Here is a 72,089-nt window from a genome sequence, read left to right as displayed (position 1 = left end):
TTTCAGCTGGAAGTAAGGAAACCATGTTGCTTCTACCACATTCCAAAAGCATGAGCTACACCAAAAGCATATCTAGTATCAGTGTAAGTATTGGCAGTTTTGCCCTTGGCTAAAGTACAGGCCTGGGTAAGAGCTCAAGCCTGTGTAGGCCTATTAGGCTGAATTACCCATAAGTAAAGATGCTGCCTCAACCACCTCAAAGGAAGTTGCAGTAGAATACCCAGCACGATATTTGCCACTGTCACCTTTTAAATAAGAACCATGGGTGAACCATGAGAAACCACTGTTACCCAAAGGAATTTCCTGCAAATCATCAAGTGAAGTCAAGAGGAGGTTCTTCAGGGCTTCCCTGGTGGTGCAGTAGTTAAGAGGCTGCCTGCCAATGCAGGCAACATGGGTTCGAGCCCTGGTCCAGGAAGATCCCACATGCCACAGAGCAGCTAAGCCTGTGTGCCACAACTACTGAGCCTGTGCTTTAGAGCCAGCGAGCCACAACTACTGAGCCCGTGTGCCACAACTACTGAAGCCCATGCTCCTAGAGCCCGTGCTTCACAAGAGAAGCCAGCACAATGATAAGCCCGTGCACCGCATCAAAGAATAGCCCCCGCTCGCCGCAACTAGAGAAAGCCCTTTCACAACAACGAAGACCCAATGCAGCCAAAAATAAATAAATAAATAAAATAAATTTCTAAAAAAAGAGAAAGAGGAGATCCTTCAGCGTTAAGCAGTTGTGAGGGACTTCATTGGTGATGGACGGGAAAAGAGTAGTAGTGATAAGGTTATTACAACATAAAAGAGTTATATGAGGAGCAGTTAACAAAAGGACTTCATAGGAGGTGAGGTGGCTAACTGAGAAATGTTGAGTGTGATGAGAATTCAGGAGGGTTTCTACTGCATGAGGTACAAGGATGATTAAAGGGAATCCCACAATGATTTTCTTGGCGGCCTCAACCAAAAGGGCAGTGGCTGTAATGGCTCTAAGGTGTGCCACAGGGTCCACCTGCTGGCTATAATACCCTATGGGTCAGTGGTATCCCAAGGGCATTCCCTTCCTTTTCATATACAAAAAAGGAAAAGAGGATCTGATAACTGGGATTCCCAAGGGCAGGTGGGTTTCTCAAGCTCTCATTTAAGGCCTGAAAGTTTGTTTATGCTGTTTGGCTCTTCCCATAAAACTGGGTCAGAGTTGTTGTTGTTGAGTAAGACACACAGAGGTTTGTCTTTAAGAGAGAAATTTGACTACTAAGAACCTGCTGTATAAAATAAAGAATTTAATTTAATTTAAAAAATAGAGAAATTTGGAATAGACTTTCAGCAATAACTGACTAGCCTGAGAAAACCTTGCAGTCAATGCTTAGATTGGGGTTTTGGGAAACTCAGGACACCATGAAAGCTATCTGGAACTAGGTATAGCTTTTGTTCTGATATCAGATGCCCTAAATCTCAAACCTGGGTTTGGGCAAATGGCAATATTTCCTTGGCAACCTTGTGTCCCTTTAAGACTAAAAGCTTTAGGAAGTGGGTGCTGTCTTCCTGTGAAGCGGTCTGAGGAGAGCAAAGAAGCAAATCATCCACATGTTGCAACAAAATAGAACTTCTGGGAACTTTACATTATCCAGATCAGCCTTGAGAAGTTTTGAGAAATAAGAGCTCAGTAAAACCCTGAGTCATTACTGTCACGGTGAATTGTTTTTCTTCCAAGTGAAGGCAAAAACGATAGACAATAGTCCATCTTCATCAACTGGAATACTAAAGAATGTACTTCATAAATCAAATGACAATAAAAAATTTACATCCAGTGGGAATGGATGTTAGTGAAATATGAGGATTAGGAGCAACAGGGTGTGGAGGGATGACAATGTTGTTTATTGCTCTGAAGTCCTGAACAAACCTCCACCCTCGGCCCTTGGGTTTCTTCATTAGTAAAATAAGGGTATTGCAGGAACTCTTACAAGAAATAATGAGTCTTTGAGACTTGTAATGTCCTATTATGGGTTTTATGCCATGAAAGGCTTCTTTACTTATAGCATGTTGATTAATTCTGGGAGAGGTTTTGAGGGATCTATTTGAATTGATGCACTGTGAATTTTGCCAATATCAGTTGGAGATTTTGCCTATAAGGGAGGTGGTTGTGGATTCAATAGGGACAAAGGATCAGTGTTCCCAGAATCAGCTCAGAGACAGAGCTGATAAAAGATGTCAGAGTCATTTAATTCATCTGGTTGGCTGCTTTGATAACTACTATCAAATTCCAAAATTATTTTCCCCTTTCAGGGGAGAGAAATTTTAGCATGATGCTTCTGTAAGAAGTCTCAGCCTAATATAAATGGATAGCGGCAGAGGAACTAAGGAGAAAAGAGTGTGTGTTTCTCAAAGGGCCTAAACGAAAGGGAATCAGTCCACAGGCAGGAACCTCTTGAGGTTCATTAAAGATGCCCACTGTTTGAACTGTATTAGTACTCCGAGGCAGGGGCTGCTTTATAGTAGTGGGGTTGAGCACCGAGAGGGTGGCTGCAGTGTCAGTTAGGATGAGAAGAGACCCATCCCAAATCTGAAGGAATGTTTCTCCAAGCTGATTAAGAGGGAGGATTGGGAAGAGCCCCTGTAGTTCCTTGGAGCCCCACAACTGGGAATTGGGAGGAAGTTGGAAAGCCTGGTTAGAGGGCTGATGGTGACTGAAGGGCTTGTATCTGTAACAATCTCTTTTCCAGTGCCCTGGCTCTTTGCTCTAATAGCAGAAACTAGGAGGGTTTTTGTTTCATTTAGGGAACTTTATTTGCTGAAGTTTACGATTAAGAATTTTGGCAGTTTTCCTTTTAGGTGACTCATCTAGAGTGTGAGAGAGCTGGTTTGTAAGATTAACTAAATCTGGAGTGGACATCATTTCCTATTCCATCCTGTTCTTTTTTACTAGAAAGGAAAGACCCTGGTTCAGACCATTAATAAACAGAGTTAAATCTACCTGGGTGGGATCAACATCTGAAGGAAGACCAGAATTTTCTTTAAAATAATCTGAAGTTGATTGTAATAGCTATGAACAGATTCATCAGATTTGTGTGTGTAAGCCTGCATTTTATTCCAATCAATAGGCTTTGGAAAAGCCCTAGGAATTGCCCAATGAAGTCACCTAGAAATTGCCTTGGCCTGAGCATATAAGTTAGCAGGTTGCTCTCCTGCTTTTAATTCTAGAGACCTTTCAGGACTTTCCCAGTCAGCAATTTTCATCCAATGCTGGGCCTGGCCTTCACCAACAAGCATATGACCTAGCTGATGTAAGTCAGAGCACAAGATTGGTAAGATTGTTATATGAAATTCCTCAGCAAATCTGTGAGGATCTTTGGTTACTTTGGGACACTCTTTAACTATGGCTCGCAGTTCAGTTTTAGGCCAAGGAATATTTAAAGTTAAGGGTTTAACCTCTGGATCCTCAGAAAGCTCAATTCTAAAGGGACAGGTTCTGATAGATTCAGAGGAAAATGGGGTGAGGAGATTTTCAGGGGGAAAGGGAAGTTCAGCGAGGGAGTTAGTGTGGAGGACCTGAGGGTACAGAGGAGGAATAGGCAGTATAAAGGGGAAGGAAAAAGATGGCCCTGAAGGCAGGGCCTGAGCACAAGGTCCCAGAGGAGGGAAACAAGATGGCGCTAAAGGCAGAGCCTGAGACAAAGAGGCTGCAGAAGAAGAACGTGAGGCTTCAGAAGCTATTTTTTCCTTCTTTAATCATTTGTTTGCCTCAATTAACCTTAAAATCTTATTTTGCAGAGAGGCAATTTTAGGCTCCTGCTAACATTTGGAAGCCTCAAAATACCAATAAAAATAAGTGTTTTGTTCAGTTTTAGAAGTTTTATAGGTAAGGTTGTTCAGTGGGGTTTTAAGAAAGGTAAGTTTGGGGATTTCAAAGGTTTCCCGTAATTGCCTTTGGTTAGGTTAGTCTAATTTCAGAGTGCAGTGAGCAGCAGCTGGAAGCAAGACCATGATTGAACCCTGATTGCAGCAGTGAGAGTGCCAGATCTTAAGCACTAGATCAGGAGGGCCAGCGGATAACTTCTGAGCCCCATTTCTTGTCTGCCTTGAAAAAAATTTTGACAAGGAGACAGAAGGTAGAGAGGAAAGTAGGCATATATTAGAAAAGCAGAGTACATGCCAACACAGGCAAGGTTGAGTTCAGAGAAAAGTCACGCCTCTGGGAAGTTTAAATCATTTGTAAGGGGGCAGTCTTCCAGGTCTTTGTTTTTCTCTGGCCAATCATCTTGCTTTGTCCTTTGACTCAGGGCCCACCCCTATGTGCACCCCTATGTGCACACGCATACTTTAGCCAAGATGGATTTTAGCACAAGGACCTTTGGGAAGTTAGTAAAAGTTAGTATAGTCTGGTGTCCCCTCCCTTTTTGACCCCCGAGGATCCTATCTGTGCATGTGCAGTCAAGATCTCCCTGACCCCAAGGATGAGAAATATGTGACCTCTTAATCTTTTGCCCAGGCAGTGCTTAGCCTATTCCTGTTGTTATTTCTATCTTGAAGTATAAACAGGAGGCTGGCTGTAAATGTCTAATCTGGAGCCCATCTCTACCCTGCCTCAAGAAATATGTACAGGAGGCTAGTTGTAAATGTGTGGCCTGGGGCCCATCTATCTCCTGCCTCAGGTCCACATAGAAATGCACATGAGGAAGGACCACAGATTTTAAACATAAAATCAGCCAGGGCCCCTGTGGTTGAGGGGTGGGGGGGAATGCTCCTTCAAAATGTTTAGATAACTGGGATCCTATTTCCCAGAGGTCTTTCTCTAGAATAGAAGGATAAATTACACAAAAAAAACCCTAACAGCTCAAACAGCCTGTAGGCCTAACACCAGCCAGTTCCAAGGGCACGGCCTAGCTCTGAAAGACTCAGGCCAACTGCTTAACAGCACAGATCCAACAGAAGAGCCCCTGTTCCAATGGGAATCAGGCTGAAGGCAAGGGAATTCCAGTTGGAGCAGCCTGATTGCAAAAGAGCCGGGTTAATGTGCCAAATAAACAAGGCTTTAATCAGAGAGGACAAAGCCTTAATATAGATCCTGAATAAAACCTGGAGATCCTCAAAGTAAAGAGGGCAGAAGCTCAGATCCAGGAGAAAGACCTACCCTCAAACCCCAGGGTCCCAGCAGGCATCAATGAGGTTAGTGTTGGTATCACACTTGTTTGCTTGCCCACCTTCCAGTTGTCGGGGGTCTTCTCTGGGTCCCTGTGTGGGCCAAAATTGTTGACCTAAAATAGACTGCAAGTTATTTCTCCAGCAAAATTGGGTTTACTCATGATCATCAAAGAACTGCAATTTGGCGTCTGCAACCATGGCAAGTCACATGCAAGTCTTTCACATAAGGAGAGAGGGGGAAAGGAAGTTGGGAGGGTTTTAGTAAACAAAGAGTTCCTTAGAGGAATTGAGAATTCAGAGTCTAGTGGCTTCTCATTTACTGAATTGTGACAATCGTTCGTTGGCTGAGCTCTTGCCAGACAAGAGGAGGAAGTCTTCTTCCTTTGGGGTTCCACTATGGTTGTAGAGTGTGAGAGCTTCCCCTTCTGGCCTCCTGGCTCTATTTTAGTTGAGGTTTCTGTTTATTAATTTTTTTTAAGATTTGTTTATTTTTGGCTACGTCGGGCCTTAGTTGCGGCACGTGGGATCTTTGCTTGGGGCACGCGGGATCTTTCGACGTGGTGTACGGGCTCTTCGTTGTGGTGCGCGGGTTTCTCTCTAGTTGTGGGGTGTGGGTTTTCTCTCTCTAGTTGGGCTCCAGGGAATGTGGGCTCTGTAGTTTGCAGCATGCTGGCTCTAGTTGAGGTGCACGAGCTCAGTAGTTGTGGCATGCGGGCTTAGTTGCCACGCAGTGTCTGGGATCCCAGTTCCTCAAGCAGGGATCAAACCTGTGTCCCCTTCATTGCAAGGGGGATTCTTTACCACTGGACCATTAGGGAATTCCCCTGTTTATTAATTTTTACAGGCATCATCATCCTTTGATTGAGCATTACTGGGCGTCCTGTCCCTCCTGGCAAAGTTGCAGCAGGCGCTTCTTCCTTCAGTTTCTTTGACCATCATAACATAGATATATGTTATTATCTCTGTGTCTCTTTCATTGCTTTCTGCACATGTCCTATGAGATATTTGTCAAAAACAAAACACTTCTCCTCTGTGTCGATCCCACTTTCACAAGTCTTCCTCTTAAACAACTTTTACTGTCATTCACACACACACACACATGCACACACACAAACATGTCACTTGATTTTCACTTTCCTAACAATAAAGAATATAAGGCAAAAAATATATGAGAATTGTATCACTGGTCCAATATTGCTTTTCAGGGGGAGATTATGAGCTTTGTGAGAACTTCACTTGAATGTGTGGCCAACTATAGGGCTCCATTCACTAGTCCTGAAGGCGAAAAATCCTTCGAGGAGGTCGAGACTTTGGGCTTGTTTGGGAAATCCCAGGTGATTGCTGGGGCTCTGCCAGGTCCCTTGGGTGTGTACCAAGGACACGTTGATAGGCCACTTAGGAAGGTGTAGTCACTGGCATACCAGGATGTGGTTGTAGCACTCCAACCTGGGCTCAGTGGCCCTTCCCCATGGGACTAACTCTTGGTGCTTAAGGGAGCCATTGTGCCCTGAGGAAGATTCCCAAGAGCTCCAGATCCCCCAAGGATGCCAAGACCTTCAGTGGCTCTCCTCCAGAGAGCAGACAGAAGAAGCAGACCCAGGCTCACCAAGGGCTCTGGGGGCTGCCACTGGGGTTTTCATCTATGGGCAGGGAGCTTCCTGGGACGGAATGACCCTAACCCTCATCCCCCCTCTCCCTGTTCCCCATCTGCCACAGGATGCTAGCAACCACTTCACACTGTTTGAGGGCATGGAAGTCTCCAGGAGTCTCAGTGGAATACCAAGATGCCCTGTTGGCATGATGACCCAGAAGCCAAGGGCACCTCTTACCCCACATTCCCCCAGAAACCAGTCAGGGGAGTCAAGATGCCCTAGATTCTAGGATGTGTCTCAGGAGCACCTGACTTATGCTCATAATTTCCTCTATCTTGTACAAAGGAAATAGTATATTTATAACTGATATATAAGGCTCTTGTCTAATTTGGTCATCAGTGTCTTCTCTGGATATGCTTCTATTGATTAATTTATTCTTGTTATTGTTGGAACTGAAGGATTTTATTTTTGAACTGGGACAAATGCTGTCGATTTTAATTATTTTTTTAAAATTCATGTATAATAGCTCAGAGGAAGAAGGTTGTCATCATGAACCTTTATATATGGTGAGCCCCCAAAACAACCATTGAACTTGGGGAAATAATTTATTTGTCCATCTTTTAACAGAATTCAGGGAAAAAATAAGACATAACTCTAATTTTTTTAAATCCTCATTGCCCTTTGCCTCTAGGTTTCTTTCTATACATTGAACAGATCATCTTCATACCACTTCAGGACCTAGGCATCACCTGTCCTTGGAATGTTCTCCAACAAGAAACTTTTTTTTGTCCATTTGTTTGTTTTTTTAAATTTTTTATTGGCGTATAGTTGACGTAAAATGTTGTGTTACTTTCTGCTGTACAGCAAAGTGAATCAGTTACACATATATCTGCTCTTTTTTAGATTCTTTTCCCATATAGGTCATAACAGAGTACTGAGTAGAGTTCTCTGTGCTATATAGTAGGCCCTTATTAGTTATCTATTTTATATATAGTACTATGTATGTGTCAATCCCAATTTCCCAATTTGTCCCCTCCCCCATTTCCCCCTGGTAACCATAAGTTTCTTTTCTACATCTGTGACTCTATTTCTGTTTTGTAAATGAGTTCCTTTGTACCATTTTTTAGATCCACATATAAGCACTATCATATGATATTTGTCTTTCTCTCTCTGACTTACTTCACTCAGTATGACAATCTTGAAGTCCATCCATGTTGCTGCAAAAGACATTATTTCATTCTTTTTCATGGCTGAGTAATATTCCATTGTATGTATATATATATATATATATATTTATATATATATATATATATATATATATATATATATATATATACCCTATCTTCTTATGCACTCCTCTGTCGATGGACATTTAGATTGCTTCCATGTCTTGGCTATTGTAAAGAGTGCTACAATGAATATTGGGGTGCATGTAACATTTCAAATTATGGTTTTCTCCAGATATATGCCCAGGGATGGGATTTCTGGATCATATGGTAGTTCTATATTTAGTTTTTTAAAGAACCTCCATACTGTTCTCCATAATGGTTGTACCACTTTACATTCCCACCAACAGTGTAGGAGGGTGCCCTTTTCTCCACAACCTTTCCAGCATTTGTTGTTTGTAGACTTTTTGATGATGGCCATTCTGACTGGTGTGAGAGGACACCCCATTGTAGCTTTCTTTCTCAATTGGGGTATAGTTGTTTTACAATGTTGTGTTAGTTTCTACTGTACACAGTAGAAGTGTAGAGTTCCCTGTGCTTTACTGCAGGTTCTCATTAGTTCCTCATTGTAGTTTTGACTTGCATTTCTCTTAGAATTAGTGACGTTGAACATCTTTTCATGTGGTTTTTGGCCACCTGTATGTCTTCTTTGGAGAAATGTCCATTTACGCCTTCTGCCTATTTTGTGATTGGGTTGTTTGTTTTTTTGACATAGACCTGCATGAGCTGTTTGTATATTTTGGAGATTAATCCCTTGACAGTCACTTCATTAGCAAATATTTTCTCCCATTCTGTGGGTTATCTTTTCATTTTGTTTATGGTTTCCTTTGCTGTGCTAAAGCTTTTCAGTTTAATTAGGTCCCATTTGTTTATTTTTGTTTTTATTTTCACTACTCTAGGAGGTGGATCAAGAAAGATATTGCTGCAATTTATGTCAGAGAGTGTTCTGCCTATGTTTTCCTCTAAGAGTTTGATAGCCTTATATTTAGGTCTCTAATCCATTTTGAGTTTATTTTTGTGCATGGTGTGAGAAAATGTTCTAATTCCATTCTTTTACATGTAGCTGTCCAGTTTCCCCAGCACCACTTATTGAAGAGGAGTCTTTTCTCCATTGTATATTCTTGACTCCTTTATCAAAGTTAAGATGACCATATGCGTGTGAGTTTATCTCTGGGCTTTCTATCCTGTTCCATTGATCTCTATTTCTGTTTTTGTGCCAGTACCATACTGTCTTGATTACTGTAGCTTTGTAGTATAGTCTGAAGTCAGGGAGCCTGATTCCTCCAGCTCCGTTTTTCTTTCTCAAGATTGCTTTGGCTATTCAGGGTCTTTTGTGTTTCCATTAAAAATTGTAAAAGTTTTTGTTCTAATTCTGTAAAAAATGCCATTGATAATTTGATAGGTATTGCATTGAATCTGTAGATTGCGTTGGGTAGTGTAGTCATTTTCACAATGTTGATTCTTCCGACCCAAAAACATGGTATATCTCTCCATCTGTTTGTGTCATCTTTGATTCCTTTCATCTTATAGTTTTCTGAGTGCAGGTCTTTTGCCTCCTGAGGTAGGTTTATTCCTAGGTATTTTATTCTTTTTGATGCAATGGTAAATAGGATTGTTTCTTTAATTTCTCTTTGTGATCTTTCATTGTTAGTGCGTAAGAATGCAAGAGATTTCTGTATGTTAATTTTGTATCCTGCAACTTTACCGAATTCATTGATGAGCTCTAGTAGTTTTCTGCTGCCTTCTTTAGGATTTTCTATGTTTAGTATCATGTCATCTGCAAACAGTGACAGTTTGACTTCTTCCTTTCCAGTTTGTATTCCTTTTATTTCTTTTTCTTCTCTGATTGCTGTGGCTAGGACTTCCAAAACTATGTTGAATAAAGTGGTGAGAGTGGACATCCTTGTCTTATTCCTGACCTTAGAGGAAATGCTTTCAGTTTTTCACCCTTGAGTAGTATGTTATATAATACATAATTTTTAAGTATGGCCTTTATTATGTTGAATTATATTCCCTCTATACCCACTTTGTGGGGAGTTTTTATAATACACAGATTTTGAATTTTGTCAAAAGCTATACCTGCATCTATTGAGATGATCATGAGTTCTTTATTCTTCAGCTTGTTAATGTGGTACATCACATTGATTTGTGGATGTTAAAAACCCTTGTATCCCTGGGATAAATCCCACTTGATTATGGTGTATGATCCATCTGATGTATTGTTGGATTTAGCTTGCTAATATTTTTTGAGTATTTTTGCATCTATGTTTATCAGTGATACTGGCCTCTAATTTTCTTTTTTTGTGTGTGATACCTTTTTCTGTTTTGGTATCAGGGTGATGCTGGCCTCATAGAATAGGTTTGGAAGAATTCCTTTCTCTGCAGTTTTTTGGAATAGTTTGAGAAGGATGGGTGCTAACTCTTCTCTAAATAGTTCATAGAATTCACCTGTGAAGCCGTCTGGTCCTAGAATTTGTTTGTCGGAAGTTTTTTTTAAAAAATAAATTTATTTGTTTATTTATTTATTTATTTTTAGTTGTGTTGGGTCTTCGTTGGTTCACGCGGGCTTTCTCTAGTTGTGACGAGCACGAGCTACTCTTCATTGCAGTGCATGGGCTTCTCATTGCAGTGGCTTCTCTTGTTGCAGAGCATGGGCTCTAGGCACGTGGGCTTCAGTAGTTGTGGTACGTGGGCTCAGTAGTTGTGGTTCCCAGGCTCTAGAGCATAAGCTCAGTAGTTGTGGCACACGGGTTTAGTTGCCCTGCGGCATGTGGGATCTTCCTGGACAAGGGCTCAAACCTGTGTCCCCTGCAATGGCAGGTGGATTCTTAACCACTGCACCACCAGGGAAGTCCCTGTTGGGAGTTTTTTAAATTTTTCTTTATTTTTTCAATTTCATTAATAGTAATTTGTCTGTTCACATTTTCTATTTCTTTGTGTTTCACATTGTACATTTTGGTAATTTGTCCCTTTCTTGTAGGTTTTCCGTTTTATTGGCATATAGTTTTTCATAGCAGTTAATTATGATCCTTCGTATTTCTGTGGTTTCAGTTTTAACTTCTTTTCTATTTCTGATTTTATTAATTTGAATCCTCTCTCTTTTTTTCTTGATGAGTCTGGCTAAAGGTTTATCAGTTTTGCTTATCTTTTTGAAGAACCAGCTCTCATTTCATTGATTTTTTGTTTTGTTTTGTTCTGGTTTTTTAGTCTCTATTTCATTTATTTCTGCTCTGATCTTTATAATATCTTTGTCTCTGATTACAGTCTTTGTTCTAAATTCTATTTTTATTATATAAGTATTGCTACAACAGCTTTCTTTTCATTTCCATTTGCAAGGAATACTCTTTTCCATCCTCTCACTTTTAGTCTATGTGTGACTTTAGATCTGAAGTGAATGTCTTGTAGGAAGCATATTTATGGGTCTTGTTTTTTATCCATTCAAGCCACTCTATGTCTTTTGATTGGAGCAAAAATTCATTTACATTTAAAGGAATTATTGATAGGTATATACTCATTGCCATTTTAATTGTTTGGGGGTTGTTTTGTAGTCCTTTTTCATTTATTTCTTCTTTCCCTCACTTCCCTTGTGATTTGATGACTATCTTTGGTGTTATGTTTGGATTCCTTTCTCTTTTGTGTGTGTGTATCTATTATAGATTCTTGGTTTGTGGTTACCATGAGGTTTATATGTAACAACATATATACATACATATATATATATATATATATATATATATGATTATTTTAAGCTTAAAATCTCTTAAATTCGAACACATTTAACAATGCTGAATTTTTACTCCCCTCGTCCATATGTACTGTTTTCTGCATCATATTTTACATCATTTTGTTTTGTGTATCCCTTAACTACTTATTATAGGTATAGATGATTTTACTACTTTTGTCTTTTAACCTTTCTACTAGCCTTATAAGTGGTTGATCTACACCTTTACTGTATATTGCCTTTACCAATGAGGTTTTTCCTTTTATAATTTTAATATTTCTAGTTGTGATCTTTACTTTTCCACTTAGAGAAATCCCTTTAATAATTGTTATCAATCAGTTTAGTGGTGCTGAATTCTTTGAGCTTTTGCTCATCTGTAATATGCTTTATCTTTCCTTCAAATCTAAATGATAGCCTTGCCAAGTAGAGTATTCTTGGTTACAGGCTTTTTCCTTTCATCACCTTAAATATATCATGCCACTCCTTTCTGCCCTGCAAACTTTCTGCTGAAAAGTCAGCTTGTGGTCTTACAGGAGTTCCCTTGTAGCTATCTAGTTGCTTTTCTTGATTCTCTCTTCATCTTTAATTTTTGCCATGTTAATTACAGTGTCTTGGTGTGGCTCTCTTTGGGTTCATCTTGTTTGCAACTCTGTGCTTCCTGGACCTGGATGTCTGTTGTCTTTCCAAGGTTAGGGAAGTTTTCAACTATTTTGTCTTCAAATATGTTATCAGTCCCTTTCTCTCTCTCTTCTCCTTCTACGACCCCTATGATGTGAATGTTAGTATATGTGACATTGTTTCAGAGGTCTCTTAAACTATCCTTATTTCTTTTAATTCTTTTTTTCTGTTCAGCTTGGGTGATTTCCACTATTCTGACTTCCATTCACTGCTTCATTCTTCTGTATCATCTAATCTATTGTTGCTTCCTTCTAGTGTATTTTTTATTGATTGTTGTATTATTCAGCTCCATTTGGTTCTTTATATTTTCTAACTCTTTGTTAAATTCTCACTGTGTTCTTCCATTCTTCTCCCAAGTTCGTTGAGCATCTTTAGGATTATTTCCTTGAACTCTTTATTGGGTAGACGGCTTATCTCCACCTCACTTAGTTCTTCTTCTGCAGTTTAGCCTTGTTCCTTTGTTTACAACACATTCCTCTATCTCCTCATTTTGCTGAATTCTGTGTGTTTATTTCTGTGTATTAGGCAGTTCAGTTATGTTTCCCAATCTTGAAGAAGTGGCCTTATGTAGGAGATGTCCTATGGGGTCCAGCAGCACCCTCCCCTCTGGACATCAGATCTATATGCTCTAGGGGTGCCCCCTATGTGGGCTGCATGGGCCCTTCTGTTGTAATGGGGCTGACAACTGTGGGCATGCTGGTAGGCAGGGCTAGCCCCTGGGCTTACTTAGCTATTAGGCCCTGCTTTGTGTGTAGGCGCCAGCTTGCTGATGGGTGGCATCAGTTCACAGTGTGCCTGGCTGCATGGCCTAGGGGACCTAGAGTTGTGGTGACCCACTGGTGGAAGGGGCTGGGTCCCAGCAGCTGGCTGTGAGCCTTGGGGGACAAGGCCCAGGACTGGTGCTGGCCCACTGGTGAGCAGGGCTGTGTCCCTTATGGCTGAATTCTGAGCCTGGGGAGTCCTGGGACTGGTGCCAACCAGTTGGTGGACAGGTAAGCTCCCAGCACTATTAGGCCTGAGGGAGGACTCCAAATGGGGTTTGCCTGCACCAGTGTCCTCATGGTAGAACGAACTTCCATAAATGGCTCTAACCTGTGTCTGTGTCCCCCGAGGGAGTCCCAGTTGCCTCTTGCCTCTCCAGGAGGCTCTCAAATATCAACAAGTGGATTTAACCCACTCTCCTTTCAAATTACTGCCTCCACACTTAGTCTTGAAGCATGTGAGATTTTTCATGCGCTGTATAAGAACAGAGTCTCTGTTTCCTACAGCTCTCCAACTCTTCCATACACAAGCCCCACTGGCCTTCCATGTCAGGCATTCTAGGGGCTCATCATCCTGGTGTAGGACCCCTAGGCTAAAGAGCCTAATGTGGGGCTTGGACCCCTCACTCCTTTGAGAGACCCTCTGCAATTATGATTATCCTCCAGTTTGTTGGTTGTGGATCTTGACCATACCTTGTCTCCGCCCCTCCTACCCATCACATCGTGGTTCCTTCTTTATATATTTTGTTATGGAATATCATTTTTGGCTAGTCTTTAGGTCATTCTCATCAATAGATTCTCTGTAAATAGTTGTAATTTGGCCTTTCTGGCAGAATATCTGTCTGGCAGAACATCTTCTGTCCATCTGTCCAAACATCCAGTCATCTGAGGTTTGTCCTTCTGTCTGATCATCCATGTGTCAGAACAGCCATCTGTTAGTATGTCTGTCCACCGTTTGGAACATTCATCTGCCTCAACATAGGTCTCTGTGTCTGAATACAAGCATACTGTGGAGATATTGTAGGTTCAGTTCCAGGCCACCACAATAAAGCAGACAATGCAGGAGAGTCACATGAAGTTTTTGGTTTTCCTGTGCATATAAAATGACATTCACATTGTACTGTAGTATATTAAATGTGTAATAGAATTATGTCTAAAAAATAATGTATATACCTTAATTTAAATGTACTTTCTTGCTAAAAATTGCTAACCATCATCTGAGCCTTCAGCAAGTTAGTTGTAATCTTTGTGCTGGTGGAGGGTCTTGCCTCACTGTTGATGGCTGCTGACTGATCAGCATGGTGGTTGCTGAAGGTGACTGGGGTGGCTGTGGCAATTTCTTAAAATAAGATAATAATGAAGTTTGTGGCATCGATTGACTTCCTTTCACGAATGATTTCTCTGTAACCTACAATGCTCTTCGGTAGCATTTTACCAAGAGTAGAACTTCTTTCAAAATTGTAGTCAATCCTCTAAACCCTGCCACTGCTTTATCAACTAAGTTTATGAAATATTCTTAATCCTTTGTTTTCATGTCAACAATCTTCATAGCATCTTTACTAGGAGTAGATTCTATCTCAAGAAACCACTTTTCTTGCTCATCTGTATGAAACAACTCCTCCACTAAGTTTTATCATGAGATTGCAGCGATTCGATCACATCTTCAGGCTCCACTTCTAGTGCTAGTTTTCTTGCTATTTCCACCACATCCACAGTTACTTCTTCCACTGAGGTCTTGAACCTCTCAAAAAGTCGTCCACGAGGGTTAGAATCAGCTTCTTCCAAATTCCTGTTAATGTTTATATTTTGACCTCTTCCCATGAATCACGAATGTCCTTAAATTTACTTCGCCAAGATCCATCAGAGGAATCACTACCGATGGCATCTATAGCCTTACAAAATGTGTTTCTTTCTTTCCTTTTTTTTTTTTTTTTTTTTTTTTTTTTGCTGTGCTGCATGGCTTGTGGGATTTTAGTTCCCCAAAAAGGGACTGAACCCAGGCCCTTGGCAATGAGAGCATGGAGTCCTAACCACTGACCACCAGGGAATTCCCAAAATGTATTTCTTAAATAAGAAGACTTGAAAGTCAAAATTACTCCTTGGCCCAGAATGGATGCAGCCATGAAAACATTAATCTTGTTGTACATCTCCATCAGAGCTCTTGGGTAATCAGGTGCATTGTCAGTGAGCAGTAATATTTTGAAAGGAGTCTTTTTTTCTGAGTGAAAGATCTGAACAGTGGGCTTAGAATATTCAGTAAACCATTTGAAAACAGATGCGCTGTCATCCAGGCTTTGTTGTTTCATTTATAGAACACAGGCAGAGTAGATATAGCATAATTCCTAAGATCCCTAGGATTTTCAGAATCGTAAATAAGCATTGGCTTCAACGTCAAATCACCAGCTGCATTAACCCCTAATAAGAGAGTCAGCCTGTCATTTGAAGACTTAATGCCAAGCATTGACTTCTTTCTAGCTATGCAAGTCCTAGATGACATCATCTTCCAGTATGAGGCTATATTAAAAATCTGTTGTTTGATATAGCCACCTTCATTAATTATCTTAGCTAGATGTCCTAGATTACTTGCTGTATCTTCTACATCAGCCCCTGCACTTTGATGTTGTAGAGACAGCTACTTTCCGTAAACTCATGAATCAACCTATGCTAGCTTCAAACTTTTCTTCTGTAGCTTCCTCACTACTCAAAGCCCTCATAGAATTGAAGAGAGTTAGGACCTTGCTCTGGACTAGGCTTTGGCTTAAGGCAAAGTTGTGGCTGGCTTAATCTTCTATCCAGACCACTAACACTCTTTTCATATCAGCAATAAGTTTGTTTCACTTTCTTATCATTCATGTGTTCAAAGGAGTAGCACTTTTACTTTCCTTCAAGAACGTTTCTTTGCATTCACTACTTGGCTAATTGTTTGGCATAAGAGGCCTAGATTTTGGCCTATTTGGGCTTTTGATATCCCTTCCTCCCTAAGTTTAATCATTTCTAGCTTTTGATTTAAAGTGAGACACATGTGATTCTTCCTTTCACTCGAATATTTAGAGGTCATTGTAGACCTCTAGATTGACCTAATTTAAATATTGTTGTGTCTTAAGGTAGAGAAAGGCCCAAGGAGAGGGAAAGAGATGGGGGAGCAGCCTGTCAGTGAATCAGTCAGAACACACACATTTATTAATTAAGTTCACCATCTTGTATGGGTGCCATTCTTGGCACCCCAAAACAATTACAATAGTAATATCAAAGATCACTGATGACAGATCACCATAACAAATTAAATGATAATGAAAAAGTTTGAAATATTGCCAGAATTAGCAAAATGTGATACAGAGACACCGAGTGAGCAACTGGTATTGGACAAAATGGCATAGATAGACTCACTTCATGCAGGGTTGCCACAAAACATCTGTCAGCACACCTGTCTGCTGAAATGTCTGTCAGAAGAATTGTTGGTCTGAACTTCCCTCTCTGTGAATAACTGTTCATCTGCCTAACTGTCCATTAGTGGGGACATCCATCCATCTGAACACTGGTCTGTCTGAACACCCATCTGTCCACATGCCCATCTGTCAGAAAGTCTGTCTGCCAGAAAGGTTCTCTGTCAGAATGTGTGTCCATGTGTTTGAATGTCCATCTGTAAAAATGTCTTTCTGAATATTAATCTGTCTAAATATGAATCTATCAGAATATCCATTTTTCAGAAAGTCCATCTCAGAACGTCTGTGTGTCAGAACACCCATCTCTAAGAATGCCCATCTGCCTGAATGTGTATCAATCTGTTCCAATGTCCATCTGTTTGTATGTCCATCTTTCTTAACTTATGTCCATCTGTCTGAACACCCACTGTCCGAACCTCAGTCTGTCTGTGCGAACATCCATCTGTCTGCATGCTTATCTGCAAAAATGGCTCTCTGTCTGAACATCTATCCATCTGTCCAACCAACCATCTGTCTGAACATCTGTTCACTTTTCTGAATGTGAGTCTGTTTAAACGTCAGTCTGAACCCCTGTCCATGTGTCTGATAATCGTGTTTCTGAATGTCCGTGTGTCCAAAACTTGTCTGTCGGAACATCTGTCAATCTGTTGAAATCAGTCTGAACATCTGTCTGTCTGTTATACCAAGCAGGACTCTTTAGGACCCTCTCAGGTATACAAGCCCACCACCCCGTGCTCCGGCTCTCTTAAGTAAAAGGCTTTGCTTCAGGCTCCCCTGAGTCTCAAAAGCTGGCTCAAGAGTTAATGATTAGGAAAATGTGAACATGTAGAAACAAAGAATAGCTGTCAGGCAGGGAAACTGGTAAAAATTTAAACAATAGATCAGCCATATAGCAGAGCCACCAGACCTTCCATTTCTCACTGAAAGACATAGATAATAATGTCTGACGCACATTCCTAAGTTGTTTTTACAGAAACCAGATTCCCACCAGATGGAAACTGCTGACCACAAGTACACAGACTCTGAACTCATTGGGACCAGAGGTTGATGATTCAGATTCTTGAAACTTCACCCTGTTACCTCACCACCAACCAGTCAGAAGAGTGTCCATGAGCTGATCAGACACCCTGAAACCCACACCCCTAATGTTGCCTTTAAAAACACTTCCCTGAATGCCATTAGGGAGTTCTGGTCTTTTGAGCAAGAACTGTCCTTTGTCTTTGCTTGGTGCCTTGCAATAAGCACTTTACTTTCCTTCACTACAACCAGTGTCAGTAGATTGTCTTTGCTACATGAAGGGCATGTAGATCCAAGATTGCCAGTAACATCTGGACATCTGTGTGCCTGAACACCCATCTGTTGGCACACCCACCTGCCAGAAAGTCTGCCAAGGGAGGCATGCCTCATTGGAAGGCCATCTTTGGAGAAGAGCCTCCACACACCTTTATTAACCATTCTGGAGGCAGAATTGTGTGGTCTGCCATTTATTTGGGGCTGTGGACTACTTTCCTATTCTCATACACCAGGCCGCTCCAGGTTTTCAGTTTTTGCCTTAATTTGTAGTATGTGGCCTCATGGCCAAGAGATGGTACTCAAGTACCCTTTAGATTTAAGGTTTGTTTTACATTTCATGAATCATTACCGTTCTGATTTAAGGTTCTGTTTTACTGGATTCCTTATGCCACTTACAGAGGCTGGCCACTGACAAACAGTTCTGGTTGACAAATCAGCTGAAATATGTCATTACCAGAATTCAAAGCCATGCCTAATGCTGGTCTCTGTGGGCTAAAGTACAGAGATTAGTGCATGGGGAAGCCAACTTTGCTCAGAACCAAGGGTCCAGTTAAAATGCTCATGTGCTGTTCTCCTCAGATTTTTGCCAGCAGACACATAAGAGATTAGGAAAAACAGAAAAATATAGAAGACAACACAAGCAAAACATTCTCTGACATAAATCATAGCAATGTTTTCTTAGATCAGTCTCTCAAGACAATAAAAATAAAAGCAAAAATAAACAAAAGGAACCTGATCAAACTGAAAGCTTTTGCACAGCAAAGGAAACCATAAAACTGGGAGAAAATATTTGCCAGTGATGTGACCAACAAGGGCTTAATTTTCAAAATAGACAAACAGCTCATACAACTCAATAACAAAAAACCAAACAACCCAATCAAAAAATGGGCCTAAATAGACCTAAATAGACATTTCTCCAAAGAAGACATCCAGATGGCCAACAGGCACACAAAAAGATGCTCAATGTTGCTAATTATTAGAGAAATGCAAATCAAAGCATCAGTGAGGTATAACCTCACACCAGTCAGAATGGCCATTATTAAAAAGTCTACAAATAATAAATACTGGAGAGGACTTCTCTGGTGGTGCAGTGGTTAAGAATCTGCCTGCAAATGCATGGGACACAGGTTCAAGCCCTGGTCTGGGAAGATCCCACATGCCACAGAGCAATTAAGCCCACATGCCACAACTACTGAGCCTGTGCTCTAGAGCATGCAAGACACAACTACTGAGCCCACGTGCCACAACTACTGAATCCCGCGCACCTAGAACCCATGCTCTGCAACAAGAGAGGCCACTACAATGAGAAGCCTGTGCACCAAAACAAAGAGTAGCACCCACTCACCACAGCTCGAGAAAGCCCGCATGCAGCAACAAAGAACCAACGCAGCCAAAAGGTAAATAAATAAAACAATAAAATAAATCAAAAAAATAATTAATTCTTTAAATAAACAAATAAATAAATACTAGAGAAGGTGTAGAGAAAAGCAAACCCTCCTACACTGTTGTTGGGAATGTAGATTGGTACAGCCACTATGGTAAACAGTATGGATGTTCCTTTAAAAACTAAAAATAGAGTTACCATATAGAGTTACCAGCTATCCCAGTCCTGGGCATATATCTGGAGAAAACTATAATTCAAAAAGATACATGCATCCCAATGTTCATAGCAGCACTATTTACAATAGCCAAGACAAAGAAGTAACCTAAATGTCCACCAACAGATGAATGGATAAAGAAGAAAAGAATATGTGAGATATATATATATATATATATATATATATATATATATATATATATATATATAATGTGGACTATTACTCAGCCATTAAAAAGAATGAAATATTGCTATTTGCAACAACATGGACGGACCTAGAGATGATCATACTAAGTGAAGTAAGTCAGTCAGAGAAAGACATATATCATATGATATCACTTATATGTGGAATCCAAAATATGATACAAAATGAACTTATTTACAAAACAGAAACAGAATCACAAACATAGAAAGCAAACTTGTGGTTACCAAAGGGGAAAGGGGAGGTGGGGGATAAATTAGGAGTCTGGGTTTAGCAGATACAAACTACTGTACATAAATTAGGTAAACAACAAGGTCCTACTGTATTGCACAGGGAATTATATTCAATATCTTATAATAAACCATAATGGAAAAGAATATATATATATATATATATATATATATATATATACACACACACACACACACACACACACACACACACACACACATATACAACTGAATCACTTTGCTCTACACCAGAAACTAGCACAACATTATAAAGCAACTATACTTCAATTTTTTCAATTAAATTTTTAAAAAAGAAAAGAAAAAGAGTAGACTGGAAATGTAAGGCATTTTTGACTCTAAATTAGGGGATGTTCAAGGATTTATTGTATTTCTTATTGGTGCATATTTGAAGAAAGTTTGTTTTGCTTTTCTCCTAAACAGTACTCCTATAATGACATAAAATTAGTATATATGTAAAGGTTATCATCAAAACACTAAATGCTGCGGTACAGAGGCCCTTACAGTCAGCTCTTACTTTAATAGTATTAATGTTGATGATTTATGTACTTTCAGCCAATTCTTCTCTGTGTAAAGCTCACATTTTTGTATCAGTTGTTCCCCCAGGTTCATCACTGTCAGCAAACACGTTGATGTATTGTCATGAAAACAACCGTGCCAACGATAATAATACGTACATAAGTGTAGGGTCCTGCGAATAAGAGCAGAGGATTTAGGAGACTGGAAGGTGATGAGAATTATGGCACATGTCAACAGACACAGAGAAGATGAACTTCATTTAGGAGATGAAAACCAAAGGAGACATTTACAGACAGCAGGAATTACATGTTCTGATGTCTCTAAAAGAGCTCTCATGAGTAACAGAGATTGGATGAAGCCAAGCAAGGGAGTGGGAATTCCGCCAGGCACAAGAAGCTTCCTTCATCTCTCATAAGGTTTTGATCTCCTTTCCCTAGCATCTCTCCTCCACACACAGACATTCATAACTGTTCTCAAGAATGACTATGTGTGTTCACCATCTCAACAGATACAAGGAAATGGCACACTACTAAAACACCAGTTAATAAACAAAAGTTTGAACATATCCTGTCTTTAAGAAGAAAGGTACCATTGAGGGTGCCTGGGAGGGGATATATTGTCAAGCAACTGTGAGGACACATATACATATGCATATGTTTGTATGCATACATACAAATCTGTTGCGTGTGCATGTGTGCATTATTCCAGAGAAATAAATTTTTGTCAGAAATTTCATTACCAGAGTTGAGGAATACCCTCTAGAACCTTGTTATATAAAGTGTGGTCCTTGAGCAAGCACCATCATCACCTGGGAGCCTTTTAGAAACTCTCAGGCTCTAACTCAGACCCACTGAATCAGAATCTGCATTAACAAGATCCCTTATGATTCATGTACAGATTAAATGTTGAAAATGCTGATCTACAATACTTTTTTCAAAGAGCCTAATAATCACTCATGAAATCAGTTTAGGCTGTTGGAACCAGCCCTTGAAAGAAAAATCAGGACAGGGGGATGGAAGAAGAGATGGCAGGAGACGGAAAGAGAAATGGAGAGAAGGCGAATCAAAACAAATAGGAGATATGAGAGCATACTGCAGTTAATATGGATAAGTATTATTTCATGAGCATGTGGTTTCCAAGGTCACCATAGCAGAGGAGCAGATATGGAGGCTGCACACTGGCTTTATACAGCCTAAACCAGAAATCTATGAATGCCCACAGTCCATTGGCCAGATTTAGTCACATGGTTCCAACCTCACTGCAAGGAATGCTGGGAAAAAGAGAGGAGCACATGAATATTCAGTGAACAGTGTCTCCTCCACAACCCATGCACTGTTTTACCCCACAAACTTGAATGTGACTTCTATGAGAGATTTATCTGTTAGGCCTCCCTGCTGGATCCCCAGCCATGAGCTCTGTACCTGGCACAGAGTATGCCCTTGTTAAATGTGTAGAGAATGAATAAATGTGCCTTTACCATTAAGTTAACTAGATACTGAGATTACAAAAATAAATCTGATGCCGTTCCTCTTTTCAATGAGCTCCCAGGATTCTTCTCTCACATTTTGGAAAAAAACAGGTTTCAGAAAGTTCACCTTGCCATCTCTATATCTCCTAAGAACTTCCTTTGGCCTTAACTACATCAATCATCACTTCTCTCCCTTGGTCATTACTCTTACTCTACACTTACAGGATTCTCCTGCTGCTCTCCAAGTGGCTTCACATCGTCCCAAACCTAAAATAACCTTCTCTCAAAACTGCTTCCCCTACATGGCTCCACACCTCCCATTCACATGCCACAGTCTTCTATCCTCACCTATTTATACTCTATTTAAAATGCTTCCTCAAAAGCTATTGGTGACATCCTAATTTTTAAAGCAGATTTATTGATATATAGTTCACATACCATACAATTCACCAACTTAAAGCTCAAGATTCAGTCATTTTTAGCATATTCACAGATATGTGCACTCATCACCACTCAATTTTAGAGCATTTTCATCACCTCAAAAAGAAACCCCATACCCTTTAGCAATCACTCCACATCTTCCCACCATCCCCTACCAGCCCTGAGCCATCATTAATATATTTTCTGTCACTCCCTTTTCTTTCATATGAATGGAATCTTATAATATATGGCCTTTTGTGACTGGCTACTTTCCTTAGCATAATGTTTTCAAGGTTCACCCATGTTGCAGTGTGTATTAGTACTTCAATGCTTTGTTTTTGTTTTTTTTTTTTTGGTGTACATGGCCCTCTCACTGTTGTGGCCTCTCCCGTTGTGGAGCACAGGCTCTGGACCCGCAGGCTCAGCGGCCATGGCTCACGGGCCTAGCCGCTCCGCGGCATGTGGGATCTTCCCGGACCGGGGCACGAACCCATGTCCCCTACATCGGCAGGCGGAGTCACAACCACTGCGCCACCAGGGATGCCCCCTTCAATGCTTTTTATTGCCAGATAATATTCCATTGTATGGATATGCCACATTTTGTTCATTATTCATCAGCTGATGGACATCTGGATTATTTCCACCTTCTGGGTATTATGAATAACACTGGTGAGAACATTCATGAACAAGTTCTTATGTGAACATGTGTTCATTTCTCTTGGATATATACCTAGAAGTAGAATTACTAGGTCATATGGTCATGTGGTAACTCCATATTTAACATTTAGATGCTATCAGACTGTACCATTTTAATTCTCTCAGCAGTGGACAAGGGTTCCAGTTTGTACATGTCTCACTAGACTAGTTATTCTCTAACTTTTTGACTTTAGCCATCCTAGGGGCTGTGATATCATACCTTATTATGGTTTTAATTTGCATTTCCTTGAAAATGAAAGACTTCCTAACTTTTTAATTCATTTTTTTCCTCATTCTTTATCCAATGTGTCCTTTCTTTAGCTTTTAACACAATTCTTGACACAACTCAGTTCTCTCCCCTTATATGGTACCTGAGATCTGCTGCTCACCCCAGGTTCTGTTCCTGAATCTCTGGCCTCTTTTTCTCAGTCTCTGTCACTGTCTCTTACACTCACCCCATAAACTCTGCTGCCCCCCAGGACTCCATCCTCACCCATGCCCATGTCCCTCCATTGTCCGTCCACTGACCCTGTCCCTGCCTGTGCCTCCAACCATCACCCAGATGGAACTTTGGAATGTATATACTTCCCAGGTCTTAATACCAAATTTACTTTTAAATTAGTTTTAATAAGAAACCCAATTAAAAGTTCAATCAAATATTAATAAAACGTTCATGGCTAAGATGCACAGAAAATATTATAAACTATAATTAGTGATATGATCCCTTCATCAAGCTATCAGTTAAAAATAGGTACATAGATAACATTATATATTAAAAGAAATCCCCAGATAAAAGAACATTAAGTTGTATCGTACTGTTTTCTCAGTGTCTTTGTGGTCCAAGAAGGCAATTCATGCTCTAGCCCAGGAGTCAGTAAACTTTGCTTAAAGAGCCAGATATTCGATATTTTAGGCTTTGCTGGCTATATGGTCTCTGTCATAACTTATCACTCCATCTTTGTAATACAAAAGCAGTTATACACAATATGTAAATAAATAAGCAAGGCTGATTTCCAATAAAACCTTGTTTCTAGAACAGCCAGCCAGCCCACGGGTTGTGGATTCCTGCTGTAGCGGGTGTGATGACATCTGCATCACAGCCAGCAGGAGGAGGAAGGAGAATAGAAATGTATACCTTCAACATTTAGGAACATTTCTACTTACTTATCATTGCCTGAAATTTGTTCACAAGGCCTTACCAATCTGCAACAGAGTTGGCGAAATAGAGTCTTTAGTCTGACTATCAGCTGCTAAATATTGGGGAGGAGAACTATTACTGAGGAAGTAGGAAAGAGTAGATTTAGGGACAATTAGCATTCCCTGCATCAGTAAGCTATTTTTATGGGAGAAAGACACGTACTATATGACCTCACATGTAGAATGTTTAAAAAAAAACAACAGAGTTCATCGATACAGAGAACAGATTGGAGGTTGCCAGAGGTGAAGGTGGGGTGAGAGGTGGGGAGGGGGAAACACAGTGTGGGGGGAAGGCCAACATAGGTGAAGAAGTCAAAAGGCACAAACTTCCAATTATAAAATAGATAGGTCATGGAGATGTAACATACAGCATGGTGACTCTAGTTATTAATACTGTATTGCATATTTGAAAGTTGCTAAGAAAATAGATCTTAAAAGTTTTATGACACAAACACAAATGTGTAACAACATATGGTGATGGATGTTAACTAGACTTCTTGTGATCATTTTGCAATATATACAAATATCAAATCATTACATTGTGCACCTGAAACTAATATAATATTATATGTCAATTATACCTCAATAACTTAAAAAATGAATATCAGGTAAAAGGGAAAATGAACCCCTACCATCAGAACATTCCACTATAGCTCCTGAAAATTAATATAATATTACTATTCCTAGGTTCATTTTACATTGGAATAAAATGAGAACATGTATCTTTAATAAAAAAAATCATTATTCTTATGTTGATCTAATTTTTCTGAAAAGTCTTTCTGGTAAACTTTCCCCAGCTTGGGATTGGCTTAAGAAAACAGAAGTTATGGAAACATATGGTCACTGAAGACAACTAATCCCAATCTACATGGCACATGAAGACATGAACAAAAGAATCAGCATTAACAGAATTCTTGGCCAAAAGCAGCCACATTTCTTATTTAAGAAAAATAATATGAAAGTGACATAATGCAACTTCACATTAAGGATGTTAACCAAGAATGGGACCCATCCCTTCACTAGATGCAGATATGGCTCCTAATATTCTAGTTGGGAAGCCTACACCTCATTCTTGCGGTTATATTTTGCAGTTCTATCATCTATTTTTCTCCACAAAATACTCTCTACCCTATAAGAAAGAGAACAAAAATAAGGAAAAGTGAGCTGTTGGCTCAAAAAGGTAGCTTCAACCTGATTGAGACCAAGAAGACCTAAAGTTGTCACCAGCCAGCTCAAAAGCTTCTCTCAGGAGCTTCCATTCACTGAATTCCTTAACTCCCCGTCTGAAATATCCTATCCCTAAATCTCTCAGAATGCCACCGCTTCCATAGGTACCTAAGAGCCTGAGTTCCCTGTGATTCAGCTCAAAATATGACACTACCCTCACCCTCCTTCTCAGCTGTTTAAAAAGGCAATACTTATAACAAAGCAGGGAAGGGGGAAGAGGAGCAGGGAGAAAAAAAGAATATAGATCTACCACAGCAAAAAGGATGCAAAAACAGGCCAGTTTTCCCATCACCCTTGTAAAATATCTTCATGCATTACCATGACATATCCCTCCCCGTTCATTAAACACACACACACACACACACACACACACACACACACACACACGGAAGAGGGGGCTGTAGCTACCACCTCTTTATCGTTCCCCAAAGAATCCACCCCTGTATTAGACACATAACCAGAATTGTGTGTTAGTGAATATGTTCATGCACAAACCTATTCAATCTTCTCATGTCTAGGTAAAGATCTCCAGTGACCCATCTGCTCTTTTACATGCCTACACTCCCATGTTAAAAAGGTATTATGCCCCCGAATGGTAAACACATATCACCTTTCCCTTGAACAAGTCACCTCTGGTAACTCTCCCCAGTGTTGCCCTATTCCCAAGGTCATGTCTCAGATACAGAAAAGAACTTTTCAGATCACTTTTGATGGCCCTCAGACAGCTATCTTGTGGTGCTCCTTGGACTGATGAATTAGCCTGCAACAATGTGAAAGGGGGTAAGACAGTGAGACAAGATTTATGAGTTCCAGGTTTCTCTAGTATGACTCAAGTAATTCCCAAGACCAAATTATAGGCTATTGTGTGATGTCTCCACCATGAAAGGCATTTGTAAATATTTAGGCTGGTTTTATACAACAAAGAATTATTAACATGAAAGCATAATAATGGCATGTAATATATACATTCTCAGATTATGTAGATAACGGAAAGGTTTTTTTTTTTCATTTTAAATTGTGAGATATAATGCATGCACAGAAAAGAATATATTGAAAAGTAGAAGCAAGGTTTTTGAAATATTTGGGGTTTTTAAGTTGTAAGAGATATGTTCATTTAAAAGCAAGGTATATTTTTTTGCCTATTGACTTGGAAAACATAAAAAAATATCATCTTGTGATATAAAGTTTTTGGGCTATGTATCAGAAAGTCTTAAAAAATGTGTACACACTTCTAGTGGAATTCCACTTCCAGGAAGTTATCCCAAGGAAATAATCTGACCAATGTATAATTATTTAGTTACAGGGATTATTGCTGTGTTTTTAAAAAATCATATTCCCAAATTGGAAAAAAAATGTATCACAGAATCAATGAAATAAGTATAAAAGCAAATGTAAGATCTGGGAAGGAAAAAAAAAGAAATGTATAAGCAGGGTTGACAAACTTTTTCAGTATAGGGCTAGATAGTAACTATTTTAGTCTTTGTGGATCATTCAGCCTGTCACAGCTTTTCAACTCTGCAGTTATAGTGCAAAAGCCACTCCAGAAAATATGTAAGTGAACAAGCATGGCACTGTTCCAATAATACTTTATTTACAAAAAACAGGCTGGATTTGGCCACGCTGGCCATAGTTTGCCCATACCCAGGGTAAAGAAAACTCACAAGGCAAATACATAAGCAATCACTAAGTCCAGAAAGAGTGCATAGCCAACATTCACAGGACTTAATTATAAGAGTAGTAGAAATTCAGAGGTTGACTTCTCAACCCCAGTAAGTCTTCTATGCCGTGGTCAGGACCCTATGTGGGAAGGGGTAGGACCTGACACTTGGAATAAGGCTATCTGAGTTGATGCACTCAAGTATCTTGAATTCTTAGAATGCTCTGAGCCTTCTGGGCATGCAGAAGTAGCCTACTCTTCCCTGTAAAAGGCCAGTGCTGCCCCCCATGCTTGAAGATACTGAGACTTCTGCTTCACAAGTCAGCATGCGCCTTACTCAGGGTCCTCCCACACCTCCCCTCAGGTGACCAACAACTAAGCTGGCCAGGGAAGTCCTAGGCCTGTTAAGTGAAGAAAGGGACTGTGGGAAAAATAAGCTCCAGGGCCTTGCCAACAAATACTGGTGGGAGCTGAAAGAGTATATATGGACCTGGATCCTCCAGGTACTAGATAAAGAGGCCAGGGTGAGCAGGTCGGTGAAACAGAAGCTTGGAAGAGGGAGAGTTTATCAATATGGGAGAACTCACCTGTGACACAGGATTTTAATATCCTGGCAAGGACCCTGAGAGACAAATCTAGTATGCTTCTAGAATTGCTCTTAGAAGCTTAGAAAAAGTGCCATTCACACTATGTAAAGTACAAGTGCTGGAAATGCTGTGGAAAATGGTAGAGGAAGGAATCAAAAGACCCAGAAGTGGGCATGCTAGAGGGAACATATTCTATAAGACCAGAAAACTCATCAGCTGACTACGTGTTGTAGGAGGGCCTGGAGGATGCTGCATTTCCTAAAGTGATAAGAGAAGTGCTGTTGAGAGGGTCACCAGCATCACCAAGAAGCTCAGTGGTGAATATCCTCCAGTGACAGCACTGCCATAGAAGAAGTTATTCAGAAATGGAGCTCAGAGCAGGAAATGGCTATGTAGTAGGTCTAGGCTTCGGTGTACACAGCCCTGCCACTTGGGCTATAGAAGCTGGCTGACCTATTGGTATTAGAGGTATCTGTGGTGGGGAAAAATATGCTATGAGGGGAATTTGTGCTCTATTTCCCCACAACTCTATGCTCCGTTGTTCCAGAGGTCTTCATTCTCAGAGGGAGAGTGCTCCCACATGGACACAGAAAGAGTCCCATAAAACTTTAAGCTACGACTGCTGCCCATTCCCTTTGTGCTGCTTGTGCCAAGAGGGAAAGGAGTGAGTCAGAATACTGACACCGACCATTAGGAGGAGGCAGGATTGCTGTTACATAATGGAGACAGGACGAACATGTTAGACACTGAGATGATCCACTTGGTGCTCCTGGGACTCTATTTTCCAGTCTTGACAGTAAATGGACAAGTATAGCAGCGATGACCTGAGAAGGACACAGTGACTAGGGGCTCAGACCACACAGGGTTGAAGGTCTGACTTACTTCACCAGGTGAGTCACCAAGATCAGTAAAGGAGCTAGCCAAAGACGAAGAGAATCTTTCTTTTCCCCTTGGTGAAATCTCTATTTTCCTACCTGGTATGTGAACAATGTGAACATGAGTCATAAAAGTCAGCTGCACTGAAACACTTCAGCCAGTTGTGGAAGAAGGAGAACATGGTTACCAGCTGTGACCTGGGAACCAGCTGTAGTGGAAGGTGCTATATATACTTCATCCCACTAGCCTACCTCTATTCCTCAGGAGAAGAGAACAACCAGAATCCTGGAAGAGTTGTTCTGGATGGAGTGGATTTATATGAAGGAGGTGGATCTGAGTAGTAGAAGAGGATAGAGTGCTACCCAGATCCCACTTCAGGACCAAGGCACTCGTTCCTCCAGCTGCTAGAAAGTCTGGGCTTTGCTGGCTTATAACTCATTCACTCTCCAGAAAATGCCTTCAGCCAAAAGAAGCTTCTTATCTGAAGTAACATGCTTTCCCTGGTGTCAGCCTACTTCTAATGGCTAGTCAATGTGTGAACATAAATATCTGGACTCAACTGGGACAACTGTGAAAGGTGACTTCAGAACTAGATTTCCTAAGAGGATCAGCTGGAGATCACCTCCACCCAACCCTGCTTCTCTTACATTTTTAGAGGTGTTATGCCCCAAAACATTCCTTAATAAACTTCTTGCCACAAATCTCAGAGTCTCAGGGTCTGTTTCCTGGGGGACCCAACGTATAGATTTCTGTTTCTGGGCTCTCTATTCTGTTCCATTTGTTTACCTACCTTTGTGCCAATACCATACTCTGTTAATGACTATAGACTTACTATAATATTAGAACATGTCCCCTACCTTATTCTTCTTCAAGTCACTTGGCTATTTGGGCCCTTTGTAGTTTCATAGATCTTTTAGAGTCAGCTTGTCAGTGTACAAAAAAAGTCTCATTCTGATTTTGCTTGTGACTGCTTTGAACCTAATGGGTCAATGTTTAAAGAACTGGCAGTTTTTTAAAAAAAATATTGAGTCCTTCACCCAGTGAATTTGGTATATCTTTATTTAGGTCTTTCAAAGGTATCTTAGTAAAGTTTTTATCATTTTTGCCATAGAGGTTTTATGCATATTGTGTTAAGTTTACTCTCAGCTATCTGACTTTTTAAAAATATTTACTTATTTTATTTATTTAGGCTGCACCGGGTCTTGGTTGCGGCATGCAGGATCTTTAGTTGTGGCATTCAGACTTCTTAGTTGTGGCAGCATGCGATTTGTAGTTGCAGCATGTGGACTCAGTTGCAGCAGGCATGTGTAATCTAGTTCCCCAACCAGGGATCAAACCCGGGCCCCCTGCATTGGGAGCACGGGGTCTTACCCACTGGACCACCAGGAAGTCCCTCAGCTACCTGATTTTTTATGTTAATGAAAATGGCATCCTTCAAATTTAACTTTCCAACAATTCGTTGCTTGCATATAGAAATATTTGATTTTTTTACATGATTTTACATCCATCAGACTTGTTCATAATTTATAGGTTATATTGCATTTTCTACCTATATACACTAACATCCACAATTATGATAGTTTGTTTCTTCCTTTGAAATTCATTTATTTCTTTTTCTTGCTTTGATGTGCTAGGATCTCCAGAAAAATACTGAGTAGTGTTGGAAAAAGCTTAAGGCAATGGAGAATAGCATAAGATGCAGCCAGATTTTGTAAAGCCTTATAGGTCATAGTAATGAATTTGGATTTGTTTTTAATTAAGATTTAAAATTATTGATAGCCTTATATAGAGTAATCAGTTTAATATTTTTCAAAGATTACTAGAACTTCTGTGTGGATAATGAATTAAAGGAGAGTAGAGAGAGAGACCCAATTTATTTCATGGACACAGATACACAAATCCTTTTAAAAAAAGTTTGCAAACAACAACAATGACCAAAATGTATAGATATGAAAGTTTTATCAGAAATGCAAAGGTAGCTTAAGTTAGAGAATATCTAAATATAATTTTTATGTTACTATAAAAAGCATATGACCATGTCAAAAGAAGCATAAAGAGCAAATTAAATGCCTACCAAGAATGTGTGTGTGTGTTTGTAAATTAAGCAAATTAGAAATAGAAGGCAACCACCTTAATCTAGTGAAAAGTTGCTACCAAAAACCTGTTATACATATCTATCTTAATGGCAGAATCTTAGAAATATTTCCTGTAAAATCAGACAGGACAGTGTTGCCCACTATTGCTGCTTTTATTTATAACTGTCTTAGACATCACAGGAACAGAAGAAAAATAAGTGGTGTAATGGTTGGAACAGGTGAAACAAGTCCATTATTATTTGCAGATGATATGGTCTTATATATAGAAACTCTAAAAGAATCCAAAGACAGAAATTTAGACATAACAAGAGAGTTTAACAAAGTGACCAGACATAAGATTGATATTAAAAATCAATTGCTTTTCTCTACTCTAACAAATGTTAGAGCTGCATGCTCAGTATAGTAGCCCCTAGCCAATATGCTAAATTGTGACTAATCCAAATTAAGATGAGCTGTAAGTGTAAAATATATATCAGATTGCAAAGACAGTATTTTAAAAAATGTAATGTATTTTATTAATAATATTTATATAACCAAGTCAACATACAAAAACCAGTTGCATTTCTATACACTAGCAATAAACTAGCTAAAAATAATCAAATAAAACACTCCCATTTACAATAGCATCAAAAACAATAAAATATTGGGAATTCCCTGGTGGTCCAGTGGTTAGCACTCTGTGCTTTCACTGCCGAGGGTGCGAGTTCAATCCCTGGTTTGGGAGCTAAGATCCCACAAGCCACGAGGCACAGCCAAAATAAATAAATAAATAAATAAGTAAATACTTAGAAATAAATTTAACCAAGGAGGTGAAAGATCTCTACACTGAAAACTATAAGACAGTGATGAAAGAAATTGAAGAGAACACAAATAAATGTAAGAATATCCCATGTTCATGGATCAGAAGAATTAATATTGTTAAAATGTCCATACTACCTAAAGCCATATAGATTTGATGCAATTTCTATCAAAATTTCAATAGCATTTTTCACAGAAATAGATAAAAACAATCCTAAAATTCATAGGGAACCACAAAAGACCCCAAATAGCGAAAGCAATCCTGAGAAAGAAGAACAAAGCTGGAGACATCACACTTCCTGATTTCAAACTATACTAATAAAGCTATAGTAATTATGACAGTATGGTACTGGCACAAAAACAGACACAGAGACTCATGGGAACAGAATCAAGAGCCCAGAAATAAACCCACATGTATATGATCAACTAATATTAGACAAGAGAGCCAAGAACACTCATGGGGAAAGGATAGTCTCCTCAATATAGGGTGTTGTGAAAACTGGATATTCACGTGCAAAATAATAACATCGGACCCCCCTCTTACACTTCTCACAAAACTTAACACAGAATGAATTAGAGACTTAAGTGTAAGATCTGAAATCATAGGACTTCTAAACGAAATTACAGGAAAAATCTTCCTGGCATGGCTTGGCAATGAGTTTTTGTATTGGATACCAAAGCACCAAGCAACAGAAGCAAAAGTAAACCCATAAGACTATATCAAGCTAAAAAGCTTCTGCACCAGACACACAAAATTTAACAAAATAAAAAGGCAACCTACTGAATGGTAGAAAATGTTTGAAGCCATATATCTGATGAGGGGTTAATGTCCAAAATGCATAAGAAGTCATACAATGCAATAGCAAAAAAAACAAAAACAAATAATCCACTTTAAAAATTGGAAAAGGGCCTGAATAGACATTTTTTTTTTTCCAAAGAAGATATACATGGTCAACAGGTACACGAAAAGGTACTCAACATCACTAATCATGGAAGTGCAAATCAAAACTACAATGAGATATCACCTTACACTTGTTAGAATGGTTGTTATCAAAAAAAGAGAGAGTGAGAGAGATAAGTGTTGGCAAGGATATAGAGAAAAGGGAATCCTTGTGCCCTGTTGGTGGGAATGTAAGTTGGTGCAGCCACTATGGAAAACACTATGGATGTTCCTCAAAAAATTAAACACAGAATTACCATATAATCCAGAAATCCAACTTCTGTGTATACATCTGGAGAAAATGAATTCACTGTCTCAAAGAGATATCTGCACCTCCATGTTCATTGCAGCATTATTCAAAATAGCCAAGACATAGAAACAACCTAAGTGTCCTTCAAAATTTAAATGAATAAGGAAAATTTGATATATGTACAGTGGAATATTATTTGGCTGTAATAAAGGAGAAAATCCTGCCATTTGCAACATGGATGAATCTTGAGGGCATTAACTAAGTAAAATAAGTCAGACAGAGAAAAACAAACACTATATGATCTCACTTATATGGACTGTACAAAAGCCAAATTCACAGGAAAAAAAAAGGTAGCTTGGTGGTTGCCAGGGGCTGGGAAGTAGGGGAAATGGGGAGATGTTTGTCAAATGATACAAGCTTCTAGTTATAAGGTACATAAGTTCTCTGGACCTAATGTACAGCATGGTGACTGTAGTTAACAATACCATATTGTATACATGAAAGTTGCTAAGAGAGTAGATCTTAGATGTTCTCACTGCACAAAAAATAATGGTAACTATATGAGGTGATGAAAGTGTTAACTAACCTTATTGTGGCAATCATTTCACAATATATACTTGTAGCAATCATCACACTGTACAACGTAAACTTACATGATGTTATATGTCAATTATATCTCAATAAAGCTGGAAAAACTATATAAGTTACATGTTTAAATGATAATTTGATATATTGGATTAAATAAAACAATTTAATATTAATTTTAGCTGTTCTTTTTATGTTTTAACCATAAATATTAGAAAAATTTTAATTATACTCATGAAGAGTTTCCAGAAGAACAGATAGAAGACCTTGACACATCTTTTCTCCAAAAGAAGCAACTAAAAAACTGATGAATTACTAGAAACAACCATTTCAGAACTCTGGAAATTAACTAAAGGTATACAAGTTGAGAAACATTTATTCAAGAAAAACTACTGAGCCTCGGTAAGAACAATAGGGTCTGTGACATTTTAACTTGGAACTTGTTCCATCCTCACTTTCCCCGACTCAGCAACATGGTATTATAGACCTTGCTGGTGCCAGAAGGGATTGATATGATTTGGAGTTCCAAGGAAAAGCCCCATGTCCACAGCTCTGTTAGAAACAATAGTGCTTGGTAGCAAACAGTCAAAGGCCAACACGGAAGCTGCCTAAGGCTGTAATAACAATACGGGCAAGCAAGAGACCAGCCAAAAGTTTAAAATGAAGGGAATAAGACAGTTCAAATAAGGATATGAAAACTCTGACTTTTTCCTGCTGATTTGGAACGCTGTGCACACGGGTAGGCCTACATTCACACACAGGAAACACCAGAGAGGACCCCAGTCTACTGTTCATATCTGACTGACATTTAGACACTGTGCAAGCAAGAAGTGAAAGCCCAGGCAGACTTGTTAACTCCCTGAATTTTGAATGCTTTCCCTAACGCATACATAGATCACCTTTGCACTGAATGGAAGCCTAACCAACTCAAAGTGATAGAGTAGGGTAATTAAATGGTTAATTTGAATATCCCACTGGAGGATTGAAGACAGAGAGAGAATTTTAAGGGAGTCTGCAAGACTGTTGTAAGCTAATGACCATGCAAGAAAAGAATCCAGTAACCTAGCAACAATCTACACTACTTGAAGGAAGACCAGGCACATTCAAGCACCAGGCACACTCAAGCCACAAGTCCTGTTAATTAAAATGCAAGACAGTAGATATGGGTTCTGAATCTTGTTACATGAATTCAGGGAGTTAATGGTTCTTGAAGAGTAGCATTTCTGCATGTGGCCAAGGCAGGAATATAGGTGAAAGGGGAAAAAAAACTAGGTGAAAGGGGACATTATACTGAAACCTGATATGAAGTACCATATTTTAGTATATGTTACCACCCCTCTGCTAATATACGTATGTTTAACTAGTACCATGACAGTCCCATTTAGACCATATAGGGCCAAATGAGGAACTAATGATGTAAGCCTTGATATCTACCACAAAATGAGGAAGAAGGTGGTCTTCTCCCCTCCCCACTTTTTCTTTGATTATAAAAACATAGGCTGCTTTGTTCTTGGGGCTGCTGTGCTCCCTTGCCTGCCCATTTGTATCTCTCACAAGCATCCTATGCTAATAAGCTCACTCTTTGCCAATCACTTTGCCTCACACTGAATTCTTTCTGCATTGAGAAAAAAGAACCTGAGCTTCAATAAGTCCTGACACCAGGTGAGCAGTTTCAATTAAAAGACAGTGGGTGTGAGTCGTCTCCTAAGTCAGGGATCATGGGTTCAAGTCCCAATCTGAGTTTTGGCTGAGTTTGAGTCACATTCAAGAAGGAGTGCGGTTTCAGCAGCATTCAATCTGACTGACTACTAAACTATGCTGACCCAAGGTAATCCCTAGGAAGCCAGAAATGACAACAACCCCAGGAGGTGGTATCAGAACAATATATTATCTAAAATGTCCAGTTTTCAACAACAACAAAAATAAGACGTGCAGATAAACTGGAAAGTGTGGCTATACACAGGATAAAAAGGCAGTCAATAGAAACTGTCCCTAAGGAAGCCCAGATATTGGGTGCAATTCATAGAGACATCAAATAGGTATTAGAAATATGTTTAAAGAACTAAGTGAACTAAGTGAAACCATATTTAAAGAGTTAAATGAAAGTTTGACAAAAATTCACACACACACACACACACAACCAAATAGAAATTCTGGAGTTGAGAAGTAAAATAACTGAAATGAAAATTTTACTAGAGGGTCTCAACAGCACAATTGAGGCTTCAGAAGAAAGGATCAGCTGAATTTGGTGTAGATCAATGTAGATTATTCAGTCTAAAGAACAGAAAGTTAAGGGATGAAAAAAAAATAATGAATGGAGTCTCAGAGACTTGTAGGATACCATTCAGCATATCAACCAACGTGTAATGAAAGTCCCAGAGGAGAAGCAAGAGAAAAAAGGGCAGAAAAAATATTTGAAGAAATAATGGTTGAAATTTCTCAATCTGATGAAAAACATGAATCTACACACCCAAGAAGTCAATGAAATTCAAATAAGATATAATCAATGTTACAACACTTTGACACATCACAGTCAGACTGCCAAAGGACAAAGAGAGAATCTTGAAAGTATGTGGAGTATCTTTTGATGTGCTTCTCAGTCATTTGTATATCTTCCTCGGAAAAAATGTCTATTCAGATCCTTCACCCATTTTTAAATTGGGTTCTTTGCCTTTTTATTCTTGAGTTGTAAGAGTTCTTTACATATTCTATATACAATGCCCTTATCAGATATATGATCTACCAATATTTTCTTCCATTCTGAGATTGCCTTTTCACTTTCTTGATAGTGTCCTTTGAAGCACAAATGCTTTTAGTTTTGATGAAGCCCAATTTATTTTCTTTTATTGCTTATTCTTTTGATGTCATGTCTAAGGATATATTGCCAAATCTGAGATCCTGAAGCTATACCCCCATGTTTTCTTTTAAGAGTGTTATAGATTTAGCTCTTAGCATTTAGGTCTTTGATACATTTTGTGTTAATTTTTGTATAAGTTATGAGGTAAAGGTCCAATTTTATTCTTTTACATGTGGTAATCTAGTTGTTCCAACATCACTTATTGAAAAAATTACTCTTTCTCTATTGAATGGCCTTGATGCCCTTGTCAAAAATCAGTTGAGTATGGACCTATGAGTTTCTGAATGCTCAGTTCTATTCTACTGTTTTAGATATCTACCTGTATGCCTTTACCCTTCCCCCATCTTCATTACCATTGCTTTGTAGTAAGCTTTTATATGGAGAAATATGGATCCTCCAACTTTTTTTTCAGGCTTGTTTTGACTATTCAAGGTCCCTTACAATTCTACATGAATTATAGGATCAGCCTGTCAGTTTCTACAAAGAAGCCAGCTGGGATTTGGATGCGGATTCCATTGCATCATTAGATTAATTTGGAGAGTACTGTCATCTTAACAATACTGTTCATCTTCTGATGAACATGGGATATTTTTCCATTTATTTAGACCCTCTAATTTCTTTCAATGATATTTTGTTATTTTCAGTATACAAGTCTTCCACTGTTTTTGTGAAATTTGAACCTAAGAATTTGATTCCTTTCAATGAATGTTATCATAAATTGTTTTCTTATTTTCATTGTTAGATTATTCATTTAAAGTGCATAGAAATACAATTGATTTTTATTTATTGATCTTGTATCCTATGACCTTGCTGGACTCATTTATTAGTTTTAATAATGCTTTATTGGATTCCTTGAGATTTTCTGTACATAATTTCATGTCATCTGTGAATGGATATAGTTCTACTTCTTCTTATTCAATACAGATGCCTTTTATAACTTTTCCCTGTCTAAATTGCCCTGACTAGAACATTCAGTACAATGTTGAAGGAAAATGATGTGCACAGACATCCTTGTCTTGTTCCTGACATTAGGTAGAAATCATCCAGTCACTTAACCTTCAGGATCATGTTAAACATGAATTTTCATAGGTGCTCTTTATCAGGCTGAGGATGCTTCCCTGTATTCATAGTTTCCTTCTATTTATTTATTTATTTATTTATTTATTTATTTATTTATTTATGGCTGCATTTGTTCTTCATTGCTGGTCACGGGCTTTCTCTAGTTGTGGCGAGTGGGGGCTACTCTTCATTGTGGTGTGCAGGCTTCGCATTGCAGTGGCTTCTCTTGTTGTGGAACATGGGCTCTAGGCACATGACCTTCAATAGTTGTGGCTCACGGGCTCTAGAGCGCTGGCTCAATAGTTACGGTGCATGGGCTTAGTTGCTCCACAGCATGTGGGATCTTCCTGGACCAGGACTGGAACCCATGTCTCCTGCATTGGCAGGCAGATTTTTAACCACTGCACCACAATGGAAGCCATATTCATAGATTCTTGAGTGCTTTTATCACATTGAATTTTGTCAAATGCCTGTGTCTACTGAAATGATTAAGTGGTTTTTATCCTTTATTCTATTGATATGATGCATACCCTTTTCTCCTCAAATAATTTTAAAAACAACTGCATAAAACAATAATTATAGTGCTCACTTCAGCAGCACGTATCCTGAAACAATTATAAAACATTGTTGGGCTCATAATGTTAAAGATATACTTTACAGTAAAATAGCACAAAGGAGGGGGTAGGAAGAGAAACATATTTGAACAGTTTCTGTGTAATATTGGAATTAAGTTAACATTAATCTGAAATTGTTTTTTAACTTACAATGCATATTTTATTCCTCACTTGAAAATATCTGTTTAACACAAAAGAAGAAAGTAAAAGAGGACAGAGGCACCAAAAAAGATATGAGATATATCCAAAACAAATACCAGGAACACCCCACCCCCACCCCAGTCAAAGCCTCCGCCAGGCAGCACAGGTCCTGGTGGCCTGCGTGCTGCCCCCAACAAAGCCTCCTTTGGCCATGCAGGCCCCAATGGGCTGTGAGCCATCCCCCTCCAAAGCCTCCTTTGGCCATGCAGGTCCCAGTGGTTTGTGCCATGCCCATGGAAGCCTGCACCCCAGATGGCTTACACTAGCACACATGCTCCAGGCCAGCTTCAGGAGCAGAAGCTGGTGAGAGGAACACACGCAGAGGTGGGTCCGACAAAGCAGGTCCAGAGACCTACCTAGAGGTCTTGCAGGGCCTCCTGGGAAGTCAGGGGTTGACTGTAGCTCTCTGTGGGTGCAAGGACAATAATAGCGGAGGCACCAGGGAAATTTTTACTTTTTAAATTTTTTTATCTTTTAATTTTATTTTTTACTTTTATTTTTTAAATATATTTATTTCTAATTTTTTTGAGCATAATCATATAATGCTTTTAATAAAGGCAAATAATATAAGGCAACAGGAGAAAGGTAATTCAAAGAAACATCCAGGAACAAGCTTCCCAATGTCCCTTTTTGCCTGAAGACATGATTCATCATCTCTGAATGAAACTGCTGTTATTTGTGCTGATGTACATGCGCTGAAACTTGGTTTCAGGAGAGCTCAGGCAGAAGTTTCCTGCAGAGTCTAGTCACCTAGTGAAGATAGGATATCTAACTGATTACCTCAAGTGAAAATTATCAATAAACAAATTAGTCATACGTTCGACTCAGGAATTCTTTTTTTTTACAACTTTATTGGAGTATAATTGCTTCACAATGGTGCATTAGTTTCTGCTTTATAACAAAGTGAATCCGTTATACATATACACATGTTCCCATATCGCTTCCCTCTTGCATCTACCTCCCTCACACCCTCCCTATCCCACCCCTCCAGGCGGTCACAAAGCACAGAGCTGATCTCCCTGTGCTATGTGGCTGCTTCCCACTAGCTGTCTACCTTACGTTTGGTAGTGTATATATGTCCATGCCACTCTCTCGCTTTGTCCCAGGTTACAATTCCCCCTCCACATATCCTCAAGTCAATTCTCAAGTAGGTCTGTGTCTTTATTCCTGTCTTACCCATAAGGTTCTTCATGACATTTTTTTTCTTAAATTCCATATATATGTGTTAGCATACGGTATTTGTCTTTCTCTTTCTGACTTACTTCACTCTGTATGACAGACTCTAGGTCTATCCACCTCATTACAAATAGCTCAATTTCGTTTCTTTTTATGGCTGAGTAATATTCCATTGTATATATGTGCCACATCTTCTTTATCCATTCATTGGATGATGGACACATAGGTTGCTTCCACCTCCGGGCTATTGTAAGTAGAGCTTCAGTGAATATTTTGGTACATGACTCTTTTTGAATTATGGTTTTCTCAGGGTATATGCCCAGTAGTGGGATTGCTGGGTCATATGGTAGTTCTATTTGTAGTTTTTTAAGGAACCTTCATACTGTTCTCCATAGTGGCTGTACCAATTCACATTCCCACCATCAGTGCAAGAGTGTTCCCTCTTCTCCACACCCTCTCCAGCATTTATTGTTTCTAGATGTTTTGATGATGGCCATTCTGACTGGTGTGAGATGATATCTCATTGTAGTTTTGACTTGCATTTCTCTAATGATCAATGATGTTGAGCATTCTTTCATGTGTTTGTTGGCAATCTGTATATCTTCTTTGGATAAATGTCTATTTAGGTCTTCTGCCCATTTTTGGGTTGGGTTGTTTGTTTTTCTGTTATTGAGCTGCATGAGCTGCTTATAAATTTTGGAGATTAATCCTTTGTCAGTTGCTTCATTTGCAAATATTTTCTCCCTTTCTGAGGGTTGTCTTTTGGTCTAGTTTATGGTTTCCTTTGCTGTGCAAAAGCTTTGAAGTTCCATTAGGTCCCATTTGTTTATTTTTGTTTTTATTTCCATTTCTCTAGGAGGTGGGTCAAAAAGGATCTTGCTGTGATTTATGTCTTAGAGTGTTCTGCCTATGTTTTCCTCTAAGAGTTTGATAGTTTCTGGCCTTACATTTAGATCTTTAATCCATTTTGAGCTTACTTTTGTGTATGGTGTTAGAGAGTTAAGTGTCAAGACACTTTTTAAGAGGGACCTCATTAAAATGGAAAATAATTTCTCATTTGACGTAGGTAATTTTTATGAAATTGCCAGGACTATCTTTTGAAATGGATTTTATTACTTGAAAAACTTTATTTTTTTTTACCTAGAGTTTGATGAAGAGATGCTAAGTAATACTGAAGAATGGAAAGATAGTATTATGCACTTCAACAAATCAACTTGGAAGGTCAATTCTCAGTTACCAATTTTATGCCAACACATGTTCAGTAGAGTGGGTCATAATGCTGATTATGAGAGTCTTTTTTCACTAAAGAATAGTAGTGGACAAAAGAATGAAATAAGGGACTTCCCTGGCCATCCAGTGGTTAAGACTTCCCCTTGCAATTCAGGGGATGCAAGTTCAATCCTTGGTTGGGGAGCTATGATCCCACATGCCTTGCAGCCAAAAAAACAAAAACAGAAGCAGTATTGTAACAAATTCAATAAAGACTTAAAAAATAGTCCACATTAAAAAAACTTAAAAAAAAATGAAAGTTTATGTACAGTTTAAATAGAACACAGATTATAACTGCATTAAATGTCTAAGCAAATTCTACAAAACAAGGAACTGTTGAGATCCAAACCATCAGGGAAACATAATTAAAGAGATGTAATTTAGATATGTAGAGTTTGTTTCAGATAAATAATAAAAAATTATTTTGTACTAGAAGTATGTCCCATGTAATGTTTCTTTTATTTTAATATATGTAGTTGATTCTCGTTATTTGCAGGAATTAGGTTTTATAACGTTGCTGAAAACACTGAATTGGTGACTAGTTACTCATCACTCCTAGGAGAAATAAGGTTGGGTTTCTGTGAGCCTCTGGTTCACAATACTTTCATCATCCAATCAGCCCATAATTTTTGAAATGTGGTTTTCTGTTTACAAATACCTCATCTAGGGCTTCCCTGGTGGTGCAGTGGTTGAGAGTCTGCCTGCCGATGCTGGGGCCACGGGTTCATGCCCTGGTCCAGGAGGATCCCACATGCTGCGGAGTGGCTGGACCCGTGAGCCGTGGCCGCTGGGTCTGCGCTTCCGGAGCCTGTGCTCCGCAACGGGAGAGGCCACAACAGTGAGAGGCTGGCGTACTGCAAAAACAAAACAAAACAAACAAACCTTACCTAATAAACCTCGATGATTCATTAACATTCACCTCATGACCAAAAGCACTATTACTCATGTCTGAATGAAGCTTATCTAACATTCATATTTTCTCCATAAGGTGCATGATAACTTTCTTGCTTTTAGAAACACTACATAGCACTTCAGCACTACACTTAGGGGCCATTTTAAACAGGGAAGTCACCAAGAAAAAGCACAAAAATGTACTATTAAATAGACTGCGAAAAAGGCACTTCTTTTCAGTATGAGAACTGGAAAAGAAGGCAGAGCATTGCCTTGCTTGACTTCAGCTGGGAATGTACACATTGAGAAATTTTTTGCTGCTCTGCTCATGCCCATGAATAAGCATGAAGGCACTATGAGTATTGATTTGGGGGGTTACAAATAAATTTTAATGAGTAGCTGAATCCACCAATAATGAGGATTGGTTATATATAAGTATTAACTGGTATGGACCTATTTCCACAATACATTGAGAAGAAAAGTTACAACATGAAACTTAACTAAAACTTTAGAAGCATTCCCTTTACAAAGAGGAATAAGGCAAGGATGTCCCTTATTGTTGCTTCTAAGAGAGAAGGTGGTGAAACAGAATAAAGAACATAGCCCTTTGGGTCCAGGAAAAAACTCTCACTGGTGGTGAACTGGGATGAGGTTCAGATGGAGGTGAAACATCAGCTTATGCAATAGCTGGAGGCACTTGAATAGTATGGGGACAATTGCAGTTGTAAGAGTTATTGAGTTGTCTGCCTTTGGTCAGTTGTTTTAAAAGCTCTGAAAATGGAAACTGAGAAGATCAGGTCAGCCAGCTGTCAACTTAAGGCACACTATTGAGTCAGCTGTCTCCTGTAGCCACAGGGAAGACTGTGTTGAAAATTAGACCCAGGGCAACAAAGCTACAAAGTAAACTGAGTGCATAGCCTAAATGGTCTCTAGGCTAAAGTTCAGAACTCTGAGAAGCACATCTCTAGTGTATTTAATATATTGTCTTTCCAATTCACTCTCTAACCTTTATTTAAATATATACGTATCCTCGAAAACATGTGGTGTAGTTGCAGTTTTTAAATATCTGCCTAAATGATATTGTTTTATAAATCACATTTTCTTCTTCATTCAGCATTAACTTTTTAGGTCTATTTATATTGCTATATGTCAATTTAGCATAAATTTAGCAAAATTGTTCATTGCTTTTAACTAATGTGTAGTATATATCCATTTTACTTATATCCATTCCCCTAGTTGAGTCCTAAGGAGATGAAAGCCAGTAAGAAATTCTCTGTGATAAGAAATGATTGGGACCTTCAGAATTGTGAATTCTGATACAAAATTTCAGTTCTTTTTGTTTCTGTGCTGTACCCACCCTCTGGTATTCTCAAAATTTTAAGCCTATTCCTCATAAAAGGTACCTAGTCTTTGGAGAATCAAGGAGAAGTCTGTGTCAATACTTGGTACAAAATGTTCTGAAGCAAAGACAGCAACTGCAGATGAGATGGTATAAGGGAATTGAGGGATAGAGCCAGGAATGGGAATTTAGAGTGAGAGGTGACAGGAAGCCACCAGAGAAGTTAACACCTCTATAGAAATCATCAGAATACTCTGAAGGATACTGTACTTCCTACAATTACATGAAATAGGAGCTTGATATTTATACATTAAAATAAAAGGTAGCCCCAGAAGATTTGGAGACAAATATATATTACATGTTTTCATATGCTTATGTAGGATTCTACAATATTCATAGGAAATTTAGAACTTAGGAATTTACTTAGGCAAATATATTTTCCCTTCAGTGGTTTCACTGGATGGTTGATAGTTGAGACTATTGGTAGCAGGTGTTGAGAAACTAATTGATTAACCTAGTTCCAAAGCCCTTTCATTAGAGGTAGTGAAAATTGACAAGGAGATTGGAAAGATCAGCTTACCCTATTCCCAAAAGAACCTCTGAATTAAATCACTCCTGGCACCCCTCCACTCCCCACCTTTGATACACTGCAAAGTGCACTGTGTATCAGGGAATGTTTCTGGCACTGTTTGATGATTGGATCCTGCTTCATGGTGTGCTGTATGAATCTCCTCACAACCAGTCTCAGGAAATATTGGAGAAACCTGGGATGTTATCCATCTTAGGCAGCATGGGATGCACGGGAGACCCTTTGTGACTTGCTGTTGAACAGTGAATAAGGCACCCTGGGACCTTTGATGACCTTGATGTGCTGGAGATAAACTGAGTCATTGTTTCATCATGAGGAGCCCTTGATGATATATCACCTTGAAAAGTGCTTTTTTTAAGACGAACTCCTTTGATCTTGCTGAAAGATGAACTCAGCCTGGTTTCCCTAATGACTAAGTAAAGTAAGTTGCTTTGTACTTTGCTGTATGAGTTGAAGCAGCCAGTAGAACGGGTTAAACACAAGAGCTTTGGAGCAAGTAAGTCCTGAGATTGAATCTCGGTTCTGGTACTTGATAACTTGACTGCAAGCAAGTAACCAATGATCACTTTACAGTGTTGTTTAGATTATTAAATGAGATCATGTATACAAAGTAGTTAGCACATAATGAGTATTTAATTGATAGCTAAAAACACAAAAAAAATCTAATTAAATACAGATTGGTAATTATCAGTAATAGCAACTTAGAAATTATAAACTCATAAAGGTTTATAGCTTTGTAAAGATTTCTCCATATAGCTGACAATCTTCTGTTAAACGTAATTTACACAACAATTTAGACTTTTACTCTGGAACTCTGCTTTCAGAGATGACTGTTTCCTATATCTGAAGTTAAACTTGTAGAATGTCTGTGCTAGAATATATGATAAGAATATTCCTCTGGTTGCTCTTCAAAGCTAAGATTTTCTTTATATATGGTTTAACTTAAGGATTTCTTAGACATACTTGTTCTTGTGTTGAGACAAAGTTACCAGATTGGACAGATTTTCTGGTGTTAGTAGTAGATTCTGAGAAATTAGACAGACTTTTTATTAAGTCCTCTGACACAAGGTATTCAGTTTCCAGGTAACTGACTTAATAGAAAGGGTTAAGGTGCCAGGTAAGATTATTAAGCCAACTGGCCCAGGGATTCTGGGAGTAAATTTCAACCTTTGATTTAATCCAACTTAACCCAACTGAGCAAAACAACCAAAAGCAGCTTCCATAAACAACCTACAAATATGTACTGGGTTGTAGCCACTGAGATACCAAAGATAATATAAATCAGGTCCTTGTCTCCAGTCAAAGCACATAAGCCACAGAGAGTAAATAGGAGCACCATACATGTCGACCTCCTCCTGATCATGACACACTTTCAAATATTAGACCTTAATATTTAAGTGGCAGACAAACTTGAATATTCAAAATGACACTAAAATAAGATAGCAGCAACTACAAAGCAGACTCCACTACTGGGTAACATTGTTTTGTGATGTCTATAAATCCCTCTGTAGGGGGCCTTTCCACTTGGCTGTCTTTGAACTTTCTATTGTTGTTTGAGCAAAACTGTGCACTGTCCTGACCACATTCTCTTTTAGCCTCACAAGACAAAGATCCTTCATGTGCCAGGAAAAAAGGGGAACTTTTCTTTGCTGCCAGCTTAATTTATGCCTCTATATGCCTCAAGCTGAGTCCCACTTTACCTCGCAAGATGGCCCAGTCTACTCAGATAAACATTCCAACTGATAGATGTCCCTGAAATAGTAGGTGTAATCAATTGTAGAACCAATACATTTCACACTATGGGCAAAATTGGTCATCATATTTTGGTGGTTCCAGGCACACCAGTGTGCCTTGGCCAACTGATTAAGGACCTCATCTCTAACCAGAGTAGTCAAGAGCAGGGAGATGGGTGGGAACTCATGTAGTCAGAGATAGCATGTTAGAGATAGACCTCAAAGGATGGGTAAGATTTACAATTGTAGATGCATAAATGGTGGCTATTCCAGGTGAGGAGAATAACGTCTGTTTCATTCTACAGCATAAAGAATTTTCACTTCCAATTTTCCAAGTATCTTTTCAACTTCACTTCTTCACTTCTTCACATGGGGTACAATCTCCATAACAATTCAATTTATCCAAAGTACGTGGCACACATTTTCTACACTATTAGATCATGAAATGACAGGGCCCTCCTTTCACCTAACAAGGTACAAGGTACAAACCCACATGTTATTGGATTTATGCCTGCAAGAGTCCAACCGTGCCCTCCCAAATCTGATTTCTGACTTTCTCTTTTATCCATCGAATGTTTGTCAGAACACAAAATCCCCTTGACACTTTTCAGGACCAACCCTACCTGACTCCTTCCCAGCATTTGTCACTGTCAGCCTTTCCCTCATTTAAACCCTTCTCTCACTTACTCTGACACCAAACTCTTGGTTCTCCTCTCCTTCTGATCATTCCTTCTCAGGCTCTTTTCCTCTGTCCCTGAAGTGCTCCCCAGGGCTCAGATTTTGGCCCTCTTCTCTCTTCTCACTCTACACGCTCACAACGGGAAACTGTCTGGGGATCTTTAGAACTGCGAAATACCTTATTTGAGGTAAGCAAGCCCCTTAACGGGGCTCACTAGCTCTCAGACATTACTCTGCATTGGTTAACTAAAACTGACTCACAGGAATAAATAATGGGGAAAAGTTTGTTAGGGAAACTTCCAGCTACCGAATCTGCCCAGGAGGCAGGGATCACAACAGGAAAAATTTTGTAAGGAGTCTCAACTGAAACTTATTTTTTTTGTTCTTATCAGGAACACAGGCCTTAAAAAGATAAGCACCTCTGAGCTTGTTTCCTAAGACATCTTATTTATCAGAATCCATTTTTAGACAGGACGTTCCAAGCGGGCTGGACTACACAATCGCGTTCACTGAGCTAACCCCAGCACCAGCCTGGGCCTAGCACCGAGACGGTTTGGGGTTTGTCTATTGCACGGTGGCTCTGCCTGACAGTTCAGCCGTGCTGCGGCCCACTGGGGTGGGAGAGCAGGAAACGGAGCCAAGGTTGGCTCGGCTAAGAGGTGCTGCATTCAGCATAACTCCTCGAGTAGCAGCAGACGCGTGCCACAGGCTTAAGCCGTCTCCTCCTGACTTCAGCCAGGTTCTCCCGCAATGAAAACAATCTAAGGAGTCGCCTCAGCCACTGCACATCTCAGGGCCGGGACTGCTCCGGCCACGCAGCAGCGTGGTGGAGGGCCGGGCGCGGCCCTGACGTCACACTGGGCCCCGCCCCTTAGGGGCGGGGCGGGAGCGCGGGAGCTCTGTTACGCAGGCGCCTTCGTCCTATATAAGTGGCGCTAGAGGCCGACGGTGGGGTTTTGGGGAGATGGTTTTGCTGTCATTTTGTAGGGTGTGTGTCGCAGCGACAGGGATTGAAGACGGCGGTTTGGTGACAGTTATTGGCCAAAGGGCCTTTTGCTTTTGAGGAGGTAAGGTTTCGGATAGGGTGTTCTGGGCTGGGCGGTTTCCCAGTGTTTTAGGTCTCGAAAGCCAGGTGTCAGAAAAACGACGGGATTCGGGGCCTCGGCGACCGGGGTTTCTTCGGGACACAGCTCTGCTCGTGGCATTTGAAACCTAAAGTTGCCCCGGTGTCATGGTAGATTTAAAATCCTAGGGCGGAAAGGCCTCGGCTCTGCCGCTGACTCGTCTCAGAGAGGCCAGGCCACTCATATCACGGCTCCTTAGGCCCGTGACCCGTCCCGCCGATCAGAGTGAGACCCTGCGAGAGCCTCCTGGGGCAAGTGTTGTCCTAGATCAAGCCTTACTCTGGGTCCCTGGCCTCGGCCGTTTGTAGCATTCTGGGATTTTCCGAGGTCAGACTTCTGCCTCTGAGTGCGCCAAAGGCCCTGGCCAGGTGCCCTGGCGGAGAGGCGAGGGGTGGGGACTGGGCGTCCGAGGAACTGCTCGTTTGCGAGTCCAGGTGGTGGAATTTAGCTCGTGCTTGTGAGAGGTAAATACGGAGAGGCTCATCCTTTGTGCGAACTGTTTTTTTCCTAAAGTGGAGCATAGTATTGTTGCATCAGATGTGCATTTCTGATACTTTTGGATCACCCTGTCCTTGATTACTTAAGTAACCATGAAACGCTTATACTATTCTTAGGAAACAGCGCTCCAAACTGACCACGTCAACCACCTGGTCTTATTTTAGAGCTATCTTTGTATGATTGTGCTCCATACATACACCCACAGGCTTCTTGTTATCCATTCCATACAGTCCTCTTGGAGCCATCTAATCATAACTTTAACCTACATAGATATTTTTATATAGATAACATCAAATTGTCGGGTAATATAGGGTGTTAAAGGGCAGTAGAGAATCAGGTTTCTACGATGGATATAAACATCTGATGTTTGTTGTATCTGATGTTTTTATTGAAGGATGTCCGATGATTCTAACATGTAGGATTCTTTGTTAATAAGAAATAGTGTGATAATTCTAGCTAGTTTTTCTCTTTTTTTGTATGCGAAGGAACCTAATCTGTATAACCTGGATCTGGGATTCTTCTCTTGGCCTCCTGAGAAAATATTTCTGAACAGTAGTGGTGGGGGGGGGGGACGGCTTCCTATCAGCTGAATTAAATTTAAAGTAATGAACTTGGCTAGAGAAATAAAAACCTTTGGCTCTCCCAAGATGCTTATTTTAATATTTGCATATTGATAACTGTGGTTATTTAAGAATTCTGCCTTGGTGAGCTAGTTATGGCCTACTGATAGTAGAAGGAAAAAACCAAAACTGAAGCAGACACACGTGTTTTGCAAAAAATGCATTATAATAATCATAGTAATAAACCTCAGTCATCAGATGTTGTAATTTTGCTTGCTATGATTTAAGAATGCTTAACTAAACAATTTTAAAGAGTTCCTATGTGGTTAAAATATAATTTGGGTAATTGAAGGGTTAGAAGAATTCCACTAGAAATATAATTTTTTTGATGGCTTTTCTGATGGTCTTTTGGCTCAGGTTAATTTGTAATGTCATTTATTTCAGTTTCCCATGTTCAAATGACTATGTAAATCAGAATGCTCACTTATCAATTTCCAGTGAGAACCCTGACTCGAGTTTTAGGATTTTTGTTGGACCTAAGAATCAACAAGAGAAGTGAGTTAAAAGATCTAAATATTTGGTGGCTTCGGTCCCTGATGGCATGATACCTACATTTTCTTAGGGAATACCTCCCAGGAGATGCCTCATTTTAAAGTCTTTTAATTCATTTGAAATCTTTTAAATTTTTTACTTGAATTTGTCTGCTTGTTACTGAGTCATTTGGGCTAACTGAAGGAGGTTAACTAAGTTGGTTTTGCTCCATTTTACCTGTTTTCAGCTCCTTGCTGAGTTGTGAACCTCACCCTCTTCAACAGTTTGGACATCACTGTTAAAAACTTAACTGCTTTGTGAAAGAATTAAGATGGGAAGAAGCAGATAGGGATGGCATTGTTAGAACACAGATCGTGATCCTGAATGCAACCTGTGAGGATGTAGATGGAGTCAAGGAATTGTCACAATTATCTGATTTCAGTGTGACCCTATTCATCCTTATAGGTTCATTTCTTTAGTCACCCCAGATCTATAACAAATATGTTTAATTTTAAGAATGGTTGCAGGATGATCTGAAAATAAACAGTCATCTCCTATATTCTATCCCTAAGTGTTTCTCTGACTTCAGTTATTTGTATCACAGTATTTCAACAAAGCTGCATGACACTTGTGATATTTGTTTTAAATTAGTTCACATTTAAAGTTAACATCAATAACTTAATAATTTGATTATATCAATAACTTAAGAGATTAGTAATAATTTGCCATAGAAAGAAGGTAATGATAAAAATAAAACCAAAAAAGTTATTAATTTCTAGCTAGATATTGTTGTCTACTGAAGGCTGTAAGCCTGACTCCTGACTCTTTTTTTAAAAATGGCAGTTAGCAAGTGTTAGTTGAAGATATGCACCAAGCTGAGAATTTATCCAGAAGAACGGAAAGAAAATGCATTCAGGTCTCACAGTGTTATCATTTAGTGCTAGGTGTGTGTGCCACTTAGAATCATCTGACATACCAGTGGGACAGTGCCTCCATGCCTTGGGAACCATTACCTACGAAGATTTTAGAACCTGTAGGACCCCATGTGCTGGGGTTTTTCTATTGAATTAATAGTAATGTGAAATATTTTATTTACTAAATATAACCATCTGTAAATTCCACAACTCACTTTTCATTTCCATTAACAGATGAGTCATTCCAACAGAACTCACTGCCCTGACTGGGATAACAGAGAAAGCCTGGGACATGAAAGCTACAGTGGAAGGCACAAACAGAAGAGGAGATCCCACAGTAGTACACAAGAGAACAGACATTGTAAACCACATCACCAGCTTAAAGAATCTTATTGGTAAATTACGCTTGAACTAGTACCATTTTAACACTAATAGTTGTAATGACTTGTCATTAGCTTATATAACTTTCATCTGTCAGATTGTTTTATAAATCAGTCAACAAATACTCATTCAGAAAGTATTTACTGAGTGCCTATTATATGCTAGCCACTGCTGTGAATAGAACAGAGTTCCTGCTCTCACATATCTGTGTCCATTTGGGAGCTGTAGGAGACAGTTGATGGAGTCCCAGCTGCCAGTAATATAGTTGTGGGAAATGAGACACACGAAAGTTAAGTAAGTGATTAAAGGACCAGTGAGTGCCTTTAACTTGTATGTAGTAGGGAGAGCTGTACATTGGGGCACTTATTTAGGGTTCCACAAATGAGAGCTAATGAAGGGTGGGGAAGAGTTCATCCAGATGAGAAAAATAGCATGTGGTGTGTGAGAATGTTACAGTGTGTTGGGGATTAGTTGCCTATACTGTATTCTACAGGTTATATTTGTAGATAAGGCCAGTGGATATGTTTGGGATTTTTAGAAGCTTGGCTGTTGTAAGAAGGGCCTCAATAAAAATTTCCAATGGCATGTGTCCTGTTCTGTTGTATTCTTACCCGTGTAAAATTTGGAGGTACTACGTTTATATAGAATTGAAGGAATTTTTCAAGTTCCTAAATGATTAAACAAAGCCTAGGTGAATAGAGTTTCTTTCATTCTGTCCTCCATTAATTTCCCTTTCTCATTTGTTTTTGTTGGTTCTATGTTTTCTCCTTGTTTTGTGCAGATGTTCCACTGGGACTGTTTGCCAGATTGCTTTCTAAATTAGCCAACTGGGGTTACTTTAAAAAACAGTATGCAATTTTTTTCCTTCTCCATGCCAAAACAGACTTGTTCTGTAGAACAGTGAGCTTGTTGTTAATCAGTGCAGACTAATCATTCTTCACACACTATCATATGGAGGGAAGAGGGAGAATCTATGCCAGGATTTCAATGACCTGAGCTAATTAATGTATTATACAAGAATATCTGTACCCTATATTAAGATAACTACAAAATACTCTGTAAGGCTGAACATATAGTACTAACCATTCATGGATTTATTATGCATTGTATGTGTCGAAAGGAAGTGATATGAATGATGAACAGTTATTCATATTCATAATTAACCACAGAAAGATGATACTGAGTCAGTGCAATAACCACTAGGCCAATAGTTTCTTCTTTGATATTGGCACCAGAGATGTCTGGTGGTAATTGCTCTCCGTAATCTGGAGTAATCTAATAGTCATTTTCAAGATTCAAAACTTTATAAGAGTGTTTTTTTGTAAAATTATAGGAAAAAAACTGAAAAATACAGAAGCATATAAAGAAGGTACTCTTGGTAGGATGCTAGTCCCCCATTTGGATGTAAAGTTATTTCTTCTGAAAACTATCTTTGTATACAAATCTTTGCCTCTGAATATTTCCTGAAAATAGGTTCTAAGAAGGGACAGTTTCAAGTGAAAGGGTGTGAACTCTTATAAGGCTCTTGCTACATATTCACATATTTTTCCACATATTTTTCTAGAAAGTTTGTACCAAGTTACACTCCCTACGACATGCTGTCACCAGTCTTGTCTATTTTGAAATGCCAAGAATAGTGTTTTCTTTTCATTTGAATGTTTAAATTTCTGCTGAATTTGTCCTCTGTCATGTGCTTATTGAACACTTGAATATTTTTTAATTGAAGTCTAGTTGATTGTGAACATTATTTTTGTATTCTTAGCCTATTTTTTCTATTAAAGCATATTTTTCTTATGATTTATCAGCGCTTTTATTGTAGATCAATTATCTTACCTTTTTTCCTATATATTTCAGAGTGTCTTTTCTTTCTGATTTGTAAGTAGCCTGTGAATTGCTCCCTTCCTACAAGCTTAATCAATTAATTCTACACAGGAAGACTGATGTGGCTGTGAACACTGTGAACACATTTTATATCCTTAAATGTCTTGTTGTAACATAGAGTATCAAGCCTTAAACCAGTGATTCTCAAACTTTAGTGTGAATAGAATCACTTTGGAGGTATGTTTAAAATGCATAGTACCAGATTATTCAGTGAGTCTGACCTGGGGTCCAGGGATCTTCATTTTTAAAAATTCAGTATTTCGATATTGTTAATAAACAGACCACCCTTTGAGAAACACTGTTTTAAGCCCTTTAGCCTGGCATGCAAGATTTTGGATGATCTGTTCCCAGCTTATTTATTTGCCTATGTTCCCCTATGTGAAAATTGCTCTTGCTGAAATTGTCTACTTACTATTTCCTAAGTAGCATGTAGACAAACTCATCTCTAAACCATTCTGGCTAAAAGTACTCTATAAATGTAAGATGGTAATATGCCATTTTTCTTTCCTGGCACTTCTTCTACTTCCTACTTTATCCAAATCCTGATGTCCCTCTAAGATGCAACTCTTCCCTTCTTTTTCACGAAATCTTCCCTGACCATTTTAAGCATTATGAGTTTTTTCTCCTAAGCACTCATATCCAGGCTTTTGGCATTTCCTGCATGGTTGAGTTTTGTTTGATTTTTGTGTGAGTAATCTCAAATTGAACAGTTATTTGTTGGCAGGGATTTTGCCTCATATATTTTTTATCTTCCACAGGACCTGTGTGGAAATAAAAATGAATGCCCATAGCCTCATTAGTCTTGGCTGTTTTAAAGAACTACAGTGAAATATTCACTGGACATTCAGCGACTCTTTTTAGAAATTCAGTCAGTCTGTTCATCCTGTTCACTCTGTCCATATAGCCTTTATAATTCTGTAGACTTTGTTTATCTAATCTCTAAGGCTCGGTTGTTGTAGGCTGAAGAGGTCCTCATCTTTTTAGTTTATCCTCATAGTATTACTTCATTCCATGTTTGTTATTCTATAGATTATTTATGGATTATCAGCAGCTCTAATTTCATGCACTAGTCCAGCTAAGGATTATTAGTGTTAGAGTTTTCCGATACATTTTAGACTTTTATGGGAAGGATGCCTTACAGAATTAAACAGATGCCCTTTAGAGTATGGTAATTTCTAGTTTGACGTATTGTAGATCTCTCCCTTAACGGTTCCAAGCAACTGATCAGATCCCTGACTTAGACCCAGATTTAGACCCTAATATCCTGAGTTGTTTCTCCAATGGCTAGAACTTAAGGCTGACACTGGGGAAAGGGGGCTTCTGCATCTCCCCAGCCTGGATTTGATGCCAGCCCTGTTGAGTAGCAGTTTTAGAGATGCTTCTCCTTTATTTTTGCATAAACCAGCCTCCTGAGCAAAAAGAATGACAACATATTCTGGGAAAAAGAACGAGGTTAGTGAGGGCAGTCTAGTTAACATCTGTCACTCCATTGCTTGTCAGGATTATTTTAGCTGGTGTGTCTGACTGGGCAGGTGTCCCCTCTCTCCCTCAGTGCTCCACGTGCATCCCTCTTGAAGCTTCACACTGTTGAAAAGGATACTCATCCCAGGTAGAGAGGGGGACGGGAAACTGGGTCAGTTGGCTCTGTCTTTTTCTTTCCATCAAATCAAGGCTGCTTAACTGGAATCCATTGACTTCCTGAGGTCCATGATCTCTGAAATTCCTTGCCAAGATTTGTTTACGCATTTGTGCGTTTCTTAGGGGAGAGGGCCCATACCTCTCAATTAGATTTTCAAAGGGATCTGTAGATTCAGCAGTCAAGCACTATGGGGCTTACCTGGTGGTGCAGTGGTTGACAGTCCGCCTGCTGATGCAGGGGACACAGGTTCGTGTCCCAGTCCGGGAGGATCCCACATGCCACGGAGCGGCTAGGCCCATGAGCCATGGATGCTGGGCCTGCGCATCTGGAGCCTGTGCTCCACAACGGGAGAGGCCACAACAGTGAGAGGCCTGCGTACCGCAAAAAAAATAAAAAAATCAAAAAGAAGGTAAGCACTATGGTACCAGATGATGCTGTTTTCCCTGAATTCTTGTTTATTTCACAAGCAGGAGTGACAGGAAATTCAAAATGCAAAGGGAAGTAGGGGGTTGGGAAATCCTAAGCAAGCAATTATAAGAACCTTTTCTCATTTGAGGGGCATATATTTTGGATATTTTTGGCACATGAAGCAGCGTTCAAAAACTGTGTTGACTATTTCTCAGAAAGATACAGGAAGCTTGAAATAGAGGAGAGGAGATGGAATAGGTGGTGTGTATAATAATACTGGCACATACAATAGGATTTAGAATGTGCTCTACAACCATGGCAAATCGTTTTCCTTCTAGGGATCTCAGTGTAGTCATCTGTAAAATGAAAGGCCTGAAATATATTTAAGATTCCTTTTAGCTCTAATACACCCTTCGTGCAAGAACTCTGTGTGCCAGAGATACCTAACTTACATTAAGAAGGAAAGGAATCCTGTTTTGCCTGCCTCATGTTGTGTGTGGCTCTGCAAAAAGGAAGAGAGCTTAGTTACAGATGCATATATCATAAGATTGATGAATTTCAGAAGAGCAGTTTTGTGAATTTTTGGTCTTAACTTTCACCAGAAGGTAAAGGGACACTTAATCAAGTAAACACTGAATATGTTGAATGATTTGACCCAAGGTTTGTTCCTTCATAGCAGTATATATTAATAGAGATATATGTACCCATTTGCTTGTTGGTTAAAGTAAAATTATTTAAGTTTTGTGAGTTAAGTATAAGTTCTAATTCATCAATTTGTATTTTTTTCTTTTATTGAGTTAGCTGTTGAAACCAGGAATTCTTGAGAGAATGTTTTATTTTAACCACGTTAAAATGTGGTTAAACGTTAAAGCGTTCTAGAATGAAGAGAGTAATTTTAAATCCTTTAATGTGTTTGCAGTCATTATTTAGAAGCAAGGTTCTTGAATGAGAGATATTATCAGGACCGGAGATACATGGCTGAATACAGAAATGACTACTGCAAAAGATATGTTCTTAACATTGCTGAATACAGAAATGACTACTGCAAAAGATATGTTCTTAACATTGCTGAATACAGAAATGACTACTGCAAAAGATATGTTCCTAACATTGATGAATACAGAAATGACTACTGCAAAAGATACGTTCCTAACATTGATGAATACAGAAATGACTACTGCAAAAGATACGTTCCTAACATTGATGAATACAGAAATGACTACTGCAAAAGATACGTTCCTAACATTGATGAATACAGAAATGACTACTGCAAAAGATACGTTCCTAACATTGATGAATACAGAAATGACTACTGCAAAAGATACGTTCCTAACATTGATGAATACAGAAATGACTACTGCAAAATATACGTTCCTAACATTGATGAATACAGAAATGACTACTGCAAAATATACGTTCCTAACATTGATGAATACAGAAATGACTACTGCAAAATATACGTTCCTAACATTGATGAATACAGAAATGACTACTGCAAAATATATGTTCCTAACATTGATGAATACAGAAATGATTACTGCAAAAGATGTGTTCCTAGACGTTATCACAGAGACGTTGAAAGCAGTTATCGAATCCACTGCAGTAAATCTTCAGTCCGAAGCTGGAGAAGCAGTCCTAAAAGGAAGCGTAATAGACAATGTTCAAGTAATCAGTCACGTTCGGTATGATTGATTTTGTTTTTATTTTGGGTGGATACTTATTTGTGTGTAAAAGCTCTTACTGAGCCAATAAGTTTGAAAAAGTTTATAATACTATATGAATATAATTGTGTTTATATTACTTGAATCCTTAAAGGAAACTTCCAAATTCTTACAACTAATCTGCATTTATTAGTTAGTCCTCATTTGCCCACATTTACTCATTTTCTGCAGACCAGATCATGAGGTTCTTGATTTTAATGTTAAAAATATTTTTATCTTTTATAACATAATCATACGAAAAGATGAAGCACCCATCTTTTCTTTCACCTTAAACATTTTTTACTTTAAAAGAAACCCCTTTCCCAGTACTTGGAGACAAATGTAGAAAGTTGCACTGGTGGATACTTACCCTGTGTATAGCACAATCTGCAATTAGTTCCATTGGAGTTCTGAAAGTGGGTGCTGAAGGGGAAATTATTGTCCAGAAAGCCTGCCTTTTTTTTACACTCATGAATCTTCACTTGTTTGCAGTAAACTATGAGTTATTATTTTCCTCCCCAAGTTTTCTTCAGTAGAACTATCATTGATTAGATCAAACATTGACATTAGCCTTTATTTTCCCCTTTTATTTTAATAAGTATGTTTAAAAATATTGGTAAGTATCAATTTGAGCTAATCTTGACGTTTTAAAACATTTTCCTGACAAACTAGACATCTCAACTCACAGCATAGGCTATTTTATAACGAGATTAATAGATCATGACATTGCATTCTTTAAATTTCAGACTTCAATTAAGTCAGTATTTTAGAGACAATTGTGTTGTTTTTTCTATTGCCACTTTAAGTAACTTATCTGAAAATCTTGCCATGTTTTTCTTCTGTAACATAAACTGTGTCCTGTGAATCTCTGGGGACTGAATTTGAACTTGCTCCTGCCAACTCTTCGTGGCCTGGTTCTTATCGGAATGCCTGAATATCTCCCTGCTGAATGAATTGCGTATTCTGCCCTGAATTCACTCTGCTATATTGATTGGCTGGACGATCTTGGTGCTGCCCACTTGCCGTTCCAGAAGAGCCACCAAAGGAAAAGATCCAGGAGTATAGAAGATGATGAAGAGGGTCACCTTATCTGTCAAAGTGGAGACGTTCTAAAAGCAAGATGTATAGAATATTTTTCAACACTTTTTAAACTTTGCAGACAGAATAATCTTTTTAAGAATAGTTTGTCAGCGGGGGGCTAAAGAACTCTTCATTGCTTTTTTGTTTTGTTTTTTGTGGGTTTGTTTGTTGTTCTTTTGTATTTCTTCTTTTCTATAGAGTTTAAATATTTCTACTCTAAAGTTCCAAAATAATCAGTGGAATTTGAGATTAGAGCAAGAAAGATAGCTATCTACATTATTTTTGTAGCATCTGAAAATCAAATAATTTGAGGGCTGGAACCTTAATTATGCTTTAATAGAGAGCATTTGAAAAAATTCCACACTTAAGCATTCATTATTTGAATAACTGATAATCTGTACTCAGGTACTTACACTTCTTTCTCCCCCCTCACTTTAGATGAAATCGTGAACACTTTGGGAGAAGGGACCTTTGGCAGAGTTGTAGAGTGCATTGATCATGGCATGTAAGTTTGTTGTTTTTCTTTTTTGAACATTCTGATATTTTTGGTGGAGAAGGATCCATAATTTAGATGAAATGGAATTTAAGTGGTAGCTATGTGTTTTCCTGGGAGGTATAAGTATTCAGAAGTTCTTGAACTGTGTACGATTTATTTACCATAAGTATGGATTTTGACCAAGAATGCTGAAAATGTTTATCAGATGGAGTTCATGGAAATTAATGTCAGTGTTCAAGTGAAGACTTTCCCAGAACTTAGGTCCTTAGCTTTCTATAAGAGATTTGGAGTGCTTTACCCTACTTTTGAATTGCAGAGACAATAAATTAGCATGTCTAATCTTCTTGGTTCAAAAACTTTTATTTCCAAAGGATAATATTTGCACGTTAGGGTTAGCTTCTCAAACTATAAAAAAATTATATTACTTGAAGCCTACAGAATAAAGTCCAGATTCTTTAATGAGTTATACTAAACTTTTTGTTCTTTGACCCTCTCTGCTTCATTTTCATGTTTTCCTCTAGGATCTCTATTCTGCGGTTGCAAATTTTTTTGTAAGTGAACGTCTTACAACAGTTTAGTGGAAACTGCACATTTCTAAATTGACATCTATACTTTTCATCATAAAATAGTTGAGGATGTAATTTCCAGCTTATTGTAAATGGTGATTTTTTAAAAAAAAAACATATCTCTCTTTCTAAATATGTTTGGGGGAATCTAAATACAACAGCTTGATACCTCCTGTCATCCATGAACAAACTTTTCTTGAATACTTAGAAATGCTTTATCTTGAACTTAACTTTTACTTCACTTTTCATAAAGAATATTATCCTAAGTGTCTTTTATTATCACCCTTTCCTCTCTATGACAAAAATGTGAACATAAAGTAAAATTTTAAGATATTTTGAAATACTTTGACTTAGGAAAGTTGCTAAGAATTCCCATCTATTCTTCACCCAGATTCCACAAATGTTAACATTTTACAGTGTTTAATCATTCTCTATATTTACATGTTATATGTATTTTCAAGTTTTGCCAGCTTATCTACAACCTGATTCACATTTCACTAGTTGTCCCATTGAGGTCTTTTAAAAATTTCTTGAGGTTCCAAGACTTGAGTATTTGAGATATTCCAATGAAGAGTATTCAATTGATCAAGTACAAATCTGTTACAAATTTTGATACTTATTAGACCTAAAACATACAATGTAATTGTAAATATATCTTTTATCGAGATGGTTGGGGCCTTTAAAAAAATGAGTTCATGTGTCCATAGATAAATCTTACTGTTTTAACATTAAGTTTCCATTTTTCTTTTTTTTTAATTGACAAGTAATATGAAAGCTTATAAGTTTAGGGTGTATAACGTTGGTTTGAACATTTATATACTGCAATATGATTACTATAGTAGCATTAGCTAACACCATTATCCATTTTTCATTTTTATAGCTATTAGCACTGTTCATTTTTATAGCTTATTAGCAGTTAGAAAACTTGTCCATATGATGAAATAGATGAGACTAGAAGAAGTTTTGTCACAGCAGTTTTATAGTAATTCTTTTAAGTCTTGAGATATATGCTATACATCATAGGGAGATAAATCATTAAAAATTTAGTTTGATGATTATATATCAGCCCACAACTTCATTGGGACCTTGTCAAAAGAAATGAGTTCGGAATAGGTTTGCTATCCAGCCACTAGAAAAATTTTTGCCTCAAAGAATTTTTTTTTCTTTTTTATAAACAGCCTGGGGCACAAACCTTGCCATATTAATTTCACGTGCATGGGGTTCTCTTTTGTAATGTGGGAAGGCCATAGTGAAAAATGCAGGGTTGACTGCTGGCTTGTATTCAAGAAGATCAGGTTTAGAAAAGAGGACAGAAGGAAGCTGAAGATTTGGAAATCCTTTTCCTCAAAATCATTTACGGCTTTTTTTTTTTTTTTTGGCCGCACCACATGGCTTGCGGGATCTCAGCTCCTCGACCAGGGATTGAACCTGGGCCCACGGCAGTGAAAGCTCATGTCTTAAGCCACTGGACCACCAGGGAATTCCCTCTGTACTTTTTAGGAAGTACTACAGATGCCCCGGTCTAAAACACGCTGCCCTACATTGTTGCTATTTATACCTCTTCTCATCCGTGAATGCACTAAACATTTTTTTGGCTTGATGACTTATTGCTGGTGTCTCCTTTGCCAGAATTATCTAACAAACTGATAGTTGTCTTTCTTCTCTGAAGAAGTCTGAGCTCCCCTAACTCTGATGGTTAGGTTCTTTCTTCTCTCTATACCTTATACCAGGCACTTCTAACCTAATGATAAGTTGTTCAAGTGTCTGTCTTTTCCATTAGACTGTGAGGTACATGGGACAAGCTCTTTTTAACAGTGATTCCAATGCAACATCTGGCACATTCGGTCTAGCCTGGCGAATGAGTGAATGTTTTCAGCAGTAGTATCTTCAAGGTTTATATTTTTATCCTTTTTTTAAAAAAAAACTACTTATAAAATCTAGGTCAATTTAAACTTTTGGAAACAAACATTAACGTTCTTAAGTATTAAGAGAAATCATCACTCTGTATAATGTATATTTTGTCAAAATGTTTTGAAAAAATGTTTATAGATCTGCTATAATATACCCTGAAAGATTATTTTAGGAAAATAGCATAGAGTGATTGGTACTTAACAAGATGATGCTTTAGAGCAGGGGTCCCCAACCCCTGGGCCGTGGACTGGTAGGAACTGGGCCTAACAGCAGGAGGTGAGCAGTGGGCGAGCGAGTGAAACTTCATCTGCTGCTCACCATAGCTTGCATTACCACCTGAACCATCACACCCTCCCCTCAACCATGGAAAACTTGTCTTCCATGAAACCGGTCCCTGGTGCCAAAAAGGTTGGTGACAGCTGCTTTAGAGGATACATGTCTTCAACGCCCTTCTGTACATTTACCATTTTCATTTTGTTTTTAAGGGGTGGCATACATGTAGCAGTGAAAATCACAAAAAATGTGGGACCATATCGTGAAGCAGCTCATTCAGAAATCAAAGTATTGGAGCATTTAAATAGTACTGATCCCAATAATGTCTTGTAAGTAAGAAACTTGGAACTGTGATCCATTATGTTACATGAAATAATCAGAATTCTGTGAACTGAATTATTTTTATTCTGATCTGTTTCAGCCGATGTGTCCAGATGCTAGAATGGTTTGATCATCATGGTCATATTTGTATTGTGTTCGAACTCCTGGGACTTAGTACCTATGATTTCATGAAAGAAAATAGCTTTCTGCCATTTCAAATTGACCATATCAGGCAAATGGCATATCAGATCTGTCAGTCAGTAAATTGTAAGTATACTTGTTAAATTTTTAAATACCAGTCAATTAAAGGTTTTATTGGACAAGCAACATATCAAACCATTGTCACTAAAAATGCACGTTGCAAGTAAAGATGAAACCACTTTTGATCCCTACCTCTACTACTAATTCTCCTTTCCCCCGGTACAGATTAAATTTGTAAGTGAAACTAATAATGTCTTTTTGTTCTTTTGTAGTTTTGCATCATAATAAATTAACCCATACAGATCTGAAGCCTGAAAATATTTTATTTGTGGAGTCTGACTATGTAGTCAAGTATAATTCAAAAATGGTAAGTTACACTTGTTTTAATTTTGGTAGTTGTCTTTAAAATGAATTTAGCTTGGTGATCCTTGGATGAGGAATTTTACCTTTGAGGCTTATTATATCCTGACGTTTAACCCCAAAAGGGTAATCCTTTGCCTTTCTCATGGGGTTATTTTGAAAATCAAAAAGAGAATTCATGTGCAAGCCTTTTGGATAGTGCTATAAAATATTTCATATCTTTATTGATCTTTGTGTTTACTTAACTGTATCTCTAGAAACGTGATGAACGCACACTGAAAAACACAGATGTCAAAATTGTTGACTTAGGAAGTGCAACATACGATGATGAACATCATAGCACTGTGGTATCTACACGGCATTACAGAGCTCCAGAGGTCATTTTGGGTTAGTAGATACCAGACTTCCTGATATTTTAATTGAAAAAGAGATTTTTTGTTCTCTATAGCTTTTATTGGGGGGCAGGTAGTTGGGGGATAGCTGTAATTTTCTTAGCAGTGTACAGAAAATGTTTTCTGTTTTCATAAAAGCTGTCTGGACATTGCTATAAATAATTTTCCTGAGTGGGAAAAATGTGATATCATCTGTAAAGATATTCCAGGTGGTGGTTCTTTTTGAACAAGTCAGTCTTACAAGATCATAAGAGAACAAGCTGTATTGGCTAAGTCCATGACAGCAGTGTGATTTTGAAGCGATGTGGGCACCTCTTTTCGTCTCATCACAAAGCATGGTGCTGGGGAAAATGCTAAAGATTTGGCTGGCAGACGTCTAGATGTAGGGTGGACGGAGGTTAAGAGGAGAAGAAAGAGGGGCTAGTCTAAGAGGAGAGCTTCTTTGATCATCTTTGACATGGGAAAGCATGGAAAGGAAAATTAGTTAAGGTGCAGGGTTTTTCAATATTAATAAAAGGGAACTCAGTGAGGGAGAGCGCATCTTATGCCTCAAAATTTAAAAGTTCGAGACCGAGTCATGTTGATAGAGCAAGGAAGTCAGAGATGGATTTGGGGGCTTGGAGACAGTGGGAAAAATTCAGATCAGGTGATATTGGGAGATAGTTAAATGGTATAAGCATATTACTTTGCCAAAAGTAAGTTTCAACCGAGGTTGGATAGTAAAACATCTTTGTGGAATCAGTCTTTTCCACTTTTTACCTTTTGTCGAAGAGGACTGGGTAGTTGAGAATATGAGTGTGAAAGCAAACTAATGATGTTTACCTAGAGTAAAGAATTAGTAAAAGGGACAGGAAATTAAGAATAGTTTGTAGTGCTGGCTAGTAGAACTTTCCATGATGATAGAAATGTTGTATATCTGCACTATCCAACATGGTAGCCATTAGTAGCCACACGTAGACTACTGTGTACTTTCAGTATAGCCAGTGTGACTGAGGAACTGAATTTTAAATTAATTAAACTTTTAGATTTAAATAACCACATGTGGCTAGTGGCTACCACATAGGATAGCACAGGTTTGGAGCTCATCTTTGAGATTGATGTTACTAGGATTTCTGCTTAGTATGGTCTGAAAGGAGCTGCTATGTTGCAGTAGTTTAGAAAGTGTATTCATGGTTGAGGACTGAAGCCTGCAATGAAGGTAAAAGAAAAGAGTGTGGGAGGAGATTGTGGACAGATAGGTATTTTCAGAGCTTAAAAAGAGATAACTTGCTGTGTTTTATCAATTTTAAGAAGAAGATTTTTCTCCACATTTTAACATGTGAGGAAACATAAGACAAAACAGCATTTTTTCTTGGTTATTGGTTCATAAAACAGTGGTGTATCTTACAGTTAGTTAATGGCCTCCTCCTAGATTGCGTAAGATACAGTGATTCTTAGTAATAATACAGTCCCATGTGTGGCCAGGCTGGGGATAGTTGATATAAATCTGAAATTGGGGTTATTGGTGTTTAGGAAAAGAAATGAACAGATGGGAAGATTAGAAGGGTTCTTTGTGTGTTTGTGAAGTGTTACTCCTGAGGATTAAGGCAGAATTAGGTTGAAGAGGAAGATGTTGTCAGGTGCCACCACTGAGGAGGGCAGTTAGTCTCATGTCTTGGGTGTTGGTAGTAAACAGAAGTTGGTCAAAGTGAATGATGTGAAATTCCAAAGAGTATGAGAGCTGAGCCATAAGAGAATGAGGTAGTTTACAGTCACTTGGGAGAAAGCTGGACTGGGAGACAGGAGTGGCTGGAAAAGAAAACTTTCATCTTAGATCCAAGCTCTATCATTTGCAGATTTTGTATGTGTTACTGTAAGTAGAAACCATGCTCCATTATCCTTTTGTTCAAGTGATAAGTACCATGAGGGTTAACAAAAATGGCTAAATCATAGTCAAGTTCCTTGAATATATTGTTTCTTCCTTTGTCTTTAAATTCAGTAATGTTACTGAAAGTAATTGAAATGTCTTTTAAAGTAGGTTTTATTTGTACATTATTTTTTATTAAAAACTTAATCTTTAAAAGGTTAAAACATCTGTATGGTTTAGGTTTACTCTTTTCCTTTCTAAATAGATAGAGACTTAAGGCTAGGTGTTTTTTTCTTTTCTGAATAATGTTACTATTGAGAATTCTGAAGGAGTAATATATGATCATGTCTAGACAACCTGAAAGTACATATATAGATACCTCTCTATGTGAACTTTAAATATCTGTATAATTCTGCTTATGGGTGACACTGCTTATAATATCCATTATAATTCTTACATAATTTAGGTGACACTACTATTTCTTTTAATGGAAGAAATAAACTCAGATATCAAGCTGATGGTAATTGATAAGGGGTTAGTAATTACACTCTGAGGATAATTATTGACCTATGTTTGCACTAATAAAATGTAAAATTTCATAGAACAACCGTTAAGTGGGTATAACAGTGCTCCTCATTGCACAAGCAATTCAGAGACTACGGACTATTTGCTAACCCCTCTTACTTTCCATAAAATGCCTCCTCCCCCAGGTTAAAATACTGTAAGTTGATACAAGGATATGGAGGACTCTGAAAGCATACTGAATCATGTTTGGTATAAAACTAAAAATGTAAACCCTGAATTTACTATCATCTTCTCCTAAATGGGCTATATAAAGAGAGCACCCACATAGGAAAAGATATTGTGTATTGGCAATTAAAAACTGTTGCCTAATAAAATGTTTGGTTTTGTTTTTAAATAGCTTTAGGTTGGTCTCAGCCATGTGATGTTTGGAGCATAGGTTGCATTCTTATTGAATATTACCTTGGTTTCACAGTCTTTCAGGTATGTATTTAGTAAATGTTACTTACTGATTCATAATGAGCTTTAATGTTAAAGGCATGTTAAAGTTTTGGTTTCCATATTGGAAAGTTGCCATAGTGTCATTATTCTTAAGATGTAAACTTCCATGTGCAAAATAGTCATCCTTCTCTAAAACCACAGTTGAATGAACTACTCTCAGTGAATGGTCATAATTCATTCTGCATGTGGAGCTTTTAAACACATGGTTCATATTGACTTCATATGATCCATTTTATTGTGATGCTCCTTCATAAATTTACATTAGTGTTACTATGGTCAGTTTTAATTCAGCGCTGGTTATGTTGCACTTTTATTAAAAGAATTCAGAAACAGTAAGTTGTATTAAGCATGTATGACACCCTAGGCACATTTCTAAGCACTGTGTGTATAAAAATGAAAAGACAGCATCTCTCTCCTCAAGGAAGACATACATAGGATAGACATGGGAAAACGTACAGTACAATATGATACTTGCTATGATGGAACAATGTAGAAGGGAACCCAGAAAAGGTGAACGGTTAAGTTTCCTTCGAGAAGGCATCACTGAGGAATAGGGAGTTTAATCCAAGCTATAAGGAAGAGTAAGAGTTTGTCAGAAAACTAGAGTGTGTGATGGCCATATCAGGAAGAAATGGTATTCATAAATGCAAGAGGCATAAAGGAAGCTACTCTAGTTGAGGAAGGATGAATAGTGCTGCCGGAGTGTCTTGGATAAATAGGAAAATGGTGTCAGTAGGCAAGTACTGATTCATAGTGGACTTGTTTGCCATAGAAAGGTATTTGTTTTATCCTAGGAGTCAGTGGTTTCCAAATGTAGACCGGTCTAAAATGAAAATGATTTTGTAGGGTTGCCGTTCTGGCTTTCATTTAGAAATTATCTCTCCTGTTTTTTTTGGTATTAAAATGTTCTTTCTATACAATGATAATAGTTATTGGCTTACTTGGCAGAACAAAAAGGAGAAAATGTTATTTAGGTCTCTACTTGTTTTCCTCATAATTTTGCTTATGTCGGAAAACTAAAAGTCTTGAAAGCTTCAAGTGGTGTAAGCATTGGAGAACTTTAAGAGGGTTGTGATTTGATCAAGGTGTGTTGTTGGATGGGGTGAGGGTGGTTAGGAAGTTCCTGGCTAATACTGTCAAGGTTGCTTTGAGGTTATGGCAATGCAGGATGAGGAGGGAGGAAGCTGTGATGAATTATAAGTCACTTAGGTGGCTGTTGCAGAATATATGTGTTCGCCGCTATGGGGCACCTCACCAAACTTCTGTCTACTCCGTAGAGATCTGTTAAAAGTACTCTGAGTTTGTAGACAAGTTTGATATCTAGAACATAGCTGTCAGACATTTCTAGGGGGTGGTGTCTGGTTTTGTGGTAGTAAGCTATAGGGTCAAGGAAAAAGTTGAGCACAGTGCATGCTTTCTTCATTCTGACACATATAAAATCCTTCAGATGGTTTTATGATTGTAAATCATTCTGAGACCTTAAGCGTCGATTATTAACTTTGGTTTGAGATGTGGTTTATATTTTAATTGCACCCTCCAAAATAGTCTTCAACTAAGGAACTTTTTGAAGATAATGGAGCTTGTATTATTTATTCCTGTCATGACTTAAGAACATTTTGAAAGCAGTGTGCTAGGCACAGTAGTTAATGGATTTAAAAAGCATTGCACATAGACTCTGCTCTTCAGAGCAAGGATTGGCAAACTATATCCTATCTGATGCCTGCTTTAAAAAATGAAAAAGAATATGTGGTGGAGACCATCTGTGACCATCCAAGCCTAAAATATTTACTATCTGGTCCTTTATAGAAGAAGCTTTCCAGCCTCTGCTTAGGAGTGTACCATTTAGTTTAACAATTTATTCGACTTTAGCCAAAGCTCTGTTACTGTGTAATTTAAGAATATGAGTTTTGACTTGGGTTCACAGCTCAGGTTTCCTCATTGATGAGCTATATGAGCTTGAGCTAGTATCTTAACCTCTTTGAAAGTTATGTTCCCACATTCCTAGCTCAAGGTTGTTGTAAGAATTATTGGGACTCTATTTTTATTGTCTAGGATTAGTGTTACAAAGTTGCTATCCATTGGGTAATGGAGGTTAGTTAAGCAACCGATAAAATGAGTAGCCAGGTTATTGGTAATCTTCCCAGTCATCCCTCAGTTAAACAGTGCAAGTAATACAAATAAGGAAAACTGTTCTGTTTTACATTAAACAAATTATTCGAACATTGTAAATCAACTGTACTTCAGTAAAATATACTTAAAAAGTTGTTCCTCAATCAGCTCTACAAACCTTACCAATTCATTTCAGAAATCAGACAATCAGTGTAGCTCATTCAGTTTTATTCCATCTTTGAAGTAGAGTGTAATATAAATTGTATAGCTGTCTAATCTAGTCCTTTTATGGAAACACTATTTTCTTTTTTTTTTCTTAACATTTATTTATTTACTTTTTTTGGGGGGTTGCATTGGGTCTTCATTCCAGCACGTGGGCTTCTCTCTTGCTGCGGTACGTGGGTTTTCTCTCTCCACTTGTAGTGTGCGGGTTCCAGAGTGTGTGGGCTCTGTAGTTTGTGGGTCGCGGGCTCTCTTGTTGTGGTGGGCAGGCTTAGTTGCCCCGCAGCGTGTGGGATCTTAGTTCCCCGACCAGGGAGCGAACCCACGTCCCCCGCATTGGAAGGTGTATTCTCTACCACTGGACCACCAGGGAAGTCCCGGACACACTGTTTTCTTGTGTTATCCTTTTATGTGCGTGTAGGGAAATGGAAAGTGCTAAGTTTCTTTTTCCTATTTTTTTTAGACTAATGATAATAAAGAACACCTGGCAATGATGGAACGTATATTAGGACCCATACCAACACACATGATTCAGAAAACAAGGTATGCTTTTTAAGATTAAAGTCCTTATTGGGTACATGCAGTGGCCTATATTCAAACTATAGAAAACCCATCTTTGTTGTTATTGCTTATTCCAAAGACTGTAGATTTTGAATTCTTTTTCATGAAGTCAAGTTTTTGAAAAGTAATGCAATATTTACTTTGTGATCCAGTAAATAAAGTGGTGTTTTTATACTCAGGTTAACCTTTGCATAAATGTTTTCCTAGGTTGATTTAAAAATAATACATAGAGTAGTAAAAAGAGCTTGATTTTGGAGTCCTATCTAAATTTGAATTCCAGACTGTTGCAAACCACATGTACGTCTTTGGACAAGAATACTATAAGTGGTTTCAAAACATAGCTTCACCGCAGAAGTCATCCAGGGAATTGTTAATGATTTCTAGCCCCATTCCAGATCTAGTGAAATCAGAATTTACAGGAATGGATCTAGGAACCTCTGTTTTTGAAGCTGGCATTGTTTCACATATGGTACAACTTAGGTGGGATACTAAAACTTCAGAGGGTACAAGATTAGGAAAAATACCATATAAGGTATCCGATATAATTATTGCTGAGATTTTTAGAAATTGTATGTTTATGTATATATAGAGAGATGTCTATGGTTCCATCTTTTCCCCCAATCCCCTGTTTGGGGCAGGGTAAGAATGTGGGTTTGGGGTTTCTTTTTTTCTTAAAATTTAATCCAGACTTCTCTTTCCTATAGGAAACAGATGTATTTTCATCATAATCAGCTAGATTGGGAGGAACGTAGTTCTGCTGGTAGATATGTTACGGGACACTGCAAACCATTAAAGGTAAAACAAAAAAAAAACAAAAAAAAAACCTGTTTTAACTATTTTTTATTGTCTTTCTTAAACAAAGTCATTTTTCCCCTCAGGAATTTATGCTCTGTCATGATGAAGAACATGAGAAACTGTTTGACCTGATTCAAAGAATGTTAGAATATGATCCAGTGAAAAGAATTACCTTGGATGAAGCATTGCAGCATCCTTTCTTTGACTTATTAAAAAAGAAATAAAATGGAAATCAGTGGTCTTACTATACTTGTCTAGAAGAGATGATTTAAGACTGTGTCAGTCAACTCTAAACATTCTAATATTTTTATAAACCTTAAATTATTTTGTACAGTTAAGTGTAAATGCTGTATGTTTTGTATCAATCGCATAATTATCTTGTTAAGCAAATATGGTCTTGATAATGAATGAAATATAAAAGCTAAAATTAATTTTCCTTTTTTGAGATTAATTACCATTTTTAAAGACCTTTGGAATATCCTTTGTGTCCAGTGATTGATCTTGCCTTTTTGTACATGGAGGTTGACTCTTGGAAGTGATTTTTGTGTTTGGTTTTTTGTTTTTTTTGAGTAAAAGGAAATCTTGACTATTTCATTCTTAAATGAATATTCTTTATTTACCTCAAACTTTCCTTAACTTTAAAAGATTTTTCTGTAATTGTTGAACAGGTAATAAGTATTATTAACTTTAGGTAGGCAGGTATTAGAAACCAAAACCCATAGGAACTGTTTGCTGTTGGAATTTCATTAAATTGTAAGTATTGTGTTCTGTTTCACTGGTTGATGTCAGTGGTGGTAAGTAGCATTCATGGAAAGACATCCAACTTGTGCATTGTAGTAGATTAATAAAACCACATACACACTTCGTTTAAGATTAAAGTCTAACTGGAAAGTTAGCTTGGAAAGTCCTGTTTTCCAATGGTTATTTATGTAGTTAGTCACAAACGTAGAAATAGGAATTCTGATGACTGAGGTTTTTGTTTTTAATGCCAAATCTTCAGGAGTCTAGAAATTGTCCAATATCTGTCTCCTTACCATATGAAGTATAAATACTTAAACCTCAGCCTATGAGACTTTATGGTTATTATTAAACAATTTGTATTTATGTTACTGTTTACTGGAAAACAACAAAAAAAGATGATTTGATCGGAGAACACTTGGGATGAAAACTGCAGAAGTTTCCAGACCCTGATTGGTTAACATAATGAACTTTTTGTTTGTCTGTAGGTATTTTTTTCTGCTTACCTGTTTACACATGAAAAACTAAGTGGTAGGGGCTTCCCTAGTGGCACAGTGGTTGAGAGTCCGCCTGCCGATGCAGGGGACACGGGTTCGTGCGCCGGTCCAGGAAGATCCCACATGCCGCGGAGCGCCTAGGCCTGTGAGCCATGACCTCTGAGCCTGCGCGTCTGAAACCTGTGCTCCGCAACGGGAGAGGCCACAACAGTGAGAGGCCTGTGTACCACAAAAAAACAAAAAACAAACAAACAAACAAATCTACATGGTAAATGTTAATTTAGTAAAAAAAACCCAAAACTATTGATCAGTCTGCCAGGTAAAAATATTTTTTGTTGTAGAATTCATGATTGCTTATCCAGATAAAGATTTTTGTTAAAAGTATTCCCATTTCTGAAGTGCATTACCAAAGATTTGAGTTTCATCTGTATTCTGAACATAAGATGCATGTAATTTTTTGGTATGACAAATGGTGATACCAAGTGGGTTTCTCTACATGATCCGCTGGTAGCATTTGCACATATAGTAAAGCTATGTTCCTGACGTTGGCTAGGAATTTAAGAGAGCTGAAAGAAGTTTTGCCATAGAATCACTGCCTAAGTTATTCTTAGGCCTCTGATGCAGTCCACATATAGTTCAACTATGTTATATGTTATAAGGTTTTTTTAAAGGAGCATTTGATGTAAAGAAAAGGTTTTTCCTTAACACAGCAATCTCGTTATAGAGATTCAGAAGTCAGCCATCCTTTATTTTCCTCTCCATTTCCATACTGCTAGAGCCACTGCACTACCGAAGCCTCCTGACCTTTCCCTACAAGTGCTCCAGGTTCCCAAATTAATGTTTACTTTCTCCCCCATCAGAAACTCATTCCTTTGGAGTAGCTGATCTCAGGATATAGGAGGAAAGAAAACTATCCACACTCTTTCTTACTAAAAAGGTAATGATTGCTAACCCCTTTCCCTGCTGAAAAGTATTTACATTCTTCACTAAGGGTATTTGCTAGTTCCCAGGCCTAATTCATGGAAGTTTAGGAATTAAAGTGAAACTTCAGTGAATTAGGTAGGATAGAAGAAAAGTTTAGTGGTGAGGATGGTACCTCTGGTATCATATGAGTGTCTCCTGCTAACCTTCCTTCCCATCTTCTGTGAACTCTCGGGTTCCTACTCTTACTTGCCTTTTTCCTTGTACTTCTGGACTCAATTTCTGAAAGCACCAGGTTTTTATTTGACAGTGTTGGGAGCTTCAGCACTAACAGGAAAGGTTTAGAATGGCCAGTGTATAAATATGGATCGTTTGTAACTGGGTATTTTCCCTCATGATTTGATGTCTCCTAGTTTACTATTTCTAGAAATTCCATTGACGTCAAACCTAGTTTTAAAAGTGCAGCTAAATAGATTATTTCCAGTGTTTGCTGCTACTGCTTATTTGCTCAGGTGTTCTCATCCATGCATTCATCAAAATTTTTGGAGTAGACGAATAAAATTGACTTATGCAGTTGACAGTAGAAAAATACCCAGTGGAGTTCTGTAGTTCGTACAGCTGAAAACTATTCCTCTGAATAATCTTGAAGGGCTTGATGCTAGAGAAATTAGAAATGACTCAGCCACGACTCCTAATAATTGCGGCTGAATTGTGACTTAAACTCAGGTATCCTAGATTCTAGCATTGTGCCTTCTTGTGATAATACACCTTACTGAGTTAAAAACTTCAGTTTGATTCTTGTTCATGGTTCTGTGAAATGGGATGAAATGAATGTAATGGCTAATAGTTTAATTACTTGGATTCCATTTTTCTCACGTTTTTCTTTAGTAGTTGATACATAGCTTCAACCATCAAAATGGTTAAAATGGTATGATAATTTGAAAATATACTCTGTTTTAAGTAGATAGGCAGATAACCTATATTTAAACTATCTTGACATCCCGGAATGAAGAAACACTTTGTCAGTTAGTGGCCTGGCTTTTTAACTCATTTCCAGTTTGAAATTTCTGATTCCCACAAAATTTGGTGCAAGTAAGGTATTTTAAATTTAAACATCCAGGGACTTCCAGGGTGGTGCAGTGGTTAAGAATCCACCTGCCAATGCAGATGACGCAGGTTTGAGCCCCGGTCCGCGAAGATCCCACATGGTGGAAGCACCTAACTTGGTGTGCCACAACTGCTGAGCCTGAGCTCTAGAGCCCGAGAGCCACAACTACTGAGCCCATGTGCTGCAAGTACTGAAGACCGCATGCCTAGAGCCTGTGCTCCTCAAGAGAAGCCACCGCAATGAGAAGCCTGCGCACCGCAACGAAGAGTAGCCCCCACTCACTGCAACTAGAGAAAGCCCACACACAGCAATGAAGACCCAACACAGACAAAAAGAAATAAGTTTTAAAAAATTTGTAAATTTGAACATCTAGTACTTCGTTTAACAAGCTGCATTTTCTGGGAATTCCCTAGTGGTCCAGTGGTTAGGACTCTGCTTCCACTGCAGGGGGCACTGGTTCAATCACTGGTCAGGGAACTAAGATCCCACATGCCAAGCAGCCAACAACAAAAAAAGGCAACCTTTTCAAATAGAACAGAAGAATTCATGAGTCATTAACAGTATTAATAGCGTCAGTAATTGTTGGCTTAGTAGATTGCACGTTTGCAAATAAATAGATAGAAACAATTTTAATTCTTAAAGGAGTTGATCAAGTTAGTTGGTTAATTGGTTTTATTTTTTCCATATTTTCATAGAGGGAAGGTAAAGTTTTAAGTCAGGTTGGCTTTACAACTCCTTGGCCAGTCTAGCCTTTGCGGACAGTTTTATGTTAGTGATTTTTTAAAATAACATGCAAAAGTTGAATAATGAACCTCTAAATATATATAGCCCAGCTTAAAAAATCAAAAGCATTTTGCAAATTTTGTTTCATCAGTTCCCCAACTTATTTTCCTGTTGCATTTAAGTACAAATGTCAGATACCATTTCATCCATATTTCTGTACTGTATATCTTTTACCATGAGTTTCTAATGCGAGTATCACACCTAACAAAATAATTCCTTATCTGGTAGGGTCTATAAAGTTTCATGATTGTCTAAAGAGTTATTTTAAGTTAGTTTGAATCAGTACCGAGTCAGGGTCCACACATAGCTAATTTGTCTCAGATCTCTTAATCACTATGTGCCTTTTTCTCCTCTTTTTATGTCTTTGCTAATTGAAACTTGGTCATTTGTCTTTAGAGAGTTTCCCATATTCAATATTTCATTGGAGTGGTGTCCTTTCCTCTAGTCCCCACTTATCCTGTAAACTGAGAGTTAGTGAAGTTTTTTTTATAGTATTCCTTCTGATAAATACAGAAGGGATGTTAGAAATACACTGTGTTGCTACTCTTTATGAAATACTATATTTGGGCACCAATCATCAGTGGATGCTAAAACCATGAGGGGAAAACTGATGGAGAACTTTAAAATGAAGGGATCA

The 72,089-nt window shown here is 38.4% G+C and overlaps 1 protein-coding gene across 2 annotated transcripts; it reads left to right on the top strand.

Annotated features, from left to right (window-relative positions):
- Nucleotides 1-49,474: 49,474 nt before the first annotated feature.
- On the top strand, nt 49,475-67,638 carry LOC309797623 (dual specificity protein kinase CLK4-like; the record flags this gene model as incomplete). Of its 2 annotated transcripts, XM_082646091.1 has the most annotated exons (14): nt 49,533-49,635; nt 50,403-50,469; nt 54,469-54,555; nt 55,096-55,231; nt 56,281-56,371; nt 56,768-56,834; nt 59,788-59,904; nt 59,997-60,163; nt 60,370-60,464; nt 60,715-60,844; nt 63,618-63,700; nt 66,513-66,592; nt 67,315-67,405; nt 67,489-67,638. In XM_082646091.1, 14 exons carry the CDS (start codon nt 49,533-49,535, stop codon nt 67,627-67,629), a joined length of 1,455 nt encoding a protein of 484 aa, XP_082502217.1. In that variant the 3' UTR covers nt 67,630-67,638. The 2 variants fall into 2 exon arrangements, with proteins under 2 accessions (XP_082502216.1, XP_082502217.1); XM_082646090.1 differs by lacking the exon at nt 50,403-50,469 and having other exon boundaries at nt 49,475-49,635.
- Nucleotides 67,639-72,089: the final 4,451 nt, after the last annotated feature.

This window comes from Mesoplodon mirus, assembly GCF_964341445.2.
Source record: "Mesoplodon mirus genome assembly, contig: HAP1_SCAFFOLD_805, whole genome shotgun sequence".
Classification (NCBI taxonomy): Eukaryota; Metazoa; Chordata; class Mammalia; order Artiodactyla; family Ziphiidae; genus Mesoplodon; species Mesoplodon mirus.
This window is presented reverse-complemented; position numbering and strand designations above follow the sequence as displayed.